At 33.5% G+C, this 71,390-nt stretch overlaps 6 protein-coding genes and 1 pseudogene across 13 annotated transcripts; 3 read left to right on the top strand and 4 right to left on the bottom strand.

Moving 5' to 3' along the window:
* Nucleotides 1–14,610: 14,610 nt before the first annotated feature.
* On the top strand, nucleotides 14,611–15,510 carry LOC118054975 (antimicrobial ginkbilobin-2-like protein). The gene has a single exon (XM_035066741.2). The coding sequence runs from the start codon at nucleotides 14,636–14,638 to the stop codon at nucleotides 15,371–15,373; it is 738 nt and encodes a 245-aa protein (XP_034922632.1). The 5' UTR covers nucleotides 14,611–14,635; the 3' UTR covers nucleotides 15,374–15,510.
* A 2,523-nt stretch (nucleotides 15,511–18,033) lies between these two features.
* On the bottom strand, nucleotides 18,034–18,836 carry LOC118054942 (antimicrobial ginkbilobin-2-like protein; annotated as a pseudogene).
* Nucleotides 18,837–19,161: 325 nt separating this feature from the next.
* LOC118054943 (agamous-like MADS-box protein AGL62) lies at nucleotides 19,162–19,818 on the top strand. The gene has a single exon (XM_035066706.2). It carries the CDS (start codon nucleotides 19,204–19,206, stop codon nucleotides 19,816–19,818), a length of 615 nt encoding a protein of 204 aa, XP_034922597.1. The 5' UTR covers nucleotides 19,162–19,203.
* Nucleotides 19,819–21,245: 1,427 nt separating this feature from the next.
* LOC118054976 (uncharacterized) lies at nucleotides 21,246–23,987 on the bottom strand. Its single transcript, XM_035066742.2, has 3 exons — nucleotides 22,740–23,987; nucleotides 22,116–22,646; nucleotides 21,246–21,988 (listed from the first exon to the last, which is right to left on the bottom strand). Exons 1-3 carry the CDS (start codon nucleotides 23,514–23,516, stop codon nucleotides 21,878–21,880), a joined length of 1,419 nt encoding a protein of 472 aa, XP_034922633.1. The 5' UTR covers nucleotides 23,517–23,987; the 3' UTR covers nucleotides 21,246–21,877.
* Nucleotides 23,988–25,020: 1,033 nt separating this feature from the next.
* Nucleotides 25,021–28,867, bottom strand: LOC118054977 (uncharacterized). Of its 3 annotated transcripts, XM_073405619.1 has the most exons (5): nucleotides 27,889–28,867; nucleotides 26,668–27,201; nucleotides 26,296–26,487; nucleotides 25,605–25,854; nucleotides 25,021–25,456 (listed from the first exon to the last, which is right to left on the bottom strand). In XM_073405619.1, the coding sequence occupies exons 1-3, from the start codon at nucleotides 28,762–28,764 to the stop codon at nucleotides 26,377–26,379; spliced, it is 1,521 nt and encodes a 506-aa protein (XP_073261720.1). In that variant the 5' UTR covers nucleotides 28,765–28,867; the 3' UTR covers nucleotides 25,021–25,456; nucleotides 25,605–25,854; nucleotides 26,296–26,376. The 3 variants fall into 3 exon arrangements, with proteins under 3 accessions (XP_073261720.1, XP_034922634.1, XP_034922635.1); XM_035066743.2 differs by having other exon boundaries at nucleotides 25,021–25,854; XM_035066744.2 differs by having other exon boundaries at nucleotides 25,021–25,854; nucleotides 26,668–26,964.
* Nucleotides 28,868–36,567: 7,700 nt separating this feature from the next.
* On the bottom strand, nucleotides 36,568–38,936 carry LOC118054979 (putative zinc finger protein CONSTANS-LIKE 11). 4 transcript variants are annotated; one of them, XM_035066747.2, is made up of 5 exons: nucleotides 38,746–38,936; nucleotides 37,793–38,530; nucleotides 37,478–37,705; nucleotides 37,001–37,360; nucleotides 36,568–36,911 (listed from the first exon to the last, which is right to left on the bottom strand). In XM_035066747.2, exons 2-5 carry the CDS (start codon nucleotides 38,378–38,380, stop codon nucleotides 36,867–36,869), a joined length of 1,221 nt encoding a protein of 406 aa, XP_034922638.1. In that variant the 5' UTR covers nucleotides 38,381–38,530; nucleotides 38,746–38,936; the 3' UTR covers nucleotides 36,568–36,866. The 4 variants fall into 4 exon arrangements, with proteins under 4 accessions (XP_034922638.1, XP_073261871.1, XP_034922636.1 ...); XM_073405770.1 differs by having other exon boundaries at nucleotides 37,005–37,360; nucleotides 37,478–37,702; nucleotides 38,746–38,934; XM_035066745.2 differs by having other exon boundaries at nucleotides 37,005–37,360; nucleotides 38,746–38,932.
* Nucleotides 38,937–43,646: 4,710 nt separating this feature from the next.
* Nucleotides 43,647–50,947, top strand: LOC118054980 (aminopeptidase M1). 3 transcript variants are annotated; one of them, XM_035066750.2, is made up of 19 exons: nucleotides 43,647–43,959; nucleotides 44,065–44,210; nucleotides 44,707–44,809; nucleotides 45,021–45,207; nucleotides 45,324–45,417; nucleotides 45,587–45,740; nucleotides 46,010–46,114; nucleotides 46,208–46,324; nucleotides 46,928–47,041; nucleotides 47,697–47,879; nucleotides 48,033–48,354; nucleotides 48,680–48,801; nucleotides 48,896–48,993; nucleotides 49,240–49,417; nucleotides 49,505–49,619; nucleotides 49,714–49,781; nucleotides 49,876–49,953; nucleotides 50,064–50,141; nucleotides 50,658–50,947. In XM_035066750.2, the coding sequence occupies exons 1-19, from the start codon at nucleotides 43,735–43,737 to the stop codon at nucleotides 50,832–50,834; spliced, it is 2,664 nt and encodes an 887-aa protein (XP_034922641.1). In that variant the 5' UTR covers nucleotides 43,647–43,734; the 3' UTR covers nucleotides 50,835–50,947. The 3 variants fall into 3 exon arrangements, with proteins under 3 accessions (XP_034922641.1, XP_034922640.1, XP_034922642.1); XM_035066749.2 differs by having other exon boundaries at nucleotides 44,062–44,210; XM_035066751.2 differs by having other exon boundaries at nucleotides 44,062–44,210; nucleotides 50,650–50,947.
* Nucleotides 50,948–71,390: the final 20,443 nt, after the last annotated feature.

The raw sequence follows: 71,390 nt of genomic DNA, 5'->3' as shown, positions 1-71,390 counted from the left end.
GTGATGGTTAGGTATATAAGACGTCCAACCAGTCTTCGATATTGAGAAGGATCTTCTAATAATTCTCCATCTCCTTGTGTAAGCGTCACATTTTGTTCAGCTGGAAAACGTGAAGGCTTAGCACCAAGGAAACCCGTATCTTCCAAGATTTCCAATGCGTATTTTCTTTGACACAAAGAAATCCCATGCTTGGATCTTGCTACCTCTATCCCAAGAAAATATTTCAATTATCCCATATCTTTTAGCTTAAACTGGCTGGACAGAAAGCTTTTAGTCTTGGTGATGTCGTTTAAGTTGTTCCCTGCCAGAATAACATCATCAACATATATTAACAAGACTGTGAAGATCCCTTGATGGTTTCGGACGAATAAGGAGTAGTCAGACCATGATTGCTTGAAACCAACTGATTTGAGTGCTGAGGAGAGTTTAAGGAACCATTGTCGTGAAGCTTGTTTCAAGCCATATAAGGATTTGTGTAGTTTGCAAACCCGAGTCTCCCCCTTGTGTCCGAACCCAGGAGGGAGCCGCATGTAAACATCTTCATATAAATCACCATTAAGGAATGCATTATTGACATCCAATTGGTGAAGATGCCAATTTTGCATGGCTGCAAGGCTCAGTAGGACACGAACGGTGGTGAGCTTAGCAACCGATGCAAAGGTTTCCCGATAATCAATCCCTTCAATCTGACTGAAGCCCTTGGCCACCAACCTGGCTTTGTAACGATCAATTGTGCCGTCGGGATGATACTTTATTTTATAAACCCATTTACAGCCAATGGGGCGTTTGTGAGCTGGAAGGGGGACCAAACTCCAAGTCTTATTGGCATGGAGAGCTTGGATTTCTTGCTGCATGGCTTCCTGCCATTGGGGATCCTGGACTGCCTGAGAAAATGAGAGAGGTTCTCGAGAGAGAGTCATATTGACAGTAAAAGTTCTGTAAGGAGAGGAAAGATTATCATAAGAGAGAACATTGGAAATACTGTGAGCCTGACCTGGAGAAATGACCACTTCCGAGGAATGAGATTGGTCGGGGCGTGAGGGGAGGGCTGCATCAATGTGAAAGCCTTGCAATGCAGTAGGCAGTCTCGTGGCGCGAGAAGATCTGCGTGGAGGGGGTGTAGGTGGTGGTAAGGCGGATGAAGGAGCAGGGGATGTTTCAAGTGTGGTATGATTGGGAGGAGTGATGATAGGACAATTGTCCGTGGATGGAATGGGATTTGGAAGTGGGGATGGTGTGGGGAAATCTGAGGGTGAAGTGGTAGAAGGAACAGCGGAAGAGTGGGAGGTGGGATTTTGTAGTGTAGGAATATAGGTATGTGTGGGAGGTGAAGGAGAAGTGACTGGAATGGGAAGCAATGAAGAAGGCAAAGGAGTCTGACTTGTTTTGAACGGAAACACATGTTCAAAAAATGTTACATCTCTAGAGACAGTAGTGTGTTGGGTTGTTAGATTGTAAACCTTATAACCTTTTTGGCCATGAGGGTAGCCAATGAAAACACATTCATGAGCTCTAGGATCAAATTTGCTTGGACGAGTGGGGTGTGTGGACACAAAACATTGACATCCAAAAACCTTGAGATGAGAAAAGTTAGGCTTGGCATTGAATAGACATTCGAAAGGTGTTTTTCCCTTAAGTACTGGAGTTGGAGTTCTATTGATCAAGTAGGCTGCAGTGAGTATGGCATCCCCCCAAAAATGTTTCGGAAGATTGGCTTGAAAAAGTAAGGCTCTAGCAACGTTTAACAAATGTCTATGTTTACGCTCAGCTACACCGTTTTGTTGAGGTGTATTGACGCAACTGGTTTGGTGGATAATGCCTTTAGACGAATAGAAGTCTGAAATTTTGAATTCTGGGCCATTATCACTCCTGATGATTTTAACATTTTTGTTAAATTGATTTGCAACCAAGTGAATGAAATGGATAAGAAAAGTTTGTGCCTCAGATTTATGTTTCAACAAGTATATCCATGTGCTTCGTGAATGGTCATCAACAAGAGTTAAAAAATATTTGGCTCCAGAGGAAGATGGGACATGATATCCACCCCAAATGTCAATGTGGATTAAATCAAAACAAGCTGCACTACGTGTAGTGCTCAATGGAAAGGGTTGCCTAGTCAGTTTGGCTAAAGGGCAAATAGAACAAGAACTGGGAATACATGATTTATTGTAGAAAAATGGAAATAATGAAGATGTTTTAGTTGAGGGATGACCAAGTCTTTGATGCCATAAATTGTCTGAGATGGTGGAAACTGCATTGCATGTTGCTTTCCGTGACAGGTTGAGGCAATAAAGGCCCTCCTTCTCAGTGCCCGTCCCAATCGTCTTCCCCGATCGTAGGTCCTGTATGAAGCAAACTTGTCTGAGAAAAATAGTGATATAGAATGAATCGTATGCCAGCTTGCTCACAGATATTAGGTTGAGGTAGAAAATTGGGACGCAAAGCACATTATGAAGTACAAAATGGGAAGAGAATACTACGGTGCCAATATGGGTGACTGGTGTGCAATTTCCATTGGGAAGTTTGACCCAACGATTTTTAACTGGTGTAAGTGAGGTAAGGAGAGTTGAACTACAAACAATATGGTCACTTGCACCGCTGTCCAGTATCCAACAGATTTCCATATTTCTTTGGGAAAATTGGAATGATTTACCTGAGAGTTCCTCATACTTTGGGATGTTACCAACTAGGTTGGCTGATGCAGACCTTGTTAAGAGTTGGCTGAGAAGTTGTTGGCATTCTTCTCGTGAGAAAGGAAATTCTGGCAAAGCCCCCTTGTCATGACTTTGTGGAGCCACATGATTGACCTTCGATCTTCCTTGACTACCTTCAGCAGTTTTCCTTCTCCTTCGGCAATACTCATAAGTATGACCTTTTCCGTTGCAATAGGTGCATTTCAGGTGTGCTCTGCAATTTATCGTATTGTGATTGTTCATGTTGCATTTGTCACAATACTTACCCTCCCCATTTACTGGTGTAAAGTCACGAGTCACCTTCTTGATTGAGAAAGCAGATGCCTCTGCTAGTGTTGCCAATTTCCCAGTGGAAGTCTCTGCTTGCTTCTCATGGCGCAAAACCATGGCATAGGCTTTGTTCATATTTGGAAGGGGATCCATGTTTATGATGTTGCTTCTGGTTTGGGCATAACTGTCATTGAGACCCATTAGGAATTTCATGGTCTTTTGTGTCTCCAGAAAAGTCTTCATTGTGGTGGCTGCTTCACAGGTGCAAAGCGGGAAGGAATTAAGTGCATCCTTCTCATCCCACAAACATTTGAGTTTTGTGAAAAACATCGTGACTGAATTGGTGCCCTGTTCACAGTCATGAATGGCATTTTCTAAATGAAATAGAGAGACTGTGTTAGTCTGGGAAAATCTCTCCTTCAATTCTAGCCATATACTTCTTGCGTCTTTGCAATGAATAACACTGCCTGAGATCTCTTTTGACATAGATCCAAGCAACCATGTTTTCACAAGGATATCACATCGGTCCCATTGATCCTGCTCATGGGAGTCACTCGTTGGTCTTCTGAGGGTTCCATCTATGAAACCCCTTTTGTTTTTGATAGTGAGTGCCATGCTCATCGACTGCACCCATGTTGTGTAATTGTCTTCCATCAATATTTGTGAAACAAGGACAGCCCCTGGTTGTAATATTTTGGTTGGAAAATACAATAAAGCCCTTGGAGGCTTAAAGAGTGAGTAAATTTGAATAAGGGGTATTATGGTAATTGGATAAATAGTTGATAAATATAAATAGAAAAAGAAAGAGGGATCTGAAAATTTGAAGAACAAAACGTAAGAGAGAAGGGAGGAAGAAGAAGAAGAAGAGAAAAGAAGGGAAAATAAGGGGAAAAGGAAGAGAAGTAGAGGAAATAAGTTTAAAAGGTAAGATTTATGGTTTGAAGTGTATTATATGTTTAATTTCGGTTTTGATTAATTTTTAGAGTTTTGAAGTTTGTATTTTGAGTTAATTGATGAATTAATTTGAAGGTTAGGAGTTGATTATTATGGGTATTTGATTAATTAGTTGATTTTGAGAGATTGAATTGAAGGATAATGATTTTGAGTTATGATTTTGTTTAAATGGTGAAATTGTGTTAGAAATCAGGGGATAACAGTAGGTGATCTGTTGAAATTCTGAGTTTGAGGTTGAAGATGACGAAAATTCAGTTTGGTCCCTCAATTTGTGGAAATTGCAGTTTAGTCCCCGAACTTTGGAACTTTTACAGATTGGTCCCTGGGGCATAAATTGAGGTTCTGAACAGAACTGAGGATGATTTAAGGACAAAATTCCAGTATAATTAATATTTTCAGTTTGGTCCTCCAATTTGACAAATTACGATTTGACCCCTAATATTTTGATAAAATCACATTTTGGACCTTGGGGCATAGTTCAAGATTCTGGACAAAGATAAGGACGAATTATGGATAATTTCAGTATGGATATATATATTTACAATTCGGTCCTCAAATTTGGTAAAATTACGTTTTGGTCCCTGTTTTGGAAAATTGTCATTTTAGTCCCTAAACTCGAGAGATTAAGCCCAGTTTATTTTATGCATTTGTATCTTTTGTTTGATTTGTTTTTGAGTATATTTCATATATTTATTGTAGGTTCTCCTAACGATCCTTAATCGGATTTTCGGGTCTTTTGCCTGACATTCCTTTAGTTCAGTATTTTCCGGGTGAGTGGAATAATCTTTAATATGCATATAATATAAATAAATATGTATGTTGATTATACAATGAGTACGACTAGTAAAATTTCTTGAATATTTATATATGTTGCTTTATTTTCCGAGTACTCATTTATTCTTGAATTTGCATTCGCAATTTGTCAAAGTAAATTCTATTTGATATGATATACGTTTCTTTGATATGATATACGTTTCTGTGAATATCTATTATGCCTTGATATGGGACTTGTCAGTAACTCCATGCTAACGGAGAGTAGTTAGCCTGTGTGCACATAGTATTCTGTTACCTAGCTGGTGAGAGAGGCATCAGCCTGTGGTGATTGATCATCCCACAGTGGTCACCGACGGGTGTCATCTGGTCACCGACGGGTGTCATCTGGTCACCTTCGGGTGTCATCTGTTCTCTGACATGTAATCCACTACGTTATGATAATATGTTTAGTAAGTATATGTATATGTATATGTATATGTATATCAAGATAAATCATCTTGCAAATAATATCTGAAATATATGAAATGTGTATTAAATGTTATTCCCCTCACTGAGTTGGTTGAACTCACCCTCATTTTTAATATTATTTCAGGTTCTTAGTTTCTGGAACTTTGTTGAGTGTTTCCGCTTCTTCAGTTCTGGTCGGTATGCCTTGCTTGTTCGCAAGGCTTTCCTTTCAGTTTTGATTTGATGTCTTAGACGCTCCACTGTTACCTTGTTTTAATTACATTTGGATTTTGACAATGTAATGAGTATTATGAATTATTATTTTTGTTTTAATAATTATCTTTCGGTTTCATCAGTATTTGAATAATATAATATTTCTGAATATTATGAGCCGCTGCGTATTTTTTGAACAAAATTGTTCTTTGATATGTCTGTTCTGAGGCTTAGCGTAGGTGAGGTGTCCTTTCGACACCGCTCCTACGTTGCCGGTCACGGATCTGGGATTCAGGTCGTGACAAAGGTGGTATCAGAGCATGGTTTTATTAAAACCTCGTAATCTATTTTATTTATTTATTATTATTCAAAATTTCGTAATAAGTGGAGCATTAGGATCTGTATCGTTTTGTTTGTTGTTTTTGAAATTTTGAATTCTCATCAAGCATGTCTTCTTTCTTGTGATAAATATGCATTTTGTTTTTAGAAATATGCCGAGGGCTAAACATGTAATTAATACCGATGATCAAGAGGACATTCCTATCGCTCAACTTAGGAAGGAGAGGCGCAAAAAGAGAGTTAGAAACCCTTCGCCTCAACCAATTGAAGCAGAAGTTCAGGATGAGGTTGAATTTGAGGGGGACTATGGTCTGGATGTTGGTAAGAACCAGGATCAGGAATCCCATGATAGGGTGTCTTATACGGATAGTGCTTTGGATAAAATTGGGCAGGCCATGCAGACCCTGGCTGACCTTTTAACTGAGAAAGAAAAGGAGAAGGATAAGAATGCATCTTCGACTTCCCATACAGTGCATGGGGTGAAAGTGCCATTGGCAGAGTTCCTTAAGTTGGCACCTCCTACCTTTAAGGGTGTCGATAACTCTGAGGATCCACAACAGTTTTTAGATGCAGTGTGGCGCAGGTGTGAGGCCATGGGGTGCACAGATCATCGTGCAGTGACTTTAGCATCTTTTAGGTTAGAAGGCGAGGTGGCTGTGAACTGGTATGAGTCTAAAAGAGGTGAAAGGGCAGATAGTTCTCCACCGATGGAGTGGAAGGAATTTTCTGAGATATTTTTGGAGCGTTTTCTACCTGAAAGTGTGAGGGAAGCTAAATCATACGAGTTTGAGAAGTTGGTTCAGGGTGACTTGACTGTGACAGAGTATGAAGTGGAATTCACACGGTTGTCTAGATTTGCTGGGTATTTGGTACCGACTGAGGAGAGGAAGATCAAGAGGTTTATTCGGGGTCTTAATAACTACCTATTCAAAGCTATTGGGGCTCATGAGTTTAAGACGTACTCAGCCGTAGTGGATCGTGCCCGAGCTATTGAGGCACGAGAGTTAGAGGATGATTTATCAGTGGGTTCAGTCAAGAGGCCCAAGGTGGCAAATCAGTTCTCTTTTCATCAGCGGTCTGATACAGGTCCTAACAGGGGACAGGGAGGCCGGCAGGGCCAATTAAGTCAATCAAGGAATTCATTGTCGAGGTCTACTGTTGGGGGGAACAATAGACATAACATGAGTGGAGCTGGTCCGACTCAGAGTCGAAGTATGGTTCAGTTAACACCACAAGGTTCATATGGGAGGCCTCAATGTCAGTCTTGTGGGTCTAGGCATTATGGCACAGTCTGTTATAGGCAGACAGGAGCTTGTTTTGGTTGCGGGCAGACTGATCACTTATTGAGGGATTGTCCGAACAAGAGGTGGTCCAAGCCTAATGCTTCTGTACCGATTACATCTCCTACTCAGACTCAGTCAGCTAGTCATTCTGTATTTCAGGGTGGTCGTGGAGCTGGTGAGCGTGGCCAGCGGGGCCGTGGAGTAGGCGGTAGAGGTTTTGCGCCAACAAGTCAGAGACAGGCACGAGTTTTTGCCATTACTCAGCAGGATGCCCAGGCATCCAATACTGTTGTCTCAGGTACACTTTTGATATGTTCCTTCGAGGCTAGAGTTTTATTTGACACCGGGGCTACTCATTCTTTTGTGTCATCATATTTTGCTTTAAGGTTTACTAAACAACCCATTTTGTTAGAGAGTCCTTTATGTGTGGCTACCCCTTCAGATGAGGTTATGTTTGGGGAATATGTTTATGTTGATTGTGAAGTTGAAGTGCAAGGTAGAAACCTATTAGGTGATTTGGTAATTTTAGAAATTGTAGGTTTTGATGTGATACTAGGTATGGACTGGTTGTCAAGGCATCATGCCTCAGTTGACTGTTGGAATAAGACAGTGGTTTTCAAGCCTGATGAGGAGACAGAGTTTGCTTTTCATGGAGATGGGTTATCATCTCCATCTAGTATTCTCTCGGCCATCACGAGAAGGATGGTACGAAAGGGTATGCAAGGGTTTTTGGCTTATGTGCATGATGTGAATATGGAGGTCTCGGGGATAGAACAAGTTTCGATAGTTAAGGAATTCATCGATGTTTTTCCCGATGACTTACCTGGACTACCTCCCAATAGGGAAATCGAATTCTGTATTGATCTAGATTCAGGAACAAAACCAATCTCTATGGCACCGTACAGGATGGCGCCAGCAGAATTAAAAGAGTTGAAGGAGCAGATTCAAGATTTGTTAGATAAGGGATTTATTCGTCCGAGTGTGTCTCCATGGGGGGCACCTGTTTTATTTGTAAAGAAGAAGGATGGATCGATGAGGATGTGTATAGACTACAGGCAGTTGAACAGGGTCACTATTAAGAATAGATACCCACTCCCTCGCATTGATGACCTTTTTGATCAATTACAAGGAGCTCAATGTTTCTCAAAGATTGATTTACGATCGGGGTATCACCAGTTGAGGATTAGAAATGAGGATATTTCTAAAACTGCCTTTAGGACTCGTTATGGGCATTACGAGTTCTTGGTGTTGTCTTTTGGGTTAACAAATGCACCTGCGGCTTTTATGGACATGATGAACAGGGTTTTTAGACCATTTATTGATAAGTTTGTTATTGTGTTCATTGATGACATCTTGGTGTATTCAAAAAGTGAAGAGGAACACGAAGAGCATTTGAGATTGGTGCTTCAAACTCTAAGAGATCATCAGTTGTATGGAAAGTTCTCGAAGAGCGAGTTTTGGCTAGAGAGTGTTGGGTTTTTGGGACATGTGGTGTCCAAGAATGGAATAGAGGTTGATCCACAGAAAGTGGAGGCAGTTAAGCAGTGGCCTAGACCAGTTACGGTATCTGAGATTAGAAGTTTCCTGGGTTTAGCAGGATACTACAGGAGATTCGTGGAGAATTTTTCCCGAATTGCTGCTCCGTTGACTAAGTTGACACAGAAAAGTGTCAAGTTTCAATGGTCAGAAGAATGTGAGAAGAGCTTCCTAGAGTTGAAGGAAAGGTTAATTACGGCTCCAATTTTGACAGTACCTTCAGGGTCTGGTGGTTTTACCGTGTACTGTGATGCATCCAGGATTGGTTTGGGTTGTGTTTTGATGCAGAATGGTAATGTGATTGCTTATGCCTCGAGAAAGTTGAAGAAGCATGAGCAAAATTACCCCACACATGATTTGGAGATGGCTGCGGTAGTGTTTGCCCTTAAAATTTGGAGACACTACTTGTATGGGGAGACATGTGAGATATTTTCAGATCATAAGAGTCTTCAATATATTTTTCAGCAGAAGGATCTGAATTTGAGACAAAGAAGATGGATAGAATTGTTAAGTGATTATGATTGCACGATTCAATATCATCCGGGCAAGGCAAATGTTGTTGCTGATGCTTTAAGTCGAAAATCCATGGGTAGTTTGGCTCATATTCAGGAGGTGAGGAGACCCTTGATTAAAGAGTTACACGGATTGTTAGATGAGAGAGTCAGTTTTGAGATTTGTGAATCGGGAGCATTGTTGGCTCACTTTCAGGCTAAGTCAGACTTGGTAGACCGGATTAAAGTAGCTCAGATGAAGGATGAACAACTTTGCAAAATTCGAGATGACTTGGAGTTAGAGAGAGCTCCGGGTTTTGTTATCCACGAAGATGGTGTGTTGAGATTTGGTTCAAGATTGTGTGTGCCTGAGGTGGATGATTTGAAAAGAGATGTGATGATGGAAGCACACCAAACTGCCTATACTATACATCCTGGTTCTAATAAGATGTATAGAGACTTAAAAGAGTGTTATTGGTGGAATGGTATGAAGAGGGACATTGCTGAGTTTGTATCTCGATGCTTGACATGTCAGAGGGTTAAAGGTGAGCATCAGAAACCACCAGGGCTTTTACAACCATTGTTGATTCCTGAATGGAAATGGGAGAGGATCACTATGGACTTTGTGTCAGGCTTGCCTCGAAGTCAGGAGGGTTATGATTCGGTTTGGGTGATAGTTGATCGTTTAACCAAGTCAGCTCATTTCTTGCCAGTAAAGGTGACATATGGGTTTGCAAAACTCGCAGAAATCTATGTTAACGAGATTGTAAGGTTGCATGGGGTGCCCATCTCAATTGTGTCTGACAGAGGTCCACAGTTCACTTCTCGGTTTTGGGTGAAATTTCAGGAAGCTTTGGGGACTAATGTTCAGTTAAGTACTGCTTTTCATCCTCAAACAGATGGACAATCTGAGAGGACTATACAAATTTTGGAGGATATGTTAAGAGCTTGTGTGATTGACTTTGGTGTCGGATGGAGCAAATACTTGTCTTTGGTGGAGTTTGCATATAATAATAGTTATCAAGCGAGCATTGATATGGCTCCATATGAGGCTTTGTATGGCCGGAAGTGTAGATCACCTGTTTGTTGGTATGAGGTTGGAGAGAGGAGATTAATGGGTCCTGAGTTAATACAGATTACTTCGGATAAGATTAAGGTGATTCGAGATAAGCTTCAAACAGCTCAGAGCAGACAAAAGAATTATGCGGATAAGAGGAGGCGTAATCTAGAATTTTCAGTGGGTGACAACGTGTTCCTAAAAGTCTCCCCAACTAAAGGAATATTCAGATTTGGGAAGAAAGGAAAGTTGAGCCCTAGGTTTATAGGGCCCTTTGAGATCTTGGAAAGAGTAGGGGTAGTGGCATATCGGCTTGCCTTGCCACCTAATCTATCCTCCATCCATCCGGTATTTCATGTTTCTATGCTAAGGAAGTATATGCCAGATTCATCACATGTGTTAGAGGTTCATCCTATTGAATTGAGAGATGATATGGTTTATGAGGTGCAACCGGAAGCTATAATTGACCGACAAGTGAGGAAGCTTAGGTCGAAGGATATAGCTTCAGTGAAAGTGAAATGGAAAGGTCATTCACGTGAGGAAGCGACCTGGGAGCTCGAGGATAAGATGCGTGAGGAGTATCCTCATCTTTTCAATAATCTCGGTAAGTATTCAATCTTTTCTATTAAGTTTCGAGGACGAAACTTTTATAAGGTGGGGAGATTGTAATATTTTGGTTGGAAAATACAATAAAGCCCTTGGAGGCTTAAAGAGTGAGTAAATTTGAATAAGGGGTATTATGGTAATTGGATAAATAGTTGATAAATATAAATAGAAAAAGAAAGAGGGATCTGAAAATTTGAAGAACAAAACGTAAGAGAGAAGGGAGGAAGAAGAAGAAGAAGAGAAAAGAAGGGAAAATAAGGGGAAAAGGAAGAGAAGTAGAGGAAATAAGTTTAAAAGGTAAGATTTATGGTTTGAAGTGTATTATATGTTTAATTTCGGTTTTGATTAATTTTTAGAGTTTTGAAGTTTGTATTTTGAGTTAATTGATGAATTAATTTTGAAGGTTAGGAGTTGATTATTATGGGTATTTTGATTAATTAGTTGATTTTGAGAGATTGAATTGAAGGATAATGATTTTGAGTTATGATTTGTTTAAATGGTGAAATTGTGTTAGAAATCAGGGGATAACAGTAGGTGATCTGTTGAAATTCTGAGTTTGAGGTTGAAGATGACGAAAATTCAGTTTGGTCCTCAATTTGTGGAAATTGCAGTTTAGTCCCCGAACTTTGGAACTTTTACAGATTGGTCCCTGGGGCATAAATTGAGGTTCTGAACAGAACTGAGGATGATTTAAGGACAAAATTCCAGTATAATTAATATTTTCAGTTTGGTCCTCCAATTTGACAAATTACGATTTGACCCCTAATATTTTGATAAAATCACATTTTGGACCTTGGGGCATAGTTCAAGATTCTGGACAAAGATAAGGACGAATTATGGATAATTCAGTATGGATATATATATTTACAATTCGGTCCTCAAAATTTGGTAAAATTACGTTTTGGTCCCTGTTTTGGAAAATTGTCATTTTAGTCCTAAACTCGAGAGATTAAGCCCAGTTTATTTTATGCATTTGTATCTTTTGTTTGATTTGTTTTTGAGTATATTTCATATATTTATTGTAGGTTCTCCTAACGATCCTTAATCGGATTTTCGGGTCTTTTGCCTGACATTCCTTTAGTTCAGTATTTTCCGGGTGAGTGGAATAATCTTTAATATGCATATAATATAAATAAATATGTATGTTGATTATACAATGAGTACGACTAGTAAATTTCTTGAATATTTATATATGTTGCTTTATTTTCCGAGTACTCATTTATTCTTGAATTTGCATTCGCAATTTGTCAAAGTAAATTCTATTTGATATGATATACGTTTCTTTGATATGATATACGTTTCTGTGAATATCTATTATGCCTTGATATGGGACTTGTCAGTAACTCCATGCTAACGGAGAGTAGTTAGCCTGTGTGCACATAGTATTCTGTTACCTAGCTGGTGAGAGAGGCATCAGCCTGTGGTGATTGATCATCCCACAGTGGTCACCGACGGGTGTCATCTGGTCACCGACGGGTGTCATCTGGTCACCTTCGGGTGTCATCTGTTCTCTGACATGTAATCCACTACGTTATGATAATATGTTTAGTAAGTATATGTATATGTATATGTATATGTATATCAAGATAAATCATCTTGCAAATAATATCTGAAATATATGAAATGTGTATTAAATGTTATTCCCCTCACTGAGTTGGTTGAACTCACCCTCATTTTTAATATTTATTTCAGGTTCTTAGTTTCTGGAACTTTGTTGAGTGTTTCCGCTTCTTCAGTTCTGGTCGGTATGCCTTGCTTGTTCGCAAGGCTTTCCTTTCAGTTTTGATTTGATGTCTTAGACGCTCCACTGTTACCTTGTTTTAATTACATTTGGATTTTGACAATGTAATGAGTATTATGAATTATTATTTTTGTTTTAATAATTATCTTTCGGTTTCATCAGTATTTGAATAATATAATATTTCTGAATATTATGAGCCGCTGCGTATTTTTGAACAAATTGTTCTTTGATATGTCTGTTCTGAGGCTTAGCGTAGGTGAGGTGTCCTTTCGACACCGCTCCTACGTTGCCGGTCACGGATCTGGGATTCAGGTCGTGACACTGGTTGATCTGCATGATGGAGGAAAAGCGGATGATTGGATTTCTCCCATGTTTCTGAGGTCTTGGAAGTTGTTGAGCCCCTGTTTTGTTCAAGGAGCCTTTGATCTCCGTCACCTGCCATGAGGAATTTCTGGGTTCTTAGAACCACTGCTCTGATACCATAAAGAGAATGAAAGTGTAATTGATTCTCTGTTTTATATTATTTTCTATATCAAAGAACAATGTTTACACAGATTATATACAAGACGATCCACTATATCAGGAGAGATTCTCTGCTACAATATTGCAGAGAAATATTCAATCAACAGCTCATGCATATCTCCTCATCTCCTAATATATCTCGTGCATATCTGGAATCATAATTATCTGGAATTCTTTCCTTCAATAACCCAATTGGCGGACTAGCAGGATCTAATTCAGTGATCCAGACGTCATTTATAGATTGTTGTAATGACTCTGGCAATTGAGATGAACCGGAATCTTCTGATCCTGAATTCTCCATGGACACAAAAGCTGTGTGATGGTGCTGGAGAGGTTATAGTTTAACCACTGAGCATCATGACAATCTGTGACATTGTAGGTCCGTCAGCAACAGCTTCTTGAACACAGAATAACCTTATGTGAATGCACTTCAGAACTTCACTTTCTTGCCATTGGCCACCGAATGTAGGATCCACCAACTCTAAAGCTGTTCCACAAATTTAAGCACTCAAGCTAGGGCCAATAGGGGCAGCTCGATACGTTTTACAAAATAGAGAACTATTCACCTCATACTTGCACATTTGAAAGCAGTTATCTGAAGTTATATCACTGTTCCTTTGTACTAATTTGCTCTGCCATGAATGCTAAAGTTTGATGTCGATATCTCCAAGAGTAATGGCAATGCAGTTGCTTCAGTAGACAGGAACAATAAAAAAGAAATGGTAGGAAAAAGATCGACACCGAATAGGACTTTGTCCAGGCTCCCATTGGGCAGATACTCATAGACAAGTAGCTTCTCTCCTTCTAGGCAGAAACCCAACAACCCTACTGGTTTCGATACAGCAGTCTAGCAACCAGCATTACTTCTGTTTTGAGCTCTTCTAACCCTGTCCTGAGCTTCTTGAAAGCCTTTTTACTGACATTGTAAAAGGTAGGTAAATGTTTTGCACGCATCAAATGTACAGAAGAAGGGATACCTTGTAAACTGAACCGATCGAAGCCACCTTGTCCAAGCTTATATTCATCACATAAATTTCGAGTTGCTTTTCTAAGTGTATTAAATCCAATTGAAAGTGAATCCATGGTAGAATAACCTTCTTTATTAACACCTTCTGATAAAAACTAATAATATCAGGCTAACAGGTATGTTAATCTTCTGTCATGTCTTCATCTTTAGTTTCTGGCACAGTGCCTATACCTAGCACTTTGTTATCACTTCAATGCAATAAAGTTTAATTTCTAATAAATTTAATATTGAAATATAAAAATAAATAAAAAAATATTATTCCAACAGACAATAACATGTGAGGAGGGTAACAATGTTTTCCTCAATTAGTTCTTGTTAATTAACAGAGGATTGAATGCATGATAATTTTATTCACCCGATCTCTGTCTATTCAACTTTGTGTGCTATATACAATAAAATAAGATGCAAATCGCTGTGATTGATAGACGTTTTCTTAATTACCTTCCGAAGACACTTTCAATCTTAATTAACTAAGTACGGCCTCACCTGATCCCTCATGATATTGTTGAACACTTCTTGTCGTCGACTTGAGCAGTTGGCAAATTCAAGATTAGACAAGGTCAGCCCTCCTTAACCTTAATTAATCCTCACTTAGCCTTGAGATTAACACTATAAATACATGGTATCATATATATCATCCCAACCTCATCAAAGCTATCCAACAATAATCGTCTGCCTATCAATGTCTTCCTCAAGACTCGCCTCCTCTCTCTATTTGCTAACTTTTGCTCTGCTTCTCCAAAATGTTCTTGGAACGGACCCTCTCTTCAGTAGGTGTTCCAGCAACGCGAACTCAACTGTCGATAGCTCTTATAAAACAAGCTTGAATGTCCTCATGGCTTCTCTCTACCAACTTGCTCCAGTTGAAGGCTTTGCTCTTGGTTCTTTAGGTCAGAGCAACCAGGACCGACCATATGGGCTCGTTCTTTGTAGAGGAGATGTCTCATCCTCAGATTGCAGAGCCTGTGCTGCTAATGCAACCAGGGAGATCCGCAGGCGCTGCCCAAATAGCAAAGGTGCAATCATAGCGTACGATAACTGTCTTTTGAAGTATTCTGACTCGGACTTCTTTGGCCAGATTGATGACCAAAACAAGTTCTACATGTGGAATGTGAATAATGTGAGCAACCCGGTGCTATTTAATGAGAAGACCACCGAGCTGTTGAGCCAACTAGCAGACAAGGCTTCTTATAACTCATCAAAATTGTATGCTGCCGGAGAGATGGACCTCCCTGAAGGATCGATGAAACTTTATGGGATGGCTCAGTGCACGAGGGATCTTTCTAGTGTTGATTGTAAGAAGTGTCTTGACGATGCTATAGGTGAACTTCCAAGAGTTGCTTATGGAAAAGAAGAGGCCAGGGTTGTTGGTGGGAGTTGCATGGTTATTTATGAGATATATCTCTTTTTCAAGGCTTAAACTCGTATGCCATTCTAGGGTTTCAAGGATCAATGTCACTGCAAGAAATATATAATTGTTCTAGGAACACATGTAATTTGATTGATTTTATTTCTTTGATTGTTAAATAAAATGTTTATTCGATGAATAAAGTTCACTTCCGCACGCATGTATTGCTGTGAGAGCTAGATAAACAATTTGATGGAATGTTAAATGAATACAAACTTGACATGATATCAACGTATCAATTTTTAATAATTCAAATGGAAATTTAATTAAAACCAAATATATTTAAACATTGTATTTGAATCTATCAATCAAATTAACTAAATTTTAATTGAATGGACCAGGTTTAATCATATCATGCATGAATAGTTTAAATGATTCATTAAAAATCCAATCCACCCTCTCATAGATGTCATCCCGATGCAAGCGGAAGCTCATAGGACTTTGTCCAGGCTCCCATTGGGCAGATACTCAGAGACAAGTAGCTTCTCTCCTTCTTCTAAGCAGAAACCCAACAACCCTACTAGTTTCGATGCAGCAGTTTGGAAACCAACCGTACTTCTGTATTTTGAGCTCTTCTAACCCTGTCCTGAGCTTCTTGAAAGCCTTTTTTACAGACATTGTAAAAGGTAGGTAAATGTTTTGCACGCATCAAATGTACATAAGAAGTGATACCTTGTAAACTGAACCGATCGAAGCCACCTTGTCCAAGCCTGTATTCATCACATAAATTTCCAGTTGCTTTTCTAAGTGTATTAAGTCCAATTGAAAGTGAATCCATGGTAGAATAACCTTCTTTATTAACACCTTCAGATAAAAAAACTAGAAGAAAAAGAGAGCAAGTTATTCAGGCTGCATAATATCTTCAATTTCCTATTCAAGGCAATACAATTGAAATACTAATGATATCAAGCTAACAGGTATCTTAATCTTCTGTCATGTCTTCATTAGTTTCTGGCACAATGCCTATACCTGGCACTTTGTTATCACTTCAATACATGTAAAAGATTTAGAAACTCACACCTAAGTGATTTTCTGCTGTCGTGTCTATAATTATTGATATAGGAGGTTCTGATTCAATCAGATACGAATCTATTATATTTGAATCATGAGAGAAGCCTAACACACACATCTTTGAGCAATATTAAACAGACGATCTTAATATTTAAATATTGATCTAAAAATATCTTTATTGTTCAAGAAAAAAAAAAAATCTACATCCTTGAAATAAAAGTGAAGGACTGTTGCTCAGTTTTGAAGCTCAGAAACGTGAAGTAATTGTTAGCCTGCGTTCAAAACATTAGACTGGGCCCGTGTCTATCCGATCGAAGCACAAAGGTTGAACACTGAATATGCGCTTCAAAGATAATTTAAGAAAAGAAATAGCTGAAGCACTGGCCCTTCTCTGTCAGCGAGTGCGGCCAACTGAGTTATTGGACTTTGGCCAAGCTAGAATACCTTGTAGCCTATCCCATTATCCTCTGGTAAGTGGGTTTGAGCTGGTTTTTATAATAGAAGGGGAGCTGAAGGGATCCGTTGATTTCCAGTGCCCATGTCTTTTAGTCAATTAATTAAAAAAATATATTTTTAAAAAAAAAAATCTATTGAACAGAAAAAAAAAATAATTAAAAAAAAAAAGAGGTGCACATATACCACTTATCTGTGATTTAATATCCATGACTATTCGGCAGAGTTCTTTATAATCTGCAGAGAGTCGCTCACATTTTTCACTAAGATGTGTCATACATTCTTGCACTCCTTGATCTAACAAGACTGTGAACTCTGGATATTGAGTGCTTAGTAGCGATTGCGAGCTCCCAACAGTTAAAAAACTATGGGTCGTTTGCAAGTTCTCAGTTGTAGTGTTAGAAGGTCCGTATAGCCGATTTTTATCGAGTCTACAAAACAATCCTACCTCCAACTACAAATCCGGATTGAAATTTGGGTGTGTTGAAGGATCTTTCTCATATCTCTCCTTCAACTGGCTATTATGTCTCCTGGAAATAAAAAAATAAAATCATCAAATTCAGGAAAATAATAACTTAAGAAATAAAATGGTTGAAAACCAACATACTATAAAGTGTTGAGCTCAGCTGTCAACAAACTCCTGCATGGTAACCAAATCGTGAATTTGTTGGCTCTGGTTCATCGCAATGGATTGTAAGCGACGGGTGAAATGCTCGGATGTCACTTGCTAAATATATTCCATCCATATATTTTTTGGGACATATAACGGCCTAAAATCCTTCTAAATCATCACGTTATTCAAGTTTGATAAATCACTTTCTTTATCATATTTTTTAGAATTTATTTTGTGCTACATATAAAAAATCACACAACTTATTCGTAGTGGTATTTTGAACTCCAAACTCATCAAAATCCAAGTATCTTTAAAATGGCTATGTATGCCAAAATCTTCTTTTCGAGAATGAATAAAAATGAACCTTTTCTTCTATATATTATTTTAGATCTCTAATTAAGGAGACGAAGACCACAGATATCATGATCAAGCATCAATTAATGCCAGCTCGTAGTTGTCTTGTTCATGTTCGTAAAAAAGAAGCTTAATCTCTGATATGTCAATGGTACCATTAATTGATGGAAGAAACTCATGTAGATCTTAAAACCACACAGAACTTTATTCAGAAATACATGAAAGTGACTAAAACATGAAGTACATACAGCACTAGAAAGGGTGACAGACCGATACTATAGTCTGCTTAAGCCCTCGACAATATTCGACGAGTAGCTAGGTATTGACAAAAGGGTATATTTCATATATGAAATTGCAGCTCCCACTAACAACCCTGCCACCTTGTTTCCCGTCACAGCAGCTCGGGAGTTCACCAATTATACCATCAAGGCAGTTCTTACAAACAGCACTAGAAAGATCCCCAGTGCACTGAACCAGACCATAAAGCTTGGTTGATTTTCCTAGTTCCCTCTCTCCTGTTGCAAACAGCTTGGGGGTTGCTTGAGCTTCATTGGCAAGCTGGCTCAAAAGCTCTTTGGTCTTCTTATTGAATGGAGCTGGCTCACTCACAACGTGCACGTTCCACATGTAGAACTTGTTTCCAGTATCAATTTGGCCAAAGAACCCATTGTTTGAGTACTTCAAAAGGCAGTTATCATACCAAATGATAGCTGCTTTGTTGTATGGGCAGCGCTTTCAAATCTCACTGCTCGCCTCAACAACACAGGTTTTGCAATCTGAGGTTGAGACATCGCCTCTACAAAGAGCAAGCCCGTATGTTTGGTCCGGGGTGTGGCCTCTTGAACCCTTACCAAAACCTGTAGGAGGAGCTTTATAGTAGAGGTAACTAGTGAGCTTGTTCAGGTTGGATTCATAAGGGCCATTGGCAGTGAAGTTCTCCGGAGATGAACAGAAATGGAAATTTGGGCCTGCTCCGAAAACACTGTGGAGAAGGAGAGAGAAGGTAGTTCTAAATTTGATTAATAGAGGAAGAAAATATGGCATTCCTTATTCAATATCTTACGTACCAGCATAAATATACCTCCTTCATCTTCTCCTAAATCATAGTCAATTATTCACCTCGTTCTTCTACCAAATCTTGAAAATATTTTATTCTCATATATCTATGGAAATAACGGAACCTCTAGCTATTTTAATGGTGCTGATTAACTGTAATTCTACCCAATTCTTTTATTCTTGCAATAATGGAAACAACTGAGCCTGTGTACGCAACTACTGGTTGTAATTTTGTCCAACTTACCATTATATATAGCTCATATTTCACCACTATGTATGCAATAAAACCTTCACAAATATATAGAATCTCCCTTCTTCATCCCTTTCCCTTCGTATCTTTCTCTCCTTCATCAACATGGTGATGTTAAATAAACGCAAAAAGCAAACCCAAGGCCGTAAAAAAATAGAGATCAAACAGATAGAAGAGAAGAGCAATCTACAGGTGACGTTCTCAAAGCGTCGAGGGGGTCTCGTCAAGAAAGCAAGCGAGCTAAGCCTTCTCTGCGGGGCACAAGTGGCCGTTCTTGCCTTCTCTCCGGGGAAAAAGGTCTTTGCGTTTGGTCACCCCGATCTCGACATGGTACTTGATCGTTATCTCAGTGACAGTTCTACTGCTAGGGAACTAGGGGCCGTGAGTAATAATGACCCCCAAGTTCAACAATGGAACAAAGAGTACGAGGAGGCATTGAAAGAGTTGGAGGAGGAGGAGAAGCAGGTGGCTATGGCTGAACAGTGGAATAAGGTGTGTGAAAACGATGTTAATGGAAGGTTCTGGTGGGATGAACCTATTGACGATATGGGGTTGGAGGAGCTTGAGGAGTTTGTGAGGGCCATGGAAGAGTTAAAGAAGAATGTGGCTGCCAGGGCAAACGAGTTAACCATGGCCAACGATCATTTTGGTAATCAAAATATGAATCATCATCTTGATCTTGGAGTTAATGGTTTTAGTCTTGAAAATGTTCTATTTTAAAGAATTTGTAGCAACAAAAGATATGGTAAGTATGTCTAGAATCTGGATCATCTTGAATGTCTTCTGTCTTGATATAATATTACTAATGGTAAGAATTATTTGCGAGTAGATCATGGTCGCTGATCTGGTTGATTCTTACAATTGAATCCAAATTTAGCAGCTTGAACTCTTGTTTTATTTAATCTAGTTTTTATTATTATTATTATTTATTTGAGACCATAGCATGATGTCGTATATATGAAATGAAATGTGCTTAATTAATTAGTGAGGGTTCGACACTCTCTTGGGGAAAGGTTTTTATTATTGTTATCATTATTTTAGAAGGTCTAGCAGGTGGTAAGGAGATTTCGAAAGGTTTTAGCATTCCATTCTAGATTTCCAATAAAAGAGCTGAAAGAAAAGTTAATTTTCAATTTTGATTCTATCGATTGATTTGATTTGATAAATTATATTTATCAGTTTGATTTGATAAATTTCAATCGAAGATTAGTCCTTAAATTTTCAATTTTAATAATGATATTTTATTTTCATAATGAAATATATTTATGATGAAAATTTAATATGATTAAACCAAGTTTTAATTAAAAAAATATATTAAAAATATAAAATTTTCTCAACCAGATTTTCAAGACATGTCCACTTCCTTTTAAATGTAAGTAACCTTGTCTTGAGGGGGTATTTGTTAAAACAAAAATTTTCAACCAATCAAAATTTATTATGTGTTATTTTCTTTTTCTTTTTACATAAATAAAATGAAATAAAATTGAAATAAATAACATAGAAAATGAATGACTCATTCAATAGAAGGTTAACATATAAAAATAAATATTTAAGATTTCTTGTAATAAATACAAGATATCATAAAATAAAATAAATGAATGTTATAAATATAATTAAGATCTCATAGAATAAATATCAATTAATAAAATAATATAATGTGTAATGGAAAAAGGAAGGGAAGAGTCCCCAAGGGTCTCTCATTAAAAAACTCGAGAAGATAAAAAATAAATAAAATTAAGACAATCTCTTTAAATAAAAAAAAAAAATCCTCTCAAGCGCTCTCAAGCACTTTTTATCCAGGCTTGAAATCTATGAAGAACATGATGCTTATGAAGGAGTACGTAAACGGAGATTTCTTGTTAAAGAATCAACGCTTACACAGCCCATCATATGGTTAGCCAAGTGTGGCGCGCGTTTGTAAGTAAAAGCAGAGGAGTTGTAGAGTATAAACCCATTTGGGGTCGAAAGGATTAGAAAGTTTTAAATAATTTTTTCGCAATCTGTGAGTTACTGTATGGAGTTTGTCCTTTTCATGAGAAATCGCAAATTGGTTTTATGAAATTAAGTGTTGTCAGGACGTATCCAGGTTCTCTGAAACAGCCGAGGACATAGTATGGAAGTGAAAGCTCTATACAGATGGTAAAAGAAAAAAAGCTGTGAAGAACAAAGTATCAATCTGGATCTTAATTCTGCAGATCAAATGTGAATTGTCACTTGCAGACATTTTTTTAATCCGTTTTCTTTGGCCATTTCAGTGCTAAATTTACTTGCATTACAATCAAAAGAACACCTCGAGGCACTAAAGAGTAATCTGTACTCTCTATTTTTGAATAACAAGTTTGTGCATAAGCTACAATATTGAAAATAGCAAGTATGTGTACAGGGTGAAGCCATTGTTGAAGCTTCCTTGATATATTCTCATGGAGTTCTTTCTAAGCATCAGCATGTTGTACTTCTTTGCTTGCATCCTGAAAAGCCGAATTTGTGCGTTTTCCTTGCTTTCTAATCACTCTGAACAGAAGCAATTAGGAAAAGTCAAAACTGTAGTTAGGCATCACCTCGGGCATAGATCCTGCCATGGAAAATTTGCAGACTGTGCATCGACCTGGTCTATTCAGTTTCTGCTGCTATCTCAAGGCGAAGTGGAGGAGAAAACAATGTAGATTAACAAGTCTGCAATCTTTTCCAACCAATATGGCAAGCATCTATGCTCCCTGTTTTGGATCCTGAAGTCAAGAACTACCTGAACTGATACACATACTCAAATGAATTATAATTATTAATGCATATAAACCCGTTCTTCCTCTTTGCATTCTCTAATTGCAATTTCCATCACTTTGCCGGAAGAAGGAGGCAAGACATCACAGCACTGCCGCCTTGGAGCCCGAAGCTGAACAAAAGATGAAACAGCACAACTATTATTTATGATTCACAAAAATGCAACTGAATTAGAAATGAAACAAAGCAAGTAATATGAGTTGAATTCTGATATGCCCTGAAGCTGACGAGCAAAATACCTGTTTGTCGCTGAGATCGAGCTTCTGCGAATAGACTTTGATCTCTTCTAGTTTCCTTGGTGAAGCCATGTCGTTAGAACAATTTGCAAAACTTTTCTTATAAAGGCTCGTGATTCGGTCCCTGCCAGAAGACACATGATCCAGAAAGAAGATTGTCGGTCTCCGGCATGGGTCAGGATGAGGTTCTCTTGTGTTAAAAGTATACACCCCAGCCAAACCATTTCCCCGTTTCCACTGCCTGAATGTTTGTTGCACGGGGAGAACGTCAGGCAAAAACAAGTGATTTCCATATACCTCAACTGCATAGCCCCATGACACAGAAATAGTCCACCCAAACCAGCGATCATAGCAAACTGTTTTCTGCAAAACCCTCTGGGAATCAATATTTACTGCTTTGAAGAAATGCTCTGTTGAATTCATAGTTGTCATGTTAGGGAAGATGGGGTCTAGGTGATCCAAATGATGAAGGGATACCAATGGCGCCAGAGAATGTGAAGTCAACAAGCCAAACGGATCTCCCCGAATATCAACCTGGAAATTTGGCATTTACCATTAGAATATTTCAGAATAGACATTGTGTGTGTGTGTGTGTGTGTGTGAAGCCATGAGTTAACCAAAAGAAACCTGATGGAAACCAGGCTCATGAGTCAATCCCACACCAAGCTCTGCTAAGCAAGAATAGATCCTGGAATCGCTTCCATATAGATGTGGATATCGTTCTATACAAGCATCGAAAACCTTTGCCAAAACTTTTGCAAGTGGATAGCTTATGGCGAATCCTCCACCACCGAAGGCCATCTCAAAGCCAAATTCTCTGTTCTGCTCATAAATCTCAGAATTAGATCCTATGTAGTACCAAAGCTCATGATCATACTTGGAAAGAGTCTTCACCAAATTCTCAGGAAGGAAAACTGTGTCATCATCCCCGAAAACAAACCACCGCACATCAGAGTGATTAAGTGCCACGGTCTCAAAAACTACACGCGCCACACGAATTGCTGACCGGCGACCATTTCGGTAAGTATAACGAAACCGAGAGGTGTCCTCGGAGATGCATGCAGGAGGGAGTGAACCACTGTCATTGTAGGAATTTGCTTCCTCAACCATGCTCTCCAGGAACACACATCCTCTCATATGGTCTGGCTTCCACCACAGCTTAACGTATTCCTTTCTATTCGGCCACGAGATTTTGCTCGAAGCAATCCCAAACACAATATGATTAAGAGTTGTTGGAGCACGCACGTTTCCTGAAGATGAATTTATGTGTACAAGCCTGGAAGTGCCTACCAGGAAGAGTGACACGAGAAGACAGATGATGCAAGCAGAAAACGAGACCATAACTAAGTGGATAAACCGAGAAGGAAAATGGGGCTTTTCCGGCAATAGCTGCCGGAGTTTCATCTCAAGGAGGGGCGAGGGGGGGATGAATTAGAAGGGATTCTTGATTCAGCTTCTTGAAAGCCTGTTCTAAGAGAAGACAGTCAAGTATTTGAATTGTATAAATACCTACAGTTCCGTGATTGAAGCAAAGGTAGAAGCAAGTTGTCTACTTTTGACATTTCAAGTTCGTTATTTCCCCATAGGCTGTATAAATGAGAAGTAAAGAAAGGGTTAGGTATGAGGAAACAAAGGAAGTGTTCTTGTTTTTCTAATGGCGGGCTCCATGGATTCTAGCCAAACACTTTATAGCATTGAAATTTGACTCGGTATATGCATAAAAGACCTGCCAATTGCAGATAACTTTAGCTTAATATGTTGTTTGCAGAGAATGAAAGCAACTTCATTTTAAAGTGTCAAACAGTGACTTCCTAGGGTAACTATTGGCCAAATGTTTAGGGTTTAACATGGGGCAGGGAAGGCATTAAAACCATAAATATTGAAAAGATGAGTCAAAATCAAGCAACTCCATGTGTCCATGATACAGGCGGAGTGAATAATAAGGAATTGTAACAAATTAAAACCCTTAAATACACCAAATACTTTTAAAATATTTAATTTTATTTTTTTATATCTTTCTCCTTATTAAAAAAAATTATTACAACCTTTTATATATAAAAAAACACTAATGAAAAAAAAATAATTTAGATAAAAAATATCTCTTTCAAACAAGAAAAAACTAGAAAGACAACATAATAAAAAATAGAAAAATAAAATTAACTAAGAAAAATATCAATTTTTCATAAAAAAAAAAAAAAAGGTTCTTTGTATCAATCTCTTTGGGGATGAAAGGAACTTGTCATTGAGTTTAATCTTTGGTTAGAAATTATCCTTCATCAAATTTTTTAATTTTTTTTTTTTGCGTGGTCATCCTATCGTGATCCTAACACTTTTGTGACGATCATTTTATTATAGATTCATAACACAATATTTTTATATAGGCAACACCATTATAAATCTCTAACACAATATCTTTATGTAGACCACCCAATCATAAATCCCACCACCAGAATTTTGAATGACAACAATTGATATAGACAGAAACAACATACTAGTTTCTAGATATCTTTTTTCTCGAAAGAGAATCTCCTCATCCCCTCATATATGAACACATTCTCTATTGCAACATTTTCTAGCCATGGTTATTCTGCAACACATAGTAAAATGAAATAATCATCAATAATAGTTGAATTCTAATACCATTTGATGTAGGTGAAGCAAATGATAAGAGGTTTATTATAAGTCCAAATCATCAAAAAATCAATAATACTATCAAATACAAGAAAACTGTCTACTTAATTTTATTCATTTATATTTTTCTTTTGTCAAAATACTATTATAGCTCTTTACATTAAAAAAAAAAAAAAAACATAATAACACTGAATATAAAACTACCCCATGATTTTCTTATCTTGCAAATGCAACCACTACATGGGCTCATAGATATGCATCATAAAGAGGGTTCAGGTGACCTAATATTTAAGAAAATCTATTAAAACAGTCTGCTCATCAATGATAACGTTAACAATGCTTGCTCTGTAATTAATTATTGTTTTTCGTGCCATGACATGTGCAATCCAATACTTAATAAACCTTGTAGCTTTTGTCTGGACACATGCATTTTGGATCTACAAGCATGTGTTCAAGGTTCCCGTCACAGCAAAATAGTCATGAAAACGACGTTCAAGAACCTTGAAAAGGTGCAGCCATCTACAGATCTTTTCGAGAACCGTTAACCCACCAGGCAAGTTCACATTTTTCCAGGTCCCATCTACAGTTTCAAAAGCAATTGATAAAATGGCCACACATCAAGGAGGACCTTTGTCTTTTGAAGCTCACAAGTAGTTGCCTGCCCTCCCGAGTGGGAAAACTCGATGGCTGAAACCATTTGTCCACAACGACATCTGAAAACCATCACTTACCAGTTACCCCTCGTGCTCAAGAAGCCATAACATGGGCTTCAACAGACATCAAAGGTGGAAACAAGAACCGATTTCCGGAGTCGATAACGACCGGTGACAAAATTTGATTTCATAAGCTTTACAAACTCACCAAATTTCTGAAAGTTACATTTTCACAGAAAGAATACATTGGTGCCGTGTAAATTGATAGCAAGACTTTGACTCTCCTCCGTGGTCAAGTCTCTTCTCTTGGTCGTTGCTTGCACCATCAAATCTAAGGCCGGAAACTTTAGCTAGCAGTAAATGTGGGAGTGGTTTCAAACTGAATCAAGAATTCCAACCATTGCGTAGTCATACTATGCCAGCATGAAGCATTGTATTGAACGCATGTAAGTTCCAACCTGGGAAGAAGGGAAAGCAGGAGGGTTATTGTATATCTCAGAGAGAATCTAGCTAGATATTTATTGTATGGAGAATCTTTGAAAATTATGTCACTCTTCTTCATGCACTCCTACAATATTGTCAATGATGAGTAACTACAATAAAATCCCAGATTACATCAAGTTCCTCTGTAATATGATCTTGCAGTTACGCCTTCAATTGTTATAAAGGCATACTCCTGCAGCTTTTCAGAAGGCTAGATGGAATAGTAAAGGGGTTGGACGAAAACTAGTATGTTGATGCACGCGGAATATATTAATCACCCAAAATCCAGTTCAAGGAATTGGCAAACATAAAACGGCCAAGATGGACAATCAGAACAATGTCTCAACAAAAAGGAAAGCGATCAACAAAATGTGTAGAATAGTATTCAAGAACATGCTTTGGTGAAAACAAATTACCAGATGAGAGCAAAAACTGAATCAAACTCCAATTGCTTTGCATCTAATTGCACTTCTAGACAGCTGGCATTCTCTAACATGTTAGGAATGCATGGCAATTAGTTCATCAGCACCACATTTCCTAATGCTAACGATCACTGACCCATTAAATAAGGGAGAAAGGTCACAGCATTGTCGACGAGGAGCCTTCATCTGGAAGAATGCGTGAAGAGAAATCATAAGAAAATATCAGCTTTTGCATGACTAGGATACAAAACAAAACATGACATATTCAACATTATAGCTTGTATGACTAAATAATAAAACAAAGCATGACATATTGGCTAACTTTTGTCTTCAAACCAGGGATACAACATGAGCCTTTAGTAGTACCTGTTCAGTATCTGGTTCTAGTTTCTGGGACAGTACTCTAACAAGTTCCAGATTCTTCATGGCATAACCTCTGTTACAATCAGCAACATCATGTCTGATGTAATTGCTCCAAATGCCATTTTTACCAGAGGTAACACTTTCCATGAAAAAGACAAGAGGTCTTTTACAGGGATCTTTGGGATATTCTCTTATATTAAACATAAAACGATTGAATTCAGCATTTCCTCCTCTCCTCCATGGCATAAATGTTCTCTGTGGTGTAAGAAGATCTGGAAGAAACTCATTGCCGTCAAACACCTGAACAGAATATCCCCATGCAACTGAAACAGTCAATGAATATACAGAGTCATAGCAAACTGTTTGCTGCAAAATCCTAGCAGGGTTGACATTCACACCATCAAAAAGATGTTCTAAAGCTTGAGTCTTGCTCATTTTTGGAAATATAGGGTTCACAGCATCCAAATGATGAAGAGACACCAAAGGAGACAATGGATGTGCAGACAACATTCCAAACAAATCCCCTCGCATATCAACCTAGAAAAAAATCAAATTAAATCAGAAAACTGCCTCTCAAGTTTCAATTCCATCACCCAAATTCAAAAGAAACCTCTAATTCACAAGAACAAACACAGTCACTTGGATATCCAATGAACAAAGACAAGAATGTTAAATTTCCTTTGTAAAAGACATTTTGTAAAGCCTCCAGTCACAACCGGAGAAAACTAAGCAAACCAAGCCTATCAATAAAACTTCATAATTTCACTAATCCAACGCGCACCATACATGCTAACAACCAGTACATCGACGCAAAGAAAGGAATCCTAACATCAAATAAATAAAGAGGAACAATGCAACATTACATAACCAATATCATTAGAGAAGATTAAAAAATATAAAAGTCAACTCAGTGCAGCTCAACTACCATAATCGCAGTCTCTATACTCCACAACATGCCTTGTTACACAAAAATAAATTTTGTTCTCACAAATATAAGAGGTCAGATAACCCTCATATACAAGGCATCTATCATCATCCACTCATTAACATCTAAAATTCTTCACTCACAATTTCACACTAATAATCTAATTACATCCCCAACATTCCAAAAAGAAATTAACTTCAAAAACAAGATCATCACATGCTTGTGATCGATGCACAAGTTCAGTATTTTAAATCAATAATAATGGTGTATCGCCAACAAAGTAAATAATCAAAACTAACCTGATGAAACCCAGGCTCATGACTCAAACCAACACCTAACTCTGCCAAACAGGAGAAAATCCTTGCATCACTCCCGTACAAATGAGCATAACGCACCAAACATGAGTCTAAAACCCTAGCTAAAACCTTAGCTAACGAATAACTTATTGCAAACCCACCTCCACCAAACCCCATTTCAAATGAATTCTTCACATTCTGACTATAACTCTCTGAATTACTCCCCACGTAAAACCATCCATTATGATCATATTTCGACAAAACGGTAACCAGGTTCTCCACAACAAACACAGTATCATCATCACCAAACACGAACCAATCAACATCCGGTTCATTAAGCTCCACTACTTCCTTTACCACACGCGCCACTCTAATGGCGGATTTAAGGCCGCCTTTGAAGGTATAAGGGAAGGAAGATGTATCTTTGGAGATTATTACAGGAGGGAGAGTGGGATCTATTACGGAGCGATTGTTATTTCCAGTGAGGTCGACAACTTCCCGATCAAGGAAAACGAAAGCACGCGTGGTGGTGGGGTTGTACCATAGGCGAATGTAGGGTTGGCGGTGAATGAAAGAAGTAGAAGAAGATGCTATGGAGAAGACAATATGGCGGCGAGTGGTGAGATAGGTAGTAGATGGGGTGGTGCGAGGAGTTAAGGAAAGTTGAGGTCGCGGTGAGGAGAAGAGGAGGTAGATTATTATTAGGAAGCATAAGATTAGTAAGAGATCTTTCAGACGTGATGGGGTTAGTGTTAGAGTTTTCTTGGAGGTGGTGGCGGCGGTTGTCGGTAGTTGCATGTTTCTGGAGAGAGGATAAGAGGCGGTGGTTACGGTGGTTGAGGTGGTGGTGGAGTGTTTTCTTTTTCTATTTTCGTACATTATTTTTGTTTTCCTTTTTTTCGTTTTCTTTAAGGCTTTGTTAAGTATTTTCTTTTTCTTTTTCTTTTTTACTTGCTAAAAGGACTGAAAGGGCTTTCATGTACTTGAAATTTCGTGATTTTAATTGGGATTTCGTAATAAAGTTAGTTTTTTTATAACAAAAAATATTTAAAAAAATTATTGTTTTATTTTAAATTAATATTTTTAGATATGTGTTAATAATAAAATATTTTAAAAATATTATTTTAATATATTTTTAAATAAAAAATATTTTAAAAACACTTTATTTTAATCCCTTTTGATTAGTTTAATGATGAGAAACATAAGTACAGAACAGGTGACGCGCGTATCTGGAAGATCTGTTTACTTCTGTTCGCTAACTGGTATTTCTGACCAGAGTCAAAGGGTATTGGGCTTTCTTCATATTGGATTTTCTTACAAAAGCCCGTATCTAGGCCTGTGAAAATGGTTTTTATGTTTTTTTTTTTCCAAAATATAAAATTTTAATTTAATCCAAATATCAAAAATCTAAATCAATATTTCATGAGATGATATCCGGATCTCAATGATTCAACAATTCAAATCGAAATAGAACTATAGGATTTGATTTTTTTTTAATTCTATATTTTAAAAAAAAAATCAAATTATTCAATTTAGATTTTATCTGAATAAATTAAGTACTTGAGTATGATACATGTAAATGTTCTTTATATGGTAGATAGTTTTTTAATAAAAATAATTTTTAACTATAAATGAATTTGAATTTTTATTATCAATTGATTTGTTTTACTAGGTTGAAAATTTCGATTAATGTCATTGATCAATTTTATATCAAATATGCTTACCTCCATCACAAGGCGAGAGAGCGCTAGTGAAATATTTTGTTTATAATCCGTTACAAGATTGACCTCTCTTTTTATTTATTTAAATAAAAAAAGGTTCTACATAAGACATATATAATTGTAAATTTATCAATATAATTATCTTTAAACACTTTGCAAACATAAATTTATTTTAAGATAATGTTTGGTAATGTAACGCAAGATGTTTTTTAAAAAAAAATTAATTGATGATGTGTTTTTCATAGAATTATTTTTATTTTTGATATTATCACTTCAAAATTATCAAAAAATATATTTTAAAAATATTAATTTGATATTTTTTTTTTAGTTAAGAAGTATTTTAAAAAATAAAATATATGTTTATGTGATGGATAAGGTTTATTTAAAATTAATGGACAAAGAAAACACAAGTGCACACCAAGAACATTATCTAAAGTAGGTAGGAGACTCATCAATGGAAGACCAAGGAAAGTTTGATGCGAAAACTTGAAAAAATTGCCGACTTTGAAAAGGACTTGACATTTATATTGCCATCAATTTAGAAAATTATACGTCCATAAGTCAATACCATTGCGTTTTTTTTTTTTTTAATGTCTATGGATAAAATAAATAGATATAAAAAAAATATTTAATTAAAAATAAAAATAAATTAAATAAATAATTTTTAAAATTAAATTTATGCACTTGTAAAATATAAAATAAAAAAATAATGTTGTTTTATATTTTTATTTTTTTATTTATTGTCTCTCTCTTCTATATATATATATATATATATATATAATATGAACTCGAAGCTTCCAAGTATGGATTGAGGACATCCAAACCAGTCTCAGCTCTCCACGTACTCCAGCAATGAATTGAGGTTCTGAAAATAATTGGTACCATGTGAAAAGACAGAGGTTTAATTGTGTTTTTAGTTTCTATACTTTCCATTTTTTCTCACTTTAGTCCCTTTACGTTTTTAATGTCCTAATGTTATCTTTTACTCTCTGATTTTGCCTTTGTTTCTCTGCCATAAAACTATGTTTTTTTTAAAAAATTATTTTTTATATTATTGAATACTGATTTTAGAAATAATTTTTAAAAATAAAAAAATATAATTTAATATATTTTTAAACATAAAATACTTTTAAAAAATAATTACTATTATAATTTTAAAACATTTATAATTAGAAAAAACATTATAGTATCAAATGATTGCGATCGTGGTTTTAGCCATGGAAGTGGAATAAATTTTAAAAAATATGTTGATCCAAAACTTGATTAATTTTTATTTTGAATTAATTTAAAAATTAACATTGTCAAATTTAGATTGATTTGTTCAAATTCAACTAACCCAATCAAGTCAATTAAAAGAGTTTTTTTTTTATAAAAAAATTGTTAAAAATAAATTTTTTATTTTAAAATCTAAAAAAAAAGGGTTAATTCAGTAACCCCCCACTTAAATTTTGTAACCGTATTCGATAATAAGGAGAAAAACTAGTCAAATCAATTTACGCCGATGCAGTTGTTCTACATTGCAAGGAAGATGGTCGGTTCCCACCTCTAATAAAGCTTTAATTCTTAGCCATACAACACTCTTCTTCTTTATCAACAGAAAAATTGACTTGGTATCCACTCAAGTCTCAACAACACTAAAAATCATACTTCATAAATTGCCTTCAAAGCATCTCATAAATTAATTTACATATTTTATTTTTATATTTGGAATTGTGTTTAACATGTTTTAAAAATATATTTGATATTAAAAACATTAAATTAGTATTTTTTTTTAGTAGTTTTTAATGTTTTTAATATATTAGTATAAAACTTTTTAAAAGATCTAGAAAAAAATACTTCACGCATTTTTTAATCTTACTTAGATGCTGTTTGAAAATATAGTAGTGATTATTTTTCAAAATGTATTTTTAAAAATGCATTAAAAATAATATATTTTTTTTATTTTTAATGTTAGTATTTTAAAATTAACTTTGAAAACACAAAATAAAATTAATCTATAACAAAAAAAAAATTTTTTTTTTCAAACAAAAACTTTTAAAATATAAAAACAAAATCTATAATAGGCTTTTATATTTCACTAATTTCCAGTGGATTAACAATTATCTCTAGCTCTCAATTGCCAAAATAGGACGTTTAGTACATATAATTGACCCCACCTGAGATTCTTTCCTTAAAGTACTTTTCTCAGCCACAAGTTCAATTTCTAGGCGTGGACGTGACAAAAAATTCTGATGGGAAGGATAGGACAATAAGCAAAGGAAAATAGTGACCATTTTGTCATGTAGAGGCCGTGACGTCATGTGCTAAAATCATAATTTTAAAACTGGTTTGGCTGGAGAGATTAATCTAAAATCTAATTAATTTAGGATTTAAATTAAATTTGAATTAAAAAAAAATAAAATAAAAAAACTTGGTAAATCAATCTGGTTACAAATTCATTAACTTTTATTTTATTTTTACTAAAATAATATCGTTTTAATTTTTTTTTTTTTTAAAAAAAAATTGACCTGACCAATATGGTAATCTTGTCCAAAACTTGAAATTCAAATCTTCTTGAATCAGAACAAATCTTAAAACTATCTTTAAAATTTTGACCGAACTTGATAACCGGGTTAAAACTCAAAACCTGGATCTTAAACCGGTTATTAAGACTATAACTAAGCTCGTAAGCCACCATTTCATTTCCATGGAAATGAATGTGAACGTTGCTCTATATAAAGGCCCCTCTTTCAATCCTTCTTTCTCTCCATTCCATACTGAGAGAGAGCTCCTAGAAATGTGCAGAGGTAATCAGGAGAGAAGTGACCAAGCTAGTTCTTGCAACAAGGAGGCTGTTTCACCTAATGCAACCTCAAGATCATTGGTTTGTTGTGAGCTGTGTGGCTCGAGGGCAACATTGTACTGTCAAGCAGATCATGCATTTCTATGTCAAAAATGTGACAGATGGGTGCATGGAGCTAATTTCTTAGCCCTCAGGCATGTTAGAAACATGTTATGCAACACATGCCAAAATCTTACACAGAGATGTCTAATTGGGGCTTCAACTGAGGTGATGCTTTCAACTATTGTGAGCTGGAGAGAAAGAAGGGATCGTATTTCTAATCTTGAAAAGAAGTGCTCTGGATCACTTAAAATGCCCTTTTTGTTTCTTTGATTCTTCTTCTTTCCTTCACCTTCTATGTCCCCTTCTTCTTCTTCTTCTTCTTCTTTCGTTTTCTGGTGTTGGGTCATGGATTTTTGTTTTTTTTTTTTTTTTTTTAGTTTAATGTGGGTGTTCGGGCCAGCTTGCGCGCACCTCAACTAATCCCACGGGCCCTGAAGTTAACGACCATGTAAGCCTCCAGTGATCATCATATAAGCAACTTAGGGTTCAAACCTGAGATCACAGAGGAAACAAACCTCTTGGTCCCAAGCTTTTACTATTAGACACCACCTAGATGGTTATGGATTTTTGTTTCTTGATGTTTATTGAAAGGGAGCACAAAATTGCCACATTGATGGTTTTGGATGCGTATGAGAATGGTTACGAGTAGGTTTAAGTTGGTCACTTCTGTTTTTAATTTGCAGCTTATCCAATTCAGAGACCACAGCAGCTTTATTCCTGGAAAGAGGAGGGAGACACAGACAGGATAAATGGGTGATCAGAAAAAAAAAAATAATTAAAATTAGAGGATCCCTGAAATTGTTCTCCATGTAATCCTCATAAAGAAATTAAGTTATATCAGAAAATGTTTTTCTTTTCTTTTCTTTGGAGATTTTCTAATTTTATCACTTCTTTTCTGTACAGTTTTGCAAGTGTGTGTACATTCTATATAGATATATAATGTAAACGAAGCTATTAAGATGGTCATTTTTCACAAAAAAAAAAAAAAAAAAAATACCATTCATATGCAAGTGATTCTCCTTGAGTACCTGCAAAATCTCTAATTTTCCTCCTCAGCTTTTTTGGAGTAAAATATCAACCAGAACTTTAATTTTTGTGGTGATTAAGAGATTGTTTGTCTCTGCGTTTTGCACGTAGTTTTCATCCTTCCATTCTAAGACGTTTTTTTTTTTTTTTGGTTTGTAGAGAAATGATCTGAACCATTAATCCATTCAAAAGAAGAACATGTTAAATTAAAGAACACAAATAATGATTCAGGTGGCACTTTCCTCGAAAATTCCAAGTGCGAAGTGCTTTCAAGCAGAAGCAACATATTCTACACGACATTAACAGCAGCAACCATCGACAAAAATGGCATGACATCACATATCGGAGAGATGAAGAATGGTAGCTGTATCAGCATAAAGAGCATCATTATACACATCATCACCTTATCATCTTATGTTATCTAGGCTGTGATCCATGAGACAAGATAATCTTAGCTAATTAAGTATTTATTATTTCATGTCATAATTGTTATATACTATTGATTAAAATGTTGATGATGAACACAGAAAAAAGATAATTATTTTGCATAGAGAAAGTTTTGTGTGCGTAAAAAAATTATGTGCATTAAAAATTTATATACATTACTTTTAGGAACCTAAAAAATACATATAAAAGTTTTTTGGGATAAGATTTGTTTATATTAAGCTGAAATTCCAACTATTTGGGCTGGAATTTCAACCATTTAGGCTGGCCTAATTATTTGTGAAATCCTGGGTGTTAGGGCCATACTTAATTGGCTAGAGTAATGTTTTTTTTAAAAACAATTAGTGTATCATCATTTACCCACCAAGTCTTTCAAACAATTATTTTTGGAAGACTTTAACTAGTAAAAATAGGAGAATAAAATATTTATTATATAAATGTTACCTTCATTTGCATAAAAAATATATTACCTTTGTGGTTTTTGTTAATATGAAAGTTTTTTCTGCAATGATATATAGTTAAGTTTATCAAGTTTTCGCATAAAACATTTTTTATCTAAAAAATAGAAAATTCTTTATAATCATAAGATTAGCTTTAAAGTATCATGTAAGGAGCTATCATATTTTAATGAAGATCTCGCAATGGATATTTCAATCAAGATATGGAGATCTTGTCATAAAACTTTTTCATAGAGTCATGAAGATTTTAATGGAGAAATTAAAATATTGTCGTGGAGATTTTACTTGGACCTATGGAGAAACTCATTGCTTTTATTCAAAAAGTTCAAAAGATGAAGATATAATTTTGAAAATCATTTGATCTTGGGTAATGTATCATGAGGGTTTTTCATGTTTATTCATGTTATATCTTCTTCTTCATATATTGCTGAAAGCCTGAAAGTATCCTCTAAAGATCAATCTTTCAAAAAAATTTTTTTTCAAGACATGACATTCTTCAGTGTTGTGATTATGATCATGGTAAAAATGATATAACTTCTTAGGATTCCTTGTGCCCATACCACTTTTCATTTACAAAATATTTTTCATGAAATATCACAAATACCTCAATAAGTGTAGTGGTAAGACATATTACAAATATCAAATTAATATTTTTAAAATATCATTTTGTCATATTCATTTGTAAAACTAGAGTTGCCTCTATGTACCATGTACATGTAATGAAGCTATGAGTTGAATTTCTTTTTGATGAAATGAAAGAAAGTGATGTTGTTCCTATATGTCTAGAACAACGATATTGAGCACTTACATGTTGAGATAGTTGTTAAAGAGCTGGAGGGGCTAGAGTTCTCATAATGGAGAGATATGTTATTGCCCATTATCTTCAAATTTTGTTAGCCATGGAAATATTTGATGGGTGAGAGGAAATAAATTAGCTTTTGTTCAATTTTCATGGACGGTGCCTCTGAGAAAGTAAAAAAAAATTTAGACAAAAATTGAATTTTTAATGATTGTACTGTTAGTGTAACTAAACTTGACTATGAGTCCACAAGTTTTCCTACAAATCAAGTCTCATGTTGGAACAAGGAACCCTCTAATTCCTAAGTGAACAAGTTTAAAAAGAGTGTAGTGTGTATAAAAAAAAATGTAAGAGAAATATATGTATGAAAAGAAAAAGTTCATGGCCTACACCTAGAATGGCATAACTGGTTTTTATAGCAAGGTTAGGTTTTATGGCGATTTGTATGGCTAGAATATGAATGTATGTTGCTTGGCCTAGTTTTCTATGGCTAAATAGAGTTTTGGCTAAGGATGGGAAATTGATTTTATCTAGTAATCAGGTGTATTTATATACACTGCCCTTTAGCTTTTTTTTCATGGTAAATGAAACGTGTTATTGGTGTATTATTATTGGCTAGCCATGATGGCTATATTGGTTGTGATGTCACCATATCATTGTTGAATATTATTGATGGAAATGTTAGTGATGATAATGTTATTGGTATAGAAAATAGTATCTACTCTACATAGAAAAAATTGTGCAAGCATATTGTAAGTATGAAAAATTTGTAAGTTACTCAAAGTAACCAAAAAAAAAATACATAACAATGTGTGTTGAGACATGATTGGATAGATCAGAAAGTCTGTGTCAATCTCGAGCTAATTTTTTTTTTTTTTTTTAATTTGAGTATTATCAAGGTGCTTTGGTATCATTTTTGTCATGCCTCAATCTAACAGTGGAATAAACCATGCCTTTGCATGTACTTTCTTGTAAAGATACTAAGGTGTTTTAAGCTAAGTGCCCGTTTGGCACTGCGGCTAATAATAAAAGCAAGACTGAGGTGTTTGGTAATCAAACCACATTTTATTTGGTATGGGATGAGGTTGGACCTCAAAAAGTAATTCACAACTGGCTTTCCCCTAAAAATCCTAAAGTCATCCTAATAAAAAAGATTGAACCTTGTGATGGAATCAGCTGCTATTGAAAGAAGTTCATTTTTGGTTTCCATTGAAGCTTTAAGGTTTTAACTTGTGAGACAACTTTAACTAAAACAAAAACTTCATTACATTGAACAGAGATAAACTGGTAGATAATATGCAATCTACAGTGGCCAAAATAGAAAATATAGACTGCATTGCAATAAATGATGTTTCTCAAGGCAAGTTGGTGGAAGAAAACCTAAAGAGGGTCTCCAAAAGAAGAAGCTTAACAAGTAGTGATGGTTGCGGCAGCTCAGTTCTTGTCAGGAATGTGAGCAGCTTGTCCGACTCAAAAAATCCAGGGGAATACTAGTGCTAAAGATATGCCATTGCATGCCAAAAACCAGCTTGATTGGAACATCCCCCCCAAAAACAAGTAATCTGGCTAGGAAATTGCTTGACAGAAGAGGATCATGATCTTATGCTTCCCCAGCTTTAACAAATCTACCTTTTACTCGTTTTCGAGTATCAGCCCTGGCTTTTCGAGAGGCATATCTGATTTGCTTTCTGAAACTGCAATAACATGACAATTGAGTGAATCTCTCAGAGTTGAAAGTAAGCATAATTTGTCATAGAAAAGACCACAAAGATTTTTGAAGTACTTGCGTTCGTGTCTTCTTCTTTTCGTTGTATCTCATCTTAGCCTTGTCTCTTGCGTGTGGAGAGCTAGCATCCAAATGGGATTCCCATGGTGATTCACCAGTCAGAAATATTGGCGATAATCCACAATCTTGATAGTCAGCAGCGCTACTTTCACCAATTATGTTGGATAGTGAAAGCGACATGCTTGGATGAACTTGTCCAGTACCAGCAGGAAATCCTAGATGGAGGTTTCTGCTGCAACTAGGATTTGTAAATATGCTGCAATTAGCATTACCACTTATGTTCTGTATTGCACTAACAGGACCAGAAACACAAGATGATTGGAAGGCAACACAATCCTGTTGTCCCGATGATGACACCTGAAAAAGCACACACATAATGCCAATGACTACCTCAGATTAGTGTGAAATGGAAAGAATAACGAACATGCATGTGGTTGAAGATGGCTTCAGAGGAAAATTAGAGTCAGAGAAAACCTCTATAGCATTCTCGATAGGGCCATTAGACTCGGTAACTGATAAGTTTTTCTCCATTAACATGCACTCTTTTCCTACATCCTCAAATGGATATCTGTTATGACTTTCTGGACAGCCAAATATTTCATCACTGTCTTCGAAGTCCAATGGTATGTCGTCCAAGTTGAGACCTTCACAGATATCTTCACCATCAGAAAGTCCAATATCCTTAAAGATGGAACAACCCTGCTGCTTGAAAAGGTCTGTTTAAGTTAGGTTTAACCAGCTTTTCCTTGTGAACGAAGCAGCTAAGAAAAGATCAGTGTGAAAGGTTACCTTCGGCAGGTTTGACACCTCCGGCAACAGAGGCACTTGATCTGTAGAACAAGGCATGTAGGTAGGATTCGGTATGATAATGCGCGGCGGCCCCCTCCAGGATTCAAGCTTGGAACAAGATTCTAGTTCATTCAACTTGCAGGCGATCAAGCCAAACGATCCCTCATTCTCCCCTCGCTCCAGCCAACTAATGCAATTCTCATTTATTGGCACAGAATTCAGTGAATCCCGTCCTGAATCAAGGGCTCCTGAAGAAGGTCCCTGAAGAACCGATGACCAAATCTTCGGAAACTCAGCCAAAGAGTAGCAACCTGTATAACAATCCAACGCCCGGAGCTGATGCCCTAAGATTGAACATCCATCTGCTCTGCAATCACAGCCTTGACAAACAGACAACTTCTCATCCAAGCACCGTGCCATTGCCGGCTGTGAGCTGCACTTATCGCATAGCAGCGAACGCGGATGCCTTCGCGACAAAAAGTTAGCCGAATGCACGCATCCATCACAGTGCGGGCACAGCTTTGCTGAATCTGGTTTACAGTAAACCACTGCCCTTGCCACTCCACAAAAATCACATACAGATTCCATGCTTCCTTCTCTTCTCCCCTGTAAACTAATCACCAACCAATTATTTCCCCTAACTGCACCGCCTAAGGCTAAAACTTGTGGCGGAAATTCGGCCTTTTTTGTTTTAATCTTGAAACCATAGACGACGGGTCCCCTAATCCTTCACCATTTCTAAAACAAGCAGCAAGAACGTGCAAAATAAAAAATAGAACACATAACCATTTAAATCACAGAAAAAAAAAAATGGTCGCCGATCTCCACAAGAACAGTCTTCAAGACTAATCTAATATCATTATCAAAAAACTAGATTAACATTATTACAATCATGTAACAAAAACACTGAACATCGAACATATTTAATGACAGCGTGAATGGAAGGCACTTACCGATAATAATAAAAATAAAATGCTGAATTTCCACCTCTAACTTGATTAAATCAAAGTGAGTATGATTTCAAGAATCTCCGAATCCATTAATCGAAGCACAGAGTGATTAATTAACAAAGACGATGATCAATGAAGAACTCTAGCAATATTGTTACTTGATTTGTGACACGATACAGAAATTAGGTGATGTCAGTTATTTAATCACGTTTTGCCTAGGATTAGTGGGTGTTCGACACGTGTCAGGATGTGGGCTTAAAGAAATGATTCTATGCGGACATGTACACGATTAATTAGGGGAAGGATTTATTATGGCGTGGTCAGGCTTGTTAAGCGGGGTCCAAGGATTGGAATGGCAAGGTGTTGTAAATTGGTGTGAAATGAGGGTGGGTTTGGTGGCAAAATGGGTCACAAAGAGATTGCCAAGTCAGCCCTCAAGATACGCTTCAGGTAAATTTCTGTTGACACTTGCTGTTATGATTTAAAAAAATTAGTTGAAGAAAAAGTTTTTAGTTTTTTTTTAAAGAAAATATATGTTTTATTAAAATTATTGTTAAATGAGTTTTTATATAGAAAATAAATAAAATATATATATTACTTTAACTTTTACAAAACTAGAATTTAAAACGCAATCACGTTTTAGAGGCGAGCTTTTAATGTTGTGGTTTTGAGAAGGTTGATGCCATGGTAATTGTACTCTATGATTTGGTGCTATTAAAATATATGTTGTATTATATTAGATTATTAAACAATAATATTTAATTTATAGTAACAAGAGCTTGCAAAATATGAGAAATATTTATTTAATAAAAACCTAGAGCGTATACATATTTAAATTTATAAATATACAAAAATAAGATTCAAGATAAGCATGCTTTTAATAAAAATATAATAAAAAAATTAGTATGTATATTAAATATATATTTAAATTTGCAATTGATATATATATAATTAAAATCATAATATACATACTATAATAAAATTAACTATGTTTAAATTAAATTAAAATAATAACTATTTATTGAAACATTTTAAAGTAATAACTTCAAGTATTTTTATGATTTCATCGCCTTTGAAAGTGTGAGGCCACATATTTCTATATGTAGATGGCTAAAACTAATTGATTGTTCTTTCAAAATAGATTGTTTTGGATTTTTTATATATGCTTGTTTGAGAGTGTAGTTTTGATTGTTTTTCAAAATACTTTTTTCACTTGAAAATGTATCAAAATATGTTTTTTTTTTAATTTTTTAAAATTATTTTTTATATCAGCACAATCAAAATTATTTGAAAAACATTAAAAATATATATTAATTTGAAGCAAAGAAAAAAATAAAAAAAAATTAATTTTTTTTCAAAAATATTTTTGAAATACAAAAATAAACAGACAACCTAACATTCTATACTAGGTGGTCTAAACCACATGAATAAAATTTCGATTTAAGGCTGCCATATATATGACAAAAAAAAAAATGATAGATTTGATCAAGTTTAAAAATTCAAGGTAAGAACATGTATGGTCTTGTCTTGCAAAAAAACCAACTCAATAAATAGAAAGGAATTTTCAGAATGAAAGGTTATGCTCATAGGTACGCATTTATAGCATTCCAGATGACTTTTTCGAGTTTAGGTATAAAACAAAAAGTTAAAGTTACCTTAAGAGATAGGAAATATCACTAAATAGCCAAATTTTATCCTAAAAACTTTTAAGTGATGATTTTATTCAAGATGTCATTTTGATAGTAGTTAATTCAAAACAATAATTATTAATATTAATATTTTTGTTATGTTTTTATCATCAAAATCACAACCATTATAAATTTTTAAAGTTAACAAGATGTTCATTATAATTTTAAAATTTCATGATTGTTGTAATTTAACCTATGAGAAAAACACAACCTATTTCAAATCACTCCAAAACCTCTTTTCTATAAATTATTGATTGCCTTAAATAAAATTTTAAATTAAAAGCAAAAAATTGAATAAAAATGAGATAACTTGATAAAGACATGAATTGAAAAAAAAAATAAAGCTTAATTATTAAAAAAACAAAATATTGAAGAATGAACTAGAAAAAATTAATTTTAAAAAATGATGAAAAAAAAATAACTCGAGTTCTATGAAAAAGACTAACTTGTCCTTAATTGATATGATAATGACATATAAATTCTATGGAAAAGACTGTTTTGCTTATAATTTCTAGTTGAATGGTTTTGTTTGAGAATGATAAAATATTCATTTTAGAATTTCATTCCACAGTGGCAAGTCTTTTGGTGCACGGCGAAATGCTAAGCTCTATCAGCTTTGTTTTTAATTAATATAGTAGATAATCTAGTGAGGTTAGCCATTTAACTTGCTAGTCAAAGAAGAATTGATTTGAGTGAGTTTTATGGATTTTGACTTAGGTATTTCTAACCATTTTAAGTTCAAAGAATTCACTAATAAAATCAATGCTTGGACCATGGTTCAAGATTCAATATACCGGAGGTTAAATGATTATGGGCATGGAATATACTAAAAAAAAAAGTTAAACAATGAATAATGAATACTATTAATTATAAATTACCAAATAAGTGAGCTCAAAACCTAGACACAATGAAAGTATTAAAGGGCTTAAAATTAATTTTGATATAAAACTTTATTTTTATTATTTTTCAATTTCTTAGTTTGTGAATGAGAGAAAAAGTTTCGTCGAGTTTCAGTGTAGACAAAGAAAATCATTATTTTCACATATTCCAACCACCAAATCGATTTATGTTGGTGTCCACGGGTCTAATTTGTAGAGAGTAGTTTAATGGTGGTTTCTTAAATTAATTTATGGGTGTTTTGAGGGTGTTTGTTAGATTTATTATTATTATTATTTTGTTAAAATAGGTTATTAGAGGGGAATTAGTTTGTCCTAATTTTTTAGCCATTACTATGGTGGATGGAATCTGAATAAACAGACGACATGTTATCTAATTATTATATATATAGGAATGAATGAGAAGTTGTTCATCTTTTAACGAGATAAAAAAAAAAATATAAGGCCTAAGCACGTGAGTTTGGGCTCTTTTTTTAGTGGCCCAAACACGCTGGGCCACCAGGCTTGTACACTTGAGATCTTTTTTAGGGCATTTTTTTTTTGTAATCTTTTATAATCTTTATTTTAGTGCATAATAAATTTAAGTGAGAAAGAATTATTAGACCTAGTTTGGTTCTTTGTGCGGATAAAAGTTTTGGTAGGTTAAGACACAACATTCGAGTTTTTTTTGTTGTTTAATGTATTTTCCCCTTATTTTTTAAAAAAATAATTGCAATTTAACTTCTTTTTTTTGTCATTATTGTTTTTTATTTAACTTAAAAAAAAAATACAATCTCATCATTTTTCAGCTACCAAGAATCCATTTCAATTATCACTTGAGCTTGTTTATGTTTCTCAGACTCTCAAAGATTATAAACGGAGAAAAGCTATGTCTATTGAATTTAATGATTTATTGAAGAATGGTACATTGAAATTGATACCAATAATTTCTCAACAAAATCTTGTCAATTGCAAATAAGTTTATTCATAACAAAACGAATAAAGTAAACCTGAAATATCACCGCAAGAATTTGAGCGAGAAACCTAAAATGATATGAGATCCCCGGCAAATGTGACAATGGTTATGTCATTTGCCCCGCATTAATTTCAAACTTAACATAAGAGTTTTTTTTTTCTAGCGTTCTAAAAAATATTTATAAAAATAACATAGTTTAAAGAGTCACAAATGACATCAACGATTCACAAGTCGCAATTTGAAAGAAACATGATTTGATTAGGAGAAAGAAAAAAAGAAAAGAAAGAATGAAAAGACCTCGAAAGCACACCAAAACTCTAATAATAACACAACCAATATTGTTAAAAAGATTATGATGAGACAAATCTAACAACATCAAGAAAGGTCACCAATGGTGATCGGAGTGGGACATACGAACAACTCAAAGGCAAATAAGCTTCGACACCTTTAGACAGCTTGTGTAACCTACTTCGTTCACCATTTTTTTTTACCTTCTTTGATGTCGTTGGACTCGTCTTGTCGAGATTTTTTCAACGGTATTGGTTGTATCGTCATTGAAGCTTTGATATGCCTTCAAGATCTCTTTATTTCTATTTTTTTTTTTTACTTTTTCCTCTCTTCACAAATTAAGAGGAAAGGAGGGGATAATAATAAAAAAAATGACCTTGAAGGCACACTGAATCTCTAATGACGATATCAATGATACCGTTAGAAAGATCTTAACAAAACGAGTTCAATAATATAAAAAATGTTATAAACGGTGATTGAATAGGCCACACAAGTCGTGTAAAGGTGTTGGACTCATTTGCTTTTGAGTTGCTCATGTGGCCTACCTTGTTCACCATTGATAATTTTTTTTTGGTGTTGTTGAATTTGTTTCATCAAGATCTTTTCAAAGATACTAGTGATGTCATTATCAGAGTTTAGTGTGCTTCTATGATCTTTTTCTATCTTTTGTTATTTTTCTTTTTCATATCTTCTTATTAAATTATGTGTTTTTAACATATGATACTTGGAAGTTGTAAATCATATTTTTATAAATTATGTTAATTTTTAAAATATTTTTTTATTGAATTATTATTATTATTATTATTATTTTATCATGCTAGAGTACAAAAGTACTTCAATATCCAGCATAGTTATCTCCTTTGGACTGCGTGGCTATCACGTTGCGGTCTGGTCAGTTTTTGTGACGTGACAATGGTCATGTCATTCGCCACCTCCAGTGTGCCTCATCTCTCCGGAGTGGTGGAAAATGTAGTTGAAAAGTCAATTGTTTACAGTAATATCTCGTTTTGTAATATTAAATATTTTAATTTATATTTATTAATTTTTTATTCATTTGTTAACCCATGTAGATATTGATTTACTTAATTATAGATATTCATAAAAAAAAAAGCCTTTGTAGTTCCTCGCTCTCTCAGTTACTCAGAAGAGAGATTTGGAGAAAATAATGGAGCAGAACCAGAACATAAAGCAGTTCAAAGGCCAAACAAGATTACCAAAGTTTGCCATCCCTGACCGTTATGACCTTCACCTCAAACCTTATCTTTCAGTCTGTACCTTTTCTGGCACCATATGTATTGACCTTAGAATCATTGAACCCACTAAGTTCGTTGTCTTAAATGCTCTTGAACTCAATATCCATGGAGTCTTGTTCACTGACTCTCAGAACCAAGTAAATAATCCTTGCTTGATCATAGTACCTAATGGTGTTCTTTAGATTAATTTGGCATAAGGCTTTCTTTGATACCATTTTGTTTCTTGATATATATTGCAGCAGCAGTTTAGTCCATGTGATTTTGTTTTGGATGATGATGATGAGGTACTTCTGCTGGTCTTTGAAGAAACACTTAATGCTGGCGATGGAATGCTGAGGATTGACTTTTCTGGGATTCTTAATGAGCATTTGAGAGGGTTCTACAGATGGTACGTACTCTTTTTCTCTCTGTCCTGTCTTGGATGAACTTAATTGTAAATAAGTGAACCTGTGCTGTAAATGATTTTCAACAAGAAGCTAGAAGAAGAGAACTGAAGTCTCCTCTACACAAATATGCATCAAGATAATTGGACCTTAACTCCTCTATGCTTGTCAACAGTATGCAAGAAAGAAAAGAACACCCTTTTCTGCTCCAGATAGCTTCATTGCCAAGAAGGAAGTAGTCGTTTCAGTTGAGAACTAGAACAATTATTTTGTCACTGGCTCTGAGTTCCCAAAATATGGGAAATAAAATTAGTGGGAATCACAACTTGTTGATTCTATTTACTTTATCTTTTGCAGAAAAAACAAATAGTGTAAATGGACTATAACATATACTACGGTATCTGAAACTTCTTTCCAACAAAACCAAAAAAAGAAGAAGAAGAAGAAGAAGAGGATTTGTATTTACTGTGTATTTCACTGTTTGATATTTGATCTTAATAGTACTTACATGGATGGAGACCAGAAGAAGAATATGGCAGTTACTCAGTTTGAAGCAGTGGACGCAAGGAGGTGTTTTCCATGCTGGGATGAACCTGCGCTCAAGGTATTAAAATCTCTTAAAGTTCCTTCTTGTAATTGAAACTGTTGACTTTTTTTCTTGTATGCTGCATGCATTTTTCGGAACATGCCTGTTCAATTCACATGCAGATTTATTATTATTGTGTAATGGTAATTTTGTGCCTTAATTTTTCTTCTGTGCTACACATCTGATGACTGAATTTTGTTCATCTGTTATTACTGATCTTGCTGAGCAGGCAACGTTCAAAATAACCATAGATTTGCCGTTGGAGTTGATAGCTTTGTCTAATATGCCAATCATCGACGAAAAGCTTAATGGGAATGTCAAGACTGTTTATTTCGAGGAGTCTCCTCTCATGTCAACTTATTTGGTGGCTGTTGTTATTGGGTTATTCGACTATGTTGAAGACACGACAGCTGATGGTGTGTATGCACATCCGAGGCTATGTTCTGTTGTGTTAGAAAATCGCATTGTTTGATTTTCACAAATACTATGAATGTTACAACCTTGTATGTCTCTGAATGGGTCATGCATGCAGGGGTCAAGGTTCGTGTGTACTGTCCTTTGGGTCAGGCTAACAAAGGGAAATATGCTCTAAGTATTGCTGTCAAGGCACTTGATTTATTTGCTGAGTAAGTGATTTGCATTCTGTTAATGTTTGTGAGGAATTCCGTTTTGTTCGTGTGATTGTACGAATGAAACAAATAACACACACAGGGCATTGATGTTTTTCTGGAGAACAGTAATCAAAATAGATACTTGTTAAATTGATATGCTAACCTGGCGATGGAGTTTTTTCAGGTACTTTTCAATGCCCTACCCACTTCCTAAGCTGGACATGGTTGCTGTCCCTGAATTTTCTGGAGGGGCCATGGAGAATTATGGTCTAATAATTTATCGTGAAAATGAGTTACTATATGATGATTTGCAGTCTACAGCTGCTAGAAAGCAGAGAGTAAGTAATGCAGCGAAATTGCTTTTAGCTTTATTACTGCTGTTTGAAAATTCAACTTGCTTTCAGCATCATCTTCTCTCCGGAGATTTATGATGCATCCAGGATACAATTTTCCCTGAAACCATACTTCCATTGCTTCTAAGGAAATGGGAGCTTAACCTTGCTTCCATTGCTCCTCCTCGTAAATCGCGATCTGTAAGGTGGAAGAATGAGTTATTCTTAGGCTTTTATGTGTTCCTTTTTAAGAGAATTCTTTTTCTTCGCTGTAGATGACAATTGTTGTAATGCATGAAGTGGCCCATCATTGGTTTGGCAATCTAGTTACAATGGAATGGTGGACTCATTTATGGCTAAATGAGGGTTTTGCAACATGGGTAATTGAGTCTTTGAGATCTTTAGCTTCCTCTTTGCTACAATATTTTTCTTTGTGACGGGTGACCAGACCTGACCTGATTTCATATTTCCAGATTAGTTACATGGCAACAGATGGCTTGTTTCCTGAGTGGAAAATATGGACTCAGTTTCTTCAGCAAACAACTGGTGGCTTGCGTCTCGATGCTCTAGAAGGATCGCATCCAATTGAGGTAGTGGGCAATTCATTGTTTTGCAAGAATTTGCTGTTGTTCATGCATGCTATTTCAACAAATTAACTTATTGTTGATCCAGTATATCTGCCACGGCCTGAACTTTGAGTCCCTGAACAGCAACCCAGGAGCAGTATTATGAGAATGTTATGAGGATACTTCACCTGCGACCAAGTCTCATAGCTTACATATCATAAAACAAATATATATAAATTTGCACAACTTTCAAATATTCCTCAAAACCATTAAAACAATTTATAATTAAAATACTTTTTATATTTAATAAAATACAAAATAGTGTACTAGTAGAGCGCTCTAAGATATTAAATCAAATCTATAAGGAAAAGTATTGTGCAAACAAGCAAAGCATACAAATAAAAAATGAATAAACAGAAACTCTCGACTGGTGGCTTAGTCTGTAAGTTTGGGCTGAATTTTAGGATTAAGTCTATGTGCCAAGAATATGGGTTTTACAATATCAATAAATTAGTTTATCCTTTCTGGTATATGCATAAGCCATATAAAAGGTCATGACAATGCACTGTTTCAAGTACAACTACACCACCCAAATAAGTTGTGTTCTTTAAACGTCATACTTTTCAGGTGGAGGTACACCAAGCTCGTTCAGTGAATGAAATCTTCGATGCTATCAGCTACAAGAAGGGATCAGCTGTTATCAGAATGTTGCAGGGCTATCTTGGGGATGGCATATTGCAGGTGAGAGGTTATTTGATAGTTTAGAGTCAATTCTCTATTTCTAGGGAGGATCATTTCAGCCAAAAAAGATATATCCTATAATGTCAAATCTTAAGAAGCAATGCATGAATGTTTATAATGTGGATATGTCATTCGATACTGGGAGCTTGTTTTGTTATGATTGCATTTCGTGCAGAGATTCATTTAAGACCAGTCAGGGACTGCTTTTCATTCCCAGTCTTCTCTCTGTAGAACGTATTGTAAGTCTGCTATGATGCAATAGGAGTCAAAATCTTTTTTTTCCTATATCAGCTTTGTCTCACAATTTTTTTTGGGGTAGCTATTGGAAACCCTTTAAGTATGTACGAATGGGATAAAATTACCTGCAACTGGTTCAGAAATTCCATGCTTTCCTGTAATATATAGATACTAAGATCACAAATATACTCAATAATAAGGTTATAGTTCCCTGAGGGGTCATGGTAATCTAACAGTTGTGCTGGGTGGTAGGCTTGTCATTGTGAAGTTCTTACTTTTGTAGAAACTTTGAACGAGTACGGGGGAGTCAAGGGATTGGTATTTGATTGCGTTTCGGAATGTTATTGTTCTTCTATAAATTGGAAAGCAACTTCCTATAGTTTACATGCTTAACCATCTGACTTCATTTTCAAACTAGAAAGCCCTGAGCTCATACATGGAAAAATACGCTTGGAAAAATGCCAAGACAGAAGATTTATGGAGCGTTCTTTCAGCAGAATCTGGTATTCAAGTGAACAAAATGATGGATAGCTGGACAAAGCAAAAAGGATATCCAGTCATTTCCGTAAAATCTGAAGACCACTTCTTAGAATTTGAACAGGTAACTTTCCGGTTAATAAGAAAGCACGAATTGGTTGCAGGGTTTTCCTTTTCACCAATAACTGTGGGGTCAGGACTCACTTTTTTTGTCCAAAATCTCTTGGAGGTGATCTCATATAAGTGAGGATATCTAATCCTGATTCGGTGCTTGCAGTCACAATTCCTGTCGTCTGGTTTGCATGGTGAGGGGAAATGGATTGTTCCAATAACTTTGTTCCTTGGCTCTTACAACAGACGCAAGAATTTCCTGTTAGAGTCAAAATTTGAAAAGGTGGATGTATCTGAGCTCTTTTCATCTTCTGATGGGTATTCTGGCTCATTCAATGAAGCTAACGAGGAGAAATGTTCTGAGTTTGTATGGGTCAAAGTTAACGTTGAGCAGAGTGGTTTCTATAGAGTAAAATATGAAGATAAACTTGCAGCTCAACTGAGGAAAGCAGTAGAGAAAAATTGCTTGTTGGCAACAGATAAATTTGGTATGCATGGATTGTCGCTATTAAGCTCTAACTGCTGCATTAGATGATTATCTATCGATTGGCACTCATCACAATGTGGAAACATACACTTTCCTCATACGTGGATTACATACTATCATTACATTCGAAACAAACGAATCAGTTTATTTTCCTTGCTAGCAATACTGTAGTTGGTGCAATTGATGAATCCCTATAACTTGAGCTGGGTGGCCCTAGGCGTACTTGTTGGCGAGTATACAACACGAAATTTTACGGATGTCCAAGTCTTTTTCACATCATAAACTCAAAATTAAGTAGAATGACATCTATTTTAACACATTTTCAGGGGTTCTGGATGATGCATTTGCTCTTTGCCAGGCTTGTGAAATATCAATATCATCTTTGCTTTCTTTGATGAATGTATACAGAAAAGAGCTGGATTATGCTGTATTGTCAAAACTCATTGATGTAAGTTTACTGTGTGATTTGATTAATAGTTTAAGTTTCTTATGTTTACACGGACACCAGTGGCCATCTGACTCTCAAATAACTCACAAAACAGGTATGCTATAGTGTTGTTGAGATCTCGATAGATGCCATCCCAGATGCAGTGAATGAGTTGAAAACTTTTTTCATCAACCTCCTCCTATTTTCTGCTGAGTAAGTATTATTATTATTATTATGTAGTAGGAAAATGTTTAATGAAAACCTTTTGGCTTTTCTAAAACTTGCAATTTTTCAAGGGTCAGCTTGAACTCTTTCACCCTTATGATTTCTTTTTCAGTCTTCTTGTAACCTTGTTTATAATAACATGCTTTGTTCTTTGTTCCAAAGTTGTGTCATATATTGGACTAAGTTTCTTTCTGTGATATTTAAAAAGCCACATGTGTTCATTATGTCTTGCAGGAAATTAGGATGGGAATCGGTTCCAGGTGAGATCCACTTAAATACAATGTTAAGAGGAGAAGTATACAAGGCCTTGGCTACCTTTGGGCATGATAAAACTCACAGTGAAGCAATGCAGCGGTTTGAATCGTTGTTAGATGACAGAGCCACACCTCTTCTTTCAGCTGATACAAGAAAGGTAAAACATAAACTTTAAGCAGGACAATTTCTCATTCTTATGTGAACCTCTTCAAATATGATAGCAGAGTATCCGGTTTCATTGCAGGCTGCGTACATTGCTATAATGAGGAATGCTAGCACCACAAATAGAAATGGTTTTGAGTCCTTGTTGAAAATTTTGAGAGAAGCCGATACAGTTCATGAGAAGGAACGTGTTTTGGGTGAGATTTGGTAGCATTAAAGCTAAAATGCTGTGTTTGTTTTTCAGGAAAAAAAAAAAATAGAACATTACATGTCATATTTTTGACATTGCAGGATGTATAGCTTCATGTCCAGACTCGGAGATAGTTCTAGAAGTTCTGAACCTGTTGGTGTCTGATGAGGTATCCCACTTTCGCTTAGCAAATATAAATAACGACATCCATTTTCTTACTGGTTTTAGTTCATGTCACTGATTTTGTCTTAATATATTTTCAGGTTCGGGATCAGGATATCATCTATGGACTGGGTGGAATTAGCTTAGAGGGCCGCGAAATAGCATGGAGATGGTTGAAGGTATGCAGGAAATATTTAATTACTCGGGAAAGCATTATCAGTAGGTGTTGTGAAGATACTAATATCCTGCATAATTCTTCTGTGGCATGCATTTTTGGTCTTTGATGCAGGAGAATTGGGACCTAATCTTGAACAAATATGGTGATGGACTTCTAATCACCCATTTCATTAGAGATATCATCACACCAGTAAGTATTTTTTTTTTTTTTAATCAACCATATTTAGATGCAATTCATCATAGCTAATTCTTGGAAGTCAGCCCAAAAATCTTTCTTGAAGACAGTGCTTGTATGCCTAGTACTTGAACATACAGAGGGATAGCTTCGTTTGTAGTGCCTGCATATCATCCCCAGTTATCAAATTATGGATAAAATTCTCTAGCAATACCTCCTCTTGGTCCCTGCATACAATGATCTCATCCCCAGTTGTCAAGTTATGGATCAAATTCTCCACTAACATTACGAAAACAACTAGGTGATTCGGACATATGCATGCAGAGGAGAACGCAATTGAATCTGAAGTTCTTGCCTCTAAAAACTGCATCTTTTCCTTCAGACACATGGCTGGTTGGTGACAATGTCATCCTTAAACTAATCCATGATGTGAAAAAACATTTTCTTGAAGTAGGGATGGGTTTTTGGTTGGTCAAATTGCAAGATTTATAGGACTAATCAATCATTTGTCTAATTAAATTAGTCTGGCAGTTCTGCAGCAATGAAAAGGCTGATGAAGTGACAGAGTTTTTTGCTACTCGGGCAACTCCAGGGATTGCAATGAATTTGAAGCAAAGCATAGAGCAAGTAAGAATCAAGGCAAGGTGGGTTCAAAGCATAAAGCAAGAAAGTTCCCTTGAAGAAGTAATCTCACGACTAGCTTGCTAAGCATGATACCTCGTACTACTTTTGATTGTGTTTTGGTAACGTGGTGTGGATGTTTTCATAAAAGTGTGTTTGGATTAAAAAAATAACATCAAATTTGATGTTTTTTTCAATAATCTTGATATTAATATATTTAAATTTATCCAATATTAACAAAATATCAACAATTTGATGTTATTTTAGAAAGCAGGCTTGACACACAATCCGAGATCCCATAGTATGTTTTTGAATGTCAGTGCAATAATTATAAATTTTGTGCAACTGGTTTTTCATAAATTTATCCTTTAAAAATCCCACTGGCCAACTTTAGATACATGTATGTATTTTTAATGTTGGTGCAAAAACCATTAAGGTGTTTTATAATTTCATGCTTTAAAAAGCCCACACAACTTTAAGCAACTTTGAGGTGTAAATGTATATTTTTTTGCATGTTGATTTGAAAACCGTAAGATATTTTTTTTTCATGATTTTTTGTTTTGGAAAGCCTACTAACCAATTTTAGATATATTTTAAGGTCTAGACGCATGTTTTAGCATGCCGGTGTGAAAACTATAACTTCTGTTAAAACTAGTTTTTCATAATTTTGTGCCCTAAAGCCCATCAATAACCTCTAGGCACCTTTTGGAGACTCAATGTATGCTTTTGCATGTCGATGTAAAAACAATAAATTTTTTGGAATTGAGTTTTTGTAATTTTATACTTTAAAAATGTGAACCCTAAAAATTTATAATTTAAATATATAAATACGTAAATATAAGACTGAAAATAGTAAAATCTCGATGAGTGATGAAAACCAAGATAAGAAATAATAGATAAATAATGATAATAAAAATAATTGTGATGTATAATGGAGGAGATGACCTCTATAAAATAAAATTTAGTTTAGAATTCATAACGACTGAGAAACTGATAGCACGTTTTAATGGATAAAATAATGAGAAAAATGATAAAGTGTTTATAAGAAATAAGTGAGATAATAAAGAATAAATTGTAACAAAGGATAGTGCAATGAAAAGGCAGGACTAAAGGTGCAAGCACCGATTAAAAATAGTGGCGTTACCTTGAAACGATAATAAGCTTGATAAATAAATAAAGGTGAAATTTTCAAATGAATATATTCCAAAATAATAAAATGACTCTAAAGGTTTAGAAGGATAATTGATATAATTTATATGAGGATGAACAAGAAAATTTGGATTGTTGACGAAAAGTCATGAACTGATTGATTTTACGTTAAAGAGAGAGCTCTTAATCCAATCGTCAGATTGGGATAACATTTTGCATGAAGTCTATTAATATGTTGTTCTACCTTGATTTAAGATATCAACTCAATTAGAGTTTGGTAAGGATTAGGCTTTTAAGCAGAAAAACCAGATATTTTATGTGAAAAATAAAATAAAATACATAAAGATATAAATGAGGGACAAAATTTAACTAATGAAAAAAAATTGCCTTTAGAATAGCAAAGAGGTTGTCTAGTCCAACAAAAAGAGAGAAACAATAGAGCAATTTTAGCTAGAGTGAGAGAAGTGTAGAATTTGGAGGAGCCAACCCATAGAAGGCAGTATGCTCCAGTGGTTATATCTCCAGCATCAACCGTTGGATCATGTTTGTTTTTGGATTTATTGTTCTTCTCACACGCCTCTATTACTTACTAGAGGGATTTAAAATTTCAATTTCTATTTGACAGAACTTGTTATTAGAAATATCCTAAAAAACAAAAGGAAACATACGTTGCAGGGCAGCTTCGATCGCCGATCGAGTCCTCTCTCTTCCACCATTGGATCATTTGTATTTTTGGATATGCTATATTCTTGGATATTGTATTCATTCTGGATAGTGGAGATTGGAAGCACACTCCTATCGGCTAGGTATTGTTCATGTTGAACAGTAGCTTGCTAATTTTTAAGTTAGCTTGATTTTATTTTAGTCAAAAACAAAATACATGAATAATAAGATAATTTTACCTAAAAATATATATTCTTTCTTTAAAATTTAAATCATGGATTTTCACAAATATCAATTTTAATTTTTAAAATCAAATACAAAAATATTTTTAAAAAAGCCCAAGGATATTACACTTGTTAGTACCAATCCATTTACTATAAGTTTAGAGTTCTTCATTTGAACAAAATCATATTATTTTTACGATCAACAACAAAAAATTAAAACTTCATGATAGAAATAAATATAAAAGACCTTTTTTTTCTTCTTTTTTCAAAAATATGATTAGATGTGATCATGAGTATATTCAAGGTGAGAGGAAATTAATTTTAATACCAAGTGATGTAAAATTAATTTAATAAATATCACAACCAGACATATTATTATATAATATTGTATTCAAACAATCAATGTAGTAAATCATTGAAATTGATAAATAACAAAAAAGAAATATATGCCCTAACCCATGAACACAGACAAGCAAATATTATATAGGTTTTAACCCCTTTTCAAATAAAAATCATAATTAGCCTTAAACATTGGCCCTTTAGCAACATATTTAACCAGAGCATCGTGCTATTCTTTACCAGATCCCTTGACTTCACTACAAGTATCGTAGTCCAGGCTCTTTTCATCCCCAAATATGTAATTAAAGACTTTGTCTCCAGTAGGCTTTGAAATCGTATTTGCATAATTTTTCAAAAAACATGACAAAATCTACATGGAACTTTCTGGTGATGCAGCTAGATTTTCATTGTCAATATATTCAACTTCGGCTGATTCATCTTCATTCTCGATGGCAAGGATATGAGAGGCTATTAACATTATTCCCAAGAACAGAAGCACCGTGAATGAAACGTTGTTAGACTTGCCATTGTGATCTTTTTAGATAATTTGGGGCTAAAATTCTATTCTGATGGTGAAGCATATACTCCAAGCCATATATATATATGACTTTGATGATAAAACAGGTGCAATATGAAAATTATTTATGAATTAATGTTCAATTAACGTCATCTTAAAATAAGATAGACAAGCGAGTTTAAAATTAATAAATAAGTACAAGGATTAAGTCTCTAATGTTTAACTTATATATTATTTATTATCGTTCTATTTAAACGGTCTTATTAATTTTCTCAAATGTTGTATTTGGAATGATACAAATATTTTCTTCTTATCTCTACATTAAAACTTATAATAATGACAATAAATATGTTTCTAGCACAAAGACAAGAAAATATATATTTGGATTACTTCATGGCTCTTAATTAAAAATAAACAACAACTACGTTATCAAAAATCAAACGAATCCTACTAATTAAATTTAAGAAAAACAAATATTGATTTCCCTTTAATAGAACTAGTTTTTGCAAAATTAATTTAACCAGTATCATATTATTACATTATACTATATCGAAAGAATCAATATAGAAAATCATTTGACATTGATAAATACCGAAAGGAAATATGTGCCTTTTCTAATCCACGAATACAGCCAAGCAAATATTATACAAGTCATCGCCCCTTTTCAAATAAAAATTGTAATTAGCCTTAAACAATGGTCCTTCAGCAACATATTTAACCAGAGCATCGTGGCATTCTTTAATCCCATGACTTCACTACAAGTATCGTAGTCCAGGCTCTTTTCATCCCCAAATATGTAATCGAAGACTTTGTCTCCAGTAGGCTTTGAAATCGTATTTGCACAGTTTTTCAGAAAACCTGGCAAAATCTCCATGGAACTTTCTGGTGATGAAGCTAGATTTTCGTTGTCAATATATTCAACTTCGGCTGATTCATCTTCATTCTCGATGGCAAGGATAGGAGAGGCTATTAACATTATTCCCAAGAACAGAAGCACCGCGAATGAAACGTTATTAGACCTTGCCATTGCGATCTTTTTAGATAATTTGGGGCTAAAATTCTATTTTGATGGTGAAGCATATACTCCTACATCTATATATAGACATATATGGCTTAGATGATAAAACAGGTGCAATATGACGGTTATTTGTGAATTAATGTTCAATTAATGTCATCTTAATATAAGATAGACAAGCAAGTTTAAAATTAATAAATAAGGACAAGGATTAAGTCTCTAATGTTTAACTTATATATTATTTATTGTAGTTCTATTTAAACGGTCTTATTAATTTTCTCAAATGTTGTACTTGGAATGATACAAATATTTTCTTCTTAACTCTACATTAAAACTTATAATAATGACAATAAATATGTTTCTAGCACAAAGACAAGAAAATATATATTTGGATTACTTCATGGCTCTTGATTAAAAAGAAACAACAACTAGGTTATCAAAAATCAAACGAATCCTTCTAATCAAATTTAAGAAAAACAAATATTGATTTCCCTTTAATAGAACTAGTTTTTGGAAAATGCATATATACAAATTACAAATTATATAGCCATAGCAGTTTTTTTTTTTTTTTATTAGCATTGTGTATCTGGGTCAAGGTCCGACTAATTCTAAGGGTGCACATGTCCTCGACAAGGAGTTTCTTGCATGTGAACCATGGTAAATTCATAGGTATATATGAGTGTTTTATACATATTAGTTGATTTTCTAGAATCAATATTTTGTATAAAAGTCTTGTTAATAAATAAGAATTAATCAATTTATCATTCATTATTTATTTTTTTTAACTTCTAGATCCAATTGGTTTCAGAGCTCTTTAAGTGGTTTTTTTCATCCCGATCCAAGTATTTCCTTGCTAGATATCCTTTCTAGTTTGGAGTGATGATGGAGCTCTTAGCTTGCTTTTCTTGATAAATCATCACCTTTCAAAATCAAATAGACTACTTGCTATGAAAAAAAATCAAAATGTTGGGGGTAATAATTTCATTATATGAACATTCCACTTGTAAAATAAGGTGATCATGATATGTATTTATTTAAAACCAATATTGTTTATATATATATAAAAGCATGTTTTCATAAAACAAAATAACTGAATAAGAAAAGAAAGTGTCAATTAAAGAAAAGTTTTGTTTTTTTTTTAATTAATGTTAATCGTTTAGTTTTTAGTTTTTTGACAAAAAACTATGTTGCTAATAATAATATGTTTTAGTAAAAAAAAACAATTACATGAATAAAAAGATAATTTTACCTAAAAAAATATTTTTTTTCTTTAAAATTTAAATCATGGATTTTCTCGAATACCTATTTTGATTTTCATAAAATCAAATAAAAATATTTTAAAAAAAAACCATTTTCTATAAGTTCAGAGTTCTTTATTTGAAGAATATCATATTATTTTTACGATCACAACAATAAATTAAAAATTCATGATAGAAATAAATATAAAAAAACCTTTTTTTTTCCAAAAATATCATTAGATGTGATCATGAGTATATTCAAGGTGAGAGGAAAATAAGTTTAATACCAAGTGATGTAAAATTAATTTAACCAGTACCACAACCAGTCATATTATTACATTATACTATATCGAAAGAATCAATATAGAAAATCATTGACATTGATAAATATCGAAAGAAAATATGTGCCCTAATCCACGAATACAGCCAAGCAAATATTATACAAGTCATCGCCCCTTTTCAAATAAAAATTGTAATTAGCCTTAAACAATGGTCCTTCAGCAACATATTTAACCAGAGCATCGTGGCATTCTTTACCGGATCCCGTGACTTCACTACAAGTATCGTAGTCCAGGCTCTTTTCATCCCCAAATATGTAATCGAAGACTTTGTCTCCAGTAGGCTTTGAAATCGTATTTGCACAGTTTTTCAGAAAACCTGGCAAAATCTCCATGGAACTTTCTGGTGATGCAGCTAGATTTTCGTTGTCAATATATTCAACTTCGGCTGATTCATCTTCATTCTCGATGGCAAGGATAGGAGAGGCTATTAACATTATTCCCAAGAACAGAAGCACCGCGAATGAAACGTTGTTAGACCTTGCCATTGTGATCTTTTTAGATAATTTAAGGCTAAAATTCTATTTTGATGGTGAAACATATACTCCTACATCTATATATATACATATATGGCTTAGATGATAAAACAGGTGCAATATGACGGTTATTTGTGAATTAATGTTCAATTAATGTCATCTTCATATAAGATAGACAAGCAAGTTTAAAATTAATAAATAAGTACAAGGATTAAGTCTTTAATGTTTAACTTATATATTATTTATTGTAGTTCTATTTAAACGGTCTTATTAAATTCATCAAATGTTGTATTTTGCTTGGTATAAATATTTTCTTCTTAACTCTAAATTAAAACATATAATAATGACTATAAATATGTTTCTAGCACAAATACAAGAGAATATATATTTGAATTATTTCATTGCTCTTAATTAAAAATCAACAACAACATGGTCATCAAAAATCAAATGAATCCTGCGAATCAAATTTAAGAAAAATAAAAATTAATTTCTCTTTAACAGAACTAGTTTTTGCAGAATGCATACATACAAATTACAACATATATGGCTAAAGCAAGTTTTTTATTAGCACCAAGTATCCAGGTGATTAGTACTTAAAAGTGTATATTTATCGAGGTTTTATATCATCATTTTGCACTTAAAGTATCAATAACTCCTTAACTAAAGCATGTTTTATAATAACAAGTATAATACTATAAAATGCCTTAATATATGGTAAATGTTCATCTTAAATGCATGCCTATCACATAAATCAAAGGATTGATTGATAAGTTCAAGTATGGAAATTGAAAGGACAAAGAGAGGGCCAAACTTAGAAAAGAGATGTTGGTGCAGTCCAAACTAGAACATTGTTCAGTAATTGGGTCATATCTCGAGTTTTAGAAGTCCAAATGACCTCAAATTTTTACACAGATTTGTTAAGACAATTTCCTGCAACTTTCATGTTTTTAAGTGGACCCAGTTCTGATGCTAGTATTTTCGTTTTATTCAAACAAGAAGATAAGGATTTTCACAAAGTCAAGAGTTGGCCACCCACTCAACAATTAGTCATCAAATCAATAATTCTGAATTTTGGCCTCTAAAAGGAGGCATTTGCCATGTATTTGGGGGCTTGGTTGTCCAGATCAAGTTCATGCTCTTTATTTCTCTCTTTATATTTTTTTTTGTAATTTTTAAGTTTTGCTTTCATTAATATCTTGTTTATGTTTTTCATTTCCTTTCCTTTACTTAGTTAACTTGTATTTTCTGTATGTTCTTGTTTTGTTTATTTATGTTTCTCTTCTTCATTATGTTTAGCTAAATTTATTATGTCAAAGTGAAAATGTTACACTAATGGTGTAAGAATAAGTATGGTGTAAACTCAACATGGACCTTAATGTTTAATATTAACATGTCTTATCTTTTTATCTTACTAATTCTTAATACCTTGCTTGTTAAATGGTTAATCTAGATTTGTGTTGTATAACACTTGGTACAACAAATGCTTGGTACTCTCATAGCCCAACCATATGGTATTACCTACACCTGGGCTATGAAAGGAACTTGATTTGTTGTTAACATCAGTTAATATCATGAATTCTTGATAATATTTAAAAGTTTGGTGTTATGTAAATAAGATAATTAATATATCATGTTAATAATTTATAATGAGCTATTAATGAGAAATCATCCGATTGAAACCTCCTTTGTGTGTGGTTTCCAATTGAATAATAAGAGTTTATATTATACTTGTTTGAAATACCATTAGTGGATCCTCTAACCTTGATATTTGTTTTTATCATTGTTTAATCCTTACATTAATCTTTCATCTCAAAGTTCTCATTAATTTCTTCATCTTCTTCTTTTATTATTATTACTACTACTACTACTACTACTACTATACTACTAGTATTATTATTATTATTATTATTATTATTATTATTATTATTATTTACATTCTGTTTATATTATATAATATATCTCTTTGATCTTTTCATAAACTCAGTAAATAGGCTGGAAACCTGTGACTCGATTTTTTAGATCATTCTCAGGTATAACAACGCCACGTACTGAGTATTATTATTGTTGTTATTACTATTACTATTAATATTACTATTACTATTACTATTATTGCTATTATTGTTATTATTATTGTTGTTGTTGTTGTCGTCTTGTTATTTATAATTTATATAATTAACCTCTTTGTGGTTCGACCCCGGTCTTGCTGGGTTATTTATTACTTCGACACTCTTGCACTTGGGAGAAGACATCAATCTTTTGGTCGTGTCACCAGGCCAAGGCCTGACTAATCCTTAGAGTGCACAGGTCCTCGATAAGAAGTTTATGTAAGTGAACCACGGGTAATTCATGCACTTTGCCCAAAGGTAATGGCCTCATGGAATTGTTTACACCTAGTATTGTTCCCATCTAGCAAGAGTCAAATCTAAAATCTTGAACAAAATGCATTACTAAGTTCTAGCTCTTCTCCTCTATGCTATGGAATAGCTTTGATCGATATCACGTCTCGAATTTGAGCATTGACAGCTTACCAACTTTAAATTGGTTAAAAAGACTTTTTCTTTTTTTAGGTTCATATGACAAGCCTTAGCAGGTTTTATGGCAGCCTCCTCCATCAAAATTAATTTCAATGGAGACTTTCTTGGTGATAAACACAGTGGCAGTACATGTTTGGAAGGTAATGGTGGTATTCTTTATGTTTCTTGTCATAAAAAAAATAATAACACATTGTATATTCAATAAAAAGATCGTAAATTCAAATGTTACCTAAGTAATTTCTTGAATTTCTAAAACATTATCAATGGGAAGAATATGGTTAAAATGTACTTTTTTTCTATAAATTACTCAAGGAATTAAATAATTGCGAGCCACATCAAATAAAAAAAATAAATAATAAGTAATGTCATGTTTTTAGATATCAATGAGAAAACCATAATTTTTGTGGTATTGAGTTTTTTATAATCTTTTTCTTTAAAAAGCCAACCCAGCTTTAGACAACTTTTTATAAATATGTTTCTAGCACAAAGACAAGAAAATATATATTTGGATTACTTCATGGCTCTTGAATAAAAAGAAACAACAACTAGGTTATCAAAAATCAAATGAATCCTACAAATCAAATTTAAGAACAACAAATATTGATTTCCCTTTAATAGAACTAGTTTTTGCAAAGTGCGTATATACAAATTACAATTTATATAGCGAAAGTAGTTTTTTTTTTTTAGATTAGAATCGAGTATATGGCCAAGGTCCGACTAATTCTTGGGGTGCACATGACCTTGACAAGGAGATTCTTGCAAGTGAACCACGGTAAATTCATATATATATGAGTGTTTATACATATTAGTTGATTTTCTAGAATCAACATTTATATAAAAGTCTTGTTATTAAATAAGAATTAATCAATTTATCATTCATTATTTTTTTTTTTTACTTCTAGATCCAAGTGGTTTCAGAGCTCTTTAAGTGGTTTTTTCAGCCTGATCCAAGTATTTCCTTGCTAGATATCCTTTCTAGTTTGGAGTGATGATGAAGCTCATAGCTTGCTTTTCTTGATAAATCATCACCTTACAAAATCAAATAGACTACTTGCTATGAAAAAAAGAATCAAAATGTTGGGGTAATAATTTCATTATATGAACATTCCACTTGTAAAATAAGGTGATCATGATATGAATTAATTTAAAAACAAAATTGTTTATATATATATATATAAAGCATGTTTTCATAAAACAAAATAACATGAATAAGAAAAGAGTGTCAATTAAAGAAAAGTTTTTTTTTTTTTTTAATAATGTTAATCGTTTAGTTTTTAGCTTTTTGACAAAAAAAACTACGTTGCTAATAATAATATGTTTTAGTAAGAAAAAATTACATGAATAAAAAGATAATTTTACTTAAAAAATATTTTTTTTTCTTTAAAATTTAAATCATGGATTTTCACGAATACCTATTTTGATTTTCATAAAATCAAATAAAAATATTAAAAAAAGAAACCATTTTCTATAAGTTAAAGTTTTTTATTTGAAGAATATCATATTATTTTTACGATCACAACAATAAACTAAAACTTCATGATAGAAATAAATATAAAAGACCTTTTTTTTTTTCATAAAAATTATTAGATGTGATCATGAGTATATTCAAGGTGAGAGGAAACTAAGTTTAATACCAAGTGATGTAAAATTAATTTAACCAGTACCACAACCAGTCATATTATTACATTATACTATATCGAAAGAATCAATATAGAAAATCATTGACATTGATAAATATCGAAAGGAAATATGTGCCCTAATCCACGAATACAGCCAAGCAAATATTATACAAGTCATCGCCCCTTTTCAAATAAAAATTGTAATTAGCCTTAAACAATGGTCCTTCAGCAACATATTTAACCAGAGCATCGTGGCATTCTTTACCGGATCCCGTGACTTCACTACAAGTATCGTAGTCCAGGCTCTTTTCATCCCCAAATATGTAATCGAAGACTTTGTCTCCAGTAGGCTTTGAAATCGTATTTGCACAGTTTTTCAGAAAACCTGGCAAAATCTCCATGGAACTTTCTGGTGATGCAGCTAGATTTTCGTTGTCAATATATTCAACTTCGGCTGATTCATCTTCATTCTCGATGGCAAGGATAGGAGAGGCTATTAACATTATTCCCAAGAACAGAAGCACCGCGAATGAAACGTTGTTAGACCTTGCCATTGTGATCTTTTTAGATAATTTAAGGCTAAAATTCTATTTTGATGGTGAAGCATATACTCCTACATCTATATATATACATATATGGCTTAGATGATAAAACATGTGCAATATGACGGTTATTTGTGAATTAATGTTCAGTTAATGTCATCTTAATATAAGATAGACAAGCAAGTTTAAAATTAATAAATAAGTACAAGGATTAAGTCTCTAATGTTTAACTTATATATTATTTATTGTAGTTCTATTTAAACGGTCTTATTAAATTCATCAAATGTTGTATTTTGCTTGGTATAAATATTTTCTTCTTAACTCTAAATTAAAACATATAATAATGACAATAAATATGTTTCTAGCACAAATACAAGAGAATATATATTTGAATTATTTCATTGCTCTTAATTAAAAATCAACAGCAACATGGTCATCAAAAAATCAAATGAATCCTGGCGGACCAAATTTAAGAAAAATAAAAATTAATTTCTCTTTAACAGAACTAGTTTTTGCATAATGCATACATACAAATTACAAATTATATAGCCATAGCAGTTTTTTTTTTTATTTTTTGATTAGCATTGAGTATCTGGGCCAAGGTCCGACTAATTCTAAGGGTGCACATGTCCTCGACAAGGAGTTTCTTGCATGTGAACCACAGTAAATTCATAAGTATATATGAGTGTTTATACATATTAGTTGATTTTCTAGAATCAATATTTTGTATAAAAGTCTAGTTATTAAATAAGAATTAATCAATTTATCATTCATTATTTTTTTTTCAACTTCTAGATCCAATTGGTTTCAGAGCTCTTTAATTGGTTTTTTTCATCCCGATCCAAGTATTTCCTTCCTAGATATCCTTTCTAGTTTGGAGTGATGATGGAGCTCTTAGCTTGCTTTTCTTGATAAATCATCAGCTTTCAAAATCAAATAGACTACTTGCTATGAAAAAAGAATCAAAATGTTGGGGTAATAATTTCATTATATGAACATTCCACTTGTAAAGTAAGGTGATCATGATATGTATTTATTTAAAACCAATATTGTTTATATATATATATATATGTTTATATATATATATATATATATATATATATATAAAAGCATGTTTCATAAAACAAAATAACATGAATAAGAAAAGAAAGTGTCAATTAAAGAAAAGTTTTGTTTTTTTTAATTAATGTTAATCGTTTAGTTTTTAGCTTTTTGACAAAAAAACTATGTTGCTAATAATAATATGTTTTAGTAAAAAAAACAATTACATGAATAAAAAGATAATTTTACCTAAAAAAATATTTTTTCTTTAAAATTTAAATCATGGATTTTCACAAATACCTATTTTGATTTTCATAAAATCAAATAATAATATTTAAAAAAAAAACCATTTTCTATAAGTTCAGAGTTCTTTATTTGAAGAATATCATATTATTTTTACGATCACACCAATAAATTAAAACTTCATGATAGAAATAAATATAAAAGACCTTTTTTTTCCATAAATATTATTAGACTTGATCATGAGTATATTCAAGGTGAGAGGAAACTAAGTTTAATACCAAGTGATGTAAAATTAATTTAACCACTACCACAACCAGTCATATTATTACATTATACTATATCGAAAGAATCAATATAGAAAATCATTGACATTGATAAATATCGAAAGGAAATATGTGCCCTAATCCACGAATACAGCCAAGCAAATATTATACAAGTCATCGCCCCTTTTCAAATAAAAATTGTAATTAGCCTTAAACAATGGTCCTTCAGCAACATATTTAACCAGAGCATCGTGGCATTCTTTACCGGATCCCGTGACTTCACTACAAGTATCGTAGTCCAGGCTCTTTTCATCCCCAAATATGTAATCGAAGACTTTGTCTCCAGTAGGCTTTGAAATCGTATTTGCACAGTTTTTCAGAAAACCTGGCAAAATCTCCATGGAACTTTCTGGTGATGCAGCTAGATTTTCGTTGTCAATATATTCAACTTCGGCTGATTCATCTTCATTCTCGATGGCAAGGATAGGAGAGGCTATTAACATTATTCCCAAGAACATAAGCACCGCGAATGAAACGTTTTTAGACCTTGCCATTGCGATCTTTTTAGATAATTTGGGGCTAAAATTCTATTTTGATGGTGAAGCATATACTCCTACATCTATATATAGACATATATGGCTTAGATGATAAAACAGGTGCAATATGACGGTTATTTGTGAATTAATGTTCAGTTAATGTCATCTTAATATAAGATAGACAAGCAAGTTTAAAATTAATAAATAAGTACAAGGATTAAGTCTCTAATGTTTAACTTATATATTATTTATTGTAGTTCTATTTAAACGGTCTTATTAAATTCATCAAATGTTGTATTTTGCTTGGTATAAATATTTTCTTCTTAACTCTAAATTAAAACATATAATAATGACAATAAATATGTTTCTAGCACAAATACAAGAGAATATATATTTGAATTATTTCATTGCTCTTAATTAAAAATCAACAACAACATGGTCATCAAAAATCAAATGAATCCTGCGGACCAAATTTAAGTAAAATAAAAATTAATTTCTCTTTAACTGAACTAGTTTTTGCAGAATGCATACATACAAATTACAAATTATATAGCCATAGCAGTTTTTTATTTTTTTTTTGATTAGCATTGAGTATCTGGGCCAAGGTCCGACTAATTCTAAGGGTGCACATGTCCTCGACAAGGAGTTTCTTACATGTGAACCACAGTAAATTCATAGGTATATATGAGTGTTTATACATATTAGTTGATTTTCTAGAATCAATATTTTCTATAAAAGTCTTGTTATTAAATAAGAATTAATCAATTTATTATTCATTATTTATTTTTTTTAACTTCTAGATCCAAGTGGTTTCAGAGCTCTTTAAGTGGTTTTTTTTCATCCCGATCCAAGTATTTCTTTAATCGATATCCTTTCTAGTTTGGGGTGATGATGGAGCTCTTAGCTTGCTTTTCTTGATAAATCATCAGCTTTCAAAATCAAATAGACTACTTGCTATGAAAAAAGAATCAAAATGTTGGGGTAATAATTTCATTATATGAACATTCCACTTGTAAAATAAGGTGATCATGATATGTATTTATTTAAAACCAATATTGTTTATATATATATATATATAATATAAAAGCATGTTTCATAAAACAAAATAACATGAATAAGAAAAGAAAGTGTCAATTAAAGAAAAGTTTTGTTTTTTTTAATTAATGTTAATCGTTTAGTTTTTAGCTTTTTGACAAAAAACTATGTTGCTAATAATAATATGTTTTAGTAAAAAAAACAATTACATGAATAAAAAAGATAATTTTACCTAAAAAAATATTTTTTCTTTAAAATTTAAATCATGGATTTTCACTAATACCTATTTTGATTTTCATAAAATCAAATAATAATATTTAAAAAAAAACCATTTTCTATAAGTTCAGAGTTCTTTATTTGAAGAATATCATATTATTTTTACGATCACACAATAAATTAAAACTTCATGATAGAAATAAATATAAAAGACCTTTTTTTTTCCATAAATATTATTAGACTTGATCATGAGTATATTCAAGGTGAGAGGAAACTAAGTTTAATACCAAGTGATGTAAAATTAATTTAACCACTACCACAACCAGTCATATTATTACATTATACTATATCGAAAGAATCAATATAGAAAATCATTGACATTGATAAATATCGAAAGGAAATATGTGCCCTAATCCACGAATACAGCCAAGCAAATATTATACAAGTCATCGCCCCTTTTCAAATAAAAATTGTAATTTAGCCTTAAACAATGGTCCTTCAGCAACATATTTAACCAGAGCATCGTGGCATTCTTTACCGGATCCCGTGACTTCACTACAAGTATCGTAGTCCAGGCTCTTTTCATCCCCAAATATGTAATCGAAGACTTTGTCTCCAGTAGGCTTTGAAATCGTATTTGCACAGTTTTTCAGAAAACCTGGCAAAATCTCCATGGAACTTTCTGGTGATGCAGCTAGATTTTCGTTGTCAATATATTCAACTTCGGCTGATTCATCTTCATTCTCGATGGCAAGGATAGGAGAGGCTATTAACATTATTCCCAAGAACAGAAGCACCGCGAATGAAACGTTTTTAGACCTTGCCATTGCGATCTTTTTAGATAATTTGGGGCTAAAATTCTATTTTGATGGTGAAGCATATACTCCTACATCTATATATACACATATATGGCTTAGATGATAAAACAGGTGCAATATGACGGTTATTTGTGAATTAATGTTCAGTTAATGTCATCTTAATATAAGATAGACAAGCAAGTTTAAAATTAATAAATAAGTACAAGGATTAAGTCTCTAATGTTTAACTTATATATTATTTATTGTAGTTCTATTTAAACGGTCTTATTAAATTCATCAAATGTTGTATTTTGCTTGGTATAAAATATTTTCTTCTTAACTCTAAATTAAAACATATAATAATGACAATAAATATGTTTCTAGCACAAATACAAGAGAATATATATTTGAATTATTTCATTGCTCTTAATTAAAAATCAACAACAACATGGTCATCAAAAATCAAATGAATCCTGCGGACCAAATTTAAGTAAAATAAAAATTAATTTCTCTTTAACTGAACTAGTTTTTGCAGAATGCATACATACAAATTACAAATTATATAGCCATAGCAGTTTTTTATTTTTATTTTTTGATTAGCATTGAGTATCTGGGCCAAGGTCCGACTAATTCTAAGGGTGCACATGTCCTCGACAAGGAGTTTCTTACATGTGAACCACAGTAAATTCATAGGTATATATGAGTGTTTATACATATTAGTTGATTTTCTAGAATCAATATTTTCTATAAAAGTCTTGTTATTAAATAAGAATTAATCAATTTATTATTCATTATTTATTTTTTTTAACTTCTAGATCCAAGTGGTTTCAGAGCTCTTTAAGTGGTTTTTTTCATCCCGATCCAAGTATTTCCTTAATAGATATCCTTTCTAGTTTGGAGTGATGATGGAGCTCTTAGCTTGCTTTTCTTGATAAATCATCAGCTTTCAAAATCAAATAGACTACTTGCTATGAAAAAAGAATCAAAATGTTGGGGTAATAATTTCATTATATGAACATTCCACTTGTAAAATAAGGTGATCATGATATGTATTTATTTAAAACCAATATTGTTTATATATATATATATATATATATATATATAAAAGCATGTTTCATAAAACAAAATAACATGAATAAGAAAAGAAAGTGTCAATTAAAGAAAAGTTTTGTTTTTTTTTCATTAATGTTAATCGTTTAGTTTTTAGCTTTTTGACAAAAAACTATGTTGCTAATAATAATATGTTTTAGTAAAAAAAACAATTACATGAATAAAAAGATAATTTTACCTAAAAAAATATTTTTTCTTTAAAATTTAAATCATGGATTTTCACTAATACCTATTTTGATTTTCATAAAATCAAATAATAATATTTAAAAAAAAACCATTTTCTATAAGTTCAGAGTTCTTTATTTGAAGAATATCATATTATTTTTACGATCACACCAATAAATTAAAACTTCATGATAGAAATAAATATAAAAGACCTTTTTTTTCCATAAATATTATTAGACTTGATCATGAGTATATTCAAGGTGAGAGGAAACTAAGTTTAATACCAAGTGATGTAAAATTAATTTAACCACTACCACAACCAGTCATATTATTACATTATACTATATCGAAAGAATCAATATAGAAAATCATTGACATTGATAAATATCGAAAGGAAATATGTGCCCTAATCCACGAATACAGCCAAGCAAATATTATACAAGTCATCGCCCCTTTTCAAATAAAAATTGTAATTAGCCTTAAACAATGGTCCTTCAGCAACATATTTAACCAGAGCATCGTGGCATTCTTTACCGGATCCCGTGACTTCACTACAAGTATCGTAGTCCAGGCTCTTTTCATCCCCAAATATGTAATCGAAGACTTTGTCTCCAGTAGGCTTTGAAATCGTATTTGCACAGTTTTTTCAGAAAACCTGGCAAAATCTCCATGGAACTTTCTGGTGATGCAGCTAGATTTTCGTTGTCAATATATTCAACTTCGGCTGATTCATCTTCATTCTCGATGGCAAGGATAGGAGAGGCTATTAACATTATTCCCAAGAACATAAGCACCGCGAATGAAACGTTTTTAGACCTTGCCATTGCGATCTTTTTAGATAATTTGGGGCTAAAATTCTATTTTGATGGTGAAGCATATACTCCTACATCTATATATACACATATATGGCTTAGATGATAAAACAGGTGCAATATGACGGTTATTTGTGAATTAATGTTCAGTTAATGTCATCTTAATATAAGATAGACAAGCAAGTTTAAAATTAATAAATAAGTACAAGGATTAAGTCTCTAATGTTTAACTTATATATTATTTATTGTAGTTCTATTTAAACGGTCTTATTAAATTCATCAAATGTTGTATTTTGCTTGGTATAAATATTTTCTTCTTAACTCTAAATTAAAACATATAATAATGACAATAAATATGTTTCTAGCACAAATACAAGAGAAATATATATTTGAATTATTTCATTGCTCTTAATTAAAAATCAACAACAACATGGTCATCAAAAATCAAATGAATCCTGCGGACCAAATTTAAGTAAAATAAAAATTAATTTCTCTTTAACTGAACTAGTTTTTGCAGAATGCATACATACAAATTACAAATTATATAGCCATAGCAGTTTTTTATTTTATTTTTTGATTAGCATTGAGTATCTGGGCCAAGGTCCGACTAATTCTAAGGGTGCACATGTCCTCGACAAGGAGTTTCTTACATGTGAACCACAGTAAATTCATAGGTATATATGAGTGTTTATACATATTAGTTGATTTTCTAGAATCAATATTTTCTATAAAAGTCTTGTTATTAAATAAGAATTAATCAATTTATTATTCATTATTTATTTTTTTTAACTTCTAGATCCAAGTGGTTTCAGAGCTCTTTAAGTGGTTTTTTTCATCCCGATCCAAGTATTTCCTTAATAGATATCCTTTCTAGTTTGGAGTGATGATGGAGCTCTTAGCTTGCTTTTCTTGATAAATCATCAGCTTTCAAAATCAAATAGACTACTTGCTATGAAAAAAGAATCAAAATGTTGGGGTAATAATTTCATTATATGAACATTCCACTTGTAAAATAAGGTGATCATGATATGTATTTATTTAAAACCAATATTGTTTATATATATATATATATATATATATATATAAAAGCATGTTTCATAAAACAAAATAACATGAATAAGAAAAGAAAGTGTCAATTAAAGAAAAGTTTTGTTTTTTTTAATTAATGTTAATCGTTTAGTTTTTAGCTTTTTGACAAAAAACTATGTTGCTAATAATAATATGTTTTAGTAAAAAAAAACAATTACATGAATAAAAAGATAATTTTACCTAAAAAAATATTTTTTCTTTAAAATTTAAATCATGGATTTTCACTAATACCTATTTTGATTTTCATAAAATCAAATAATAATATTTAAAAAAAAAACCATTTTCTATAAGTTCAGAGTTCTTTATTTGAAGAATATCATATTATTTTTACGATCACACCAATAAATTAAAACTTCATGATAGAAATAAATATAAAAGACCTTTTTTTTTTTCCATAAATATTATTAGACTTGATCATGAGTATATTCAAGGTGAGAGGAAACTAAGTTTAATACCAAGTGATGTAAAATTAATTTAACCACTACCACAACCAGTCATATTATTACATTATACTATATCGAAAGAATCAATATAGAAAATCATTGACATTGATAAATATCGAAAGGAAATATGTGCCCTAATCCACGAATACAGCCAAGCAAATATTATACAAGTCATCGCCCCTTTTCAAATAAAAATTGTAATTAGCCTTAAACAATGGTCCTTCAGCAACATATTTAACCAGAGCATCGTGGCATTCTTTACCGGATCCCGTGACTTCACTACAAGTATCGTAGTCCAGGCTCTTTTCATCCCCAAATATGTAATCGAAGACTTTGTCTCCAGTAGGCTTTGAAATCGTATTTGCACAGTTTTTCAGAAAACCTGGCAAAATCTCCATGGAACTTTCTGGTGATGCAGCTAGATTTTCTTTTTCAATATATTCAACTTCGGCTGATTCATCTTCATTCTCGATGGCAAGGATAGGAGAGGCTATTAACATTATTCCCAAGAACAGAAGCACCGCGAATGAAACGTTTTTAGACCTTGCCATTGCGATCTTTTTAGATAATTTGGGGCTAAAATTCTATTTTGATGGTGAAGCATATACTCCTACATCTATATATACACATATATGGCTTAGATGATAAAACAGGTGCAATATGACGGTTATTTGTGAATTAATGTTCAGTTAATGTCATCTTAATATAAGATAGACAAGCAAGTTTAAAATTAATAAATAAGTACAAGGATTAAGTCTCTAATGTTTAACTTATATATTATTTATTGTAGTTCTATTTAAACGGTCTTATTAAATTCATCAAATGTTGTATTTTGCTTGGTATAAATATTTTCTTCTTAACTCTAAATTAAAACATATAATAATGACTATAAATATGTTTCTAGCACAAATACAAGAGAATATATATTTGAATTATTTCATTGCTCTTAATTAAAAATCAACAACAACATGGTCATCAAAAATCAAATGAATCCTGCGGATCAAATTTAAGAAAAATAAAAATTAATTTCTCTTTAACAGAACTAGTTTTTGCAAAATGCATATATAAAAATTACAACATATATGGCTAAAGCAAGTTTTTTATTAGCTCCAAGTATCCAGGCCAAGGCCTGACTAATCCTTAGAGTGCACAGGTACTCGATAAGAAGTTTCTATAAGGGAACCACGGGTAATTCTTGCACTTTGCCCGAAGGTGATGGCCTCATGGAATTGTTTACACCTAGCATTGTTCCCATCTTTCAAGAGTCAAATATAGAATCTTGAACAAAACGCATTACTAAGTTCTAGCTCTTCTCCTATATGCTATGGAATAGCTTTGATCGATAGCACTCTCGAATTTGAGCATTGACAACTTGCTAACTTTAAATTGGTTAAAAAGACTTCTTCTTTTTTTAGGTTCATATGACAAGCCTTAGCAGGTTTTATGGCAACCTCTTCCATCAAAATTAATTTTGATGGAGACTTTCTTGGTGATAAACACAGTGGCAGTACGTGTTTGGAAGGTAATTGTGGTATTCTTCATGTTTGTTGTTAGAAAGAAAATGATAACACATTGTATATTACATAAAAGATCGTAAATTCAAATGTTAGTTAAGTAATTTATTGAATTTCTAAAACATTATCAATGAGAAGAATATGGTTAAAATGTACTTTTGTTCTATAAATTACTCAAGGAATTAAATAATTGCGAGCCACATCAAATAAAAAAAATAGATAATAAGTAATGTCATTGAAATTATTATATGTCATTGTTTTTATTTGTTACTATTTTTTATTTATTTTTATGTACATGTTAATTTTTATTTTTAGGTCCATCAGGGTCACGTCAATAGTCCTTTTAATTTAGTTACCTTTTTTTTTTTGGTCACGTAATTATTTATAAATCAAGAGACTTATCTTCTAAAACTTGAAATGTAATATTAACCTGTAAATTTGGATGTATTTTAATCTAATGTTTGTAATTCTATGTATCTATTTAACCATGCATGTTGTTAGATGAAATCGAATCCTTCATTTGATTCACACTATATTATGTTATTATGTACGATATAGTTTATATGATGATATTATGTAATAATTTAATTATGCCTTGTTATTTTATGAACTTGAATTGTATGATGTTATTGAATAAGATGTGTTTTGTTGATGATGATGTGTTGGATTAAGATTAAGGATGATTAAATTGGGTTGTGAAATGAAAATAAAAGAGCTATATGATT

The sequence above is a fragment of the Populus alba genome, chromosome 17 (genome assembly GCF_005239225.2).
Source record: "Populus alba chromosome 17, ASM523922v2, whole genome shotgun sequence".
In the NCBI taxonomy this organism is placed as follows: domain Eukaryota; kingdom Viridiplantae; phylum Streptophyta; class Magnoliopsida; order Malpighiales; family Salicaceae; genus Populus; species Populus alba.
This window is presented reverse-complemented; position numbering and strand designations above follow the sequence as displayed.

Coding starts and splice junctions, on each gene's coding strand:
- LOC118054980 (XM_035066749.2), top strand. CDS start 43,735: ATGGAGCAGAACCAGAACATAAAGCAGTTCAAAGGCCAAACAAGATTA. Junction 43,960..44,061: donor TCACTGACTCTCAGAACCAA/GTAAATAATCCT, acceptor TATATATTGCAG/CAGCAGTTTAGTCCATGTGA. Junction 46,115..46,207: donor ATGAGGGTTTTGCAACATGG/GTAATTGAGTCT, acceptor TCATATTTCCAG/ATTAGTTACATGGCAACAGA.
- LOC118054979 (XM_035066745.2), bottom strand. CDS start 38,380: ATGGAATCTGTATGTGATTTTTGTGGAGTGGCAAGGGCAGTGGTTTAC. Junction 37,706..37,792: donor AGGTGTCAAACCTGCCGAAG/GTAACCTTTCAC, acceptor CTTTTCAAGCAG/CAGGGTTGTTCCATCTTTAA. Junction 36,912..37,004: donor GAAAAGAAGAAGACACGAAC/GCAAGTACTTCA, acceptor ATGTTATTGCAG/TTTCAGAAAGCAAATCAGAT.
- LOC118054976 (XM_035066742.2), bottom strand. CDS start 23,516: ATGAAACTCCGGCAGCTATTGCCGGAAAAGCCCCATTTTCCTTCTCGG. Junction 22,647..22,739: donor ATGAGCCTGGTTTCCATCAG/GTTTCTTTTGGT, acceptor CCAAATTTCCAG/GTTGATATTCGGGGAGATCC. Junction 21,989..22,115: donor TCGATCTCAGCGACAAACAG/GTATTTTGCTCG, acceptor TCTTTTGTTCAG/CTTCGGGCTCCAAGGCGGCA.
- LOC118054977 (XM_035066743.2), bottom strand. CDS start 28,764: ATGTACGAAAATAGAAAAAGAAAACACTCCACCACCACCTCAACCACC. Junction 27,202..27,888: donor ATGAGCCTGGGTTTCATCAG/GTTAGTTTTGAT, acceptor ATTTTTTTCTAG/GTTGATATGCGAGGGGATTT. Junction 26,488..26,667: donor TAGAACCAGATACTGAACAG/GTACTACTAAAG, acceptor GCATTCTTCCAG/ATGAAGGCTCCTCGTCGACA.
- LOC118054943 (XM_035066706.2), top strand. CDS start 19,204: ATGGTGATGTTAAATAAACGCAAAAAGCAAACCCAAGGCCGTAAAAAA.
- LOC118054975 (XM_035066741.2), top strand. CDS start 14,636: ATGTCTTCCTCAAGACTCGCCTCCTCTCTCTATTTGCTAACTTTTGCT.